The sequence below is a fragment of the Cannabis sativa genome, chromosome 4, assembly GCF_029168945.1.
Source record: "Cannabis sativa cultivar Pink pepper isolate KNU-18-1 chromosome 4, ASM2916894v1, whole genome shotgun sequence".
Classification (NCBI taxonomy): Eukaryota; Viridiplantae; Streptophyta; class Magnoliopsida; order Rosales; family Cannabaceae; genus Cannabis; species Cannabis sativa.
This window is the reverse complement of record NC_083604.1, coordinates 44,893,646-44,965,734: the sequence shown is the minus strand read 5'-3', so window position 1 is coordinate 44,965,734 and position 72,089 is coordinate 44,893,646. Positions and strand designations below refer to the sequence as shown.

Sequence of the window (72,089 nt, the reverse complement as noted above, 5' to 3'; positions counted from 1 at the left end):
TAAATTATTTTTAAATATTTATTTACGTGGGCTAATAATATTGTGTCATGTGTATACTGTATTTATGTAGACAATACCCTTTGTACACATGGACAGTCAACCTGGTAATTAACTGCCAAAAATAGATGAAAATAACTAAATGCTAACAGAACGTGCGTTTTGAGATTTAATCATCAAAATTTAGGTATTGAGGGTTAATTGCTAACGAAGTGAAAGTCCTAGGAATTATGTAGATACAGGGTACCATGAAGTATGCAAAATAAGTAACCACGGCATGGATTTCATCTTTGTTATTTCTCTTCAAAAATTGGCTGCAAAGAGGTGAAGTGACCATTTATCTATATAAATCTATAATTACAATGGAAGTGGAGCAAAAAGTGATAAGAACAGAGAAAAGGTTACATTAATGAAAATAAAACATTTAGAGTTGATCTTCTTTAACCCTAAAGAAGCATAGAGTTAATTTTCTTCTGATCTCTCTAATATGAAAATGTTGCCTTTGTCATCCCTCCCTATCCTCAAGATATCATCAACATAACTAGAGTGATTGAATGAAGGTAACAAATTATGTAATATTCTTGAACTTCAGAAGAAAAAAAAATGGCAATCACAAAATGTAATCAAAATCAAATAGACTCGTTGAATAAGGATACGTGATTTCCAGCCAACCCTCTGGATTGAAGATGCCAAGCAGAAGATCATAATTTTTCCGGAACATATTCATTAACTATAGTGTTCAAAAAAGAGAAAGCTAAGGTTAAAAAGAGTGGGAAAAACAACACCTCAGAGCATATCATATTTATATGCAATGTCAACTAAGCTTTCAGAATACCTGATCTGGAATAATTGTTGAGTGATCATAATTGATCTCTACTCTCTGTAGAATTTGAACAGCAGAAAGTTAGGTGTATGATGTTTTTTTTTTCCGAAATTAGGATGCTCGCCTAACCCTACTATATTTGGGGACTAAAAAACTATGAAATGTCAATTTGCATACATACATTCAATTTTTGTCTTGGAAAAATAGTTTTTCCAACAAATGAGTTGGAGTTAGAGTTGAGATTCTTGAGCTAAGAACAATAGAATATTATATGTAAAAAAAGGAGAAAAAAGGATAGAAGAGTTTTAACTGATCTGGATGCAATCTTGAAGGAAGCCTCAATAGTCAGCTGCCCATCTAGCATTTTGAAACCTCTCACATTGAACTTGATTACATTAACTGCTTTGCTCTCCAGTTGAAAAGAACAATTTATGAAAGATAAAGGAAATCATCTCACTATTCATGATGCAGAAAATAATATTTTACACTGTAATGGTGAACTAAGTAGATGTTCAAACAAAACACAAAAAATAACAGTAACAATAAGAATTCTATTTCTATTTCACTGAAGGTCAATTTTGACAAAAATTTAGAAAATGAACAAAGATTCTGTTTGTGAGGGAAAATTCTTAGGAATATTCATAGAATCCTACCTTAGCAACATCAATGGTCTGGAAGAAATCTCCCAAGGAGATGAAGTCTCTTAATCCTAGTTTTGTTCTCTTTGCTCCTAATACTGTTATTGTACTATACACAAGCTTCCAGTTTCCAGCTACCTTTCATAGAAAATTGAAAAAAAGAAAGATAAAATCACAAACTAAGGTCAGCACAACATACAATATATTAATAGAGATGAACCTTTTCTAAATTTCTAGTGGGATTTGGAGTTGGATTCTGAGACTCCAGCTGCCTAACCAGATTTTCAATCTCAGATTTTTTCGCAGAGGGGACTCCAAAAATACCTCTATTGATTCCTTGAAAAATTAAGAACAAAAGTCCTATTTCAGTTAATGGGATCTCATATTAGTATTCGTAGGGGGCTGAAATACATAAAAACGTACCTGTAAGAGCTTGGAAAAGCTCAGCTTTTAACTGGGTAAGTGATTCTTCCCCAATTAGGCCAGAGCTTTGTTCTGCATCTCTGGCTATGAAAATGGGGATGGTCCCAGGTGGGCACTCACCAAATATAGAGGTCTTAGTTCTTTGATGCAGGGTTGTGAATAATCTGTGAGTTCTTATCTTGTTGGTGGTTCTCTGTATTTGAGGATTTACAGGAAAAGCTGGGAATAGTGGTTGTACAAGCATTGAGGCCATGGAAATAACACTATTAGTAATAAAAAGAATAAATAATAAGCCTTAATGACCAAGGGCCATGGTTGAAAAGATTGGAAGAAAGCTGAATCAGTTTCCTTTCCAAGCTTTTTCCATTTGATGTTTTTTTCTTTAATTTTGTTTTTTTATATATTTTTTTATTATGTTCTGTCTGTGTGGTAAATATTACTTCTTTTGTCCTTTTTATTTTAAAGAAATTTGACATTAACTTGTGTAAAAAAAAAAGTTAATAACATCATAAAATAAATTTCAGAAAACAAAAGAAAAGAGAAGGTAGAAGCTGGAAACTTATCAAGTTTTCCATTTTGTTGATTTTGGATTTGAGGATAGGCTTTTGTTTTAGTATAGATGTTAGTCTTGTGGACGAGACTTTACAAAATGTTTGGTAGGAGAGAAGTGGATATAAAATCAAGAAAAGCTAATTAGGATTTTTATACCTTAAATTTTGATGTGTATTAAATTATGTTTTTTGAATTTTTAATGTAGTTAAAAATGCTATCTGATTTATTGAAATTATTGGCTTTTAAAGATTTTTGTCTAATTTTATTAAAAAAAGTCTAACATAGATGAAAATTCAGTAAACATAATTTAGTATATGTCAAAATTCGAGGGGCATGATTTAATAGATATATAAGTCTGGGGGCATGGTTTAGTACATAAACAATCACTGAAATAGTAAAATTTAATGAAATTAAATAAAAGTACCTAAATCTAACAATCTCAATAGTTCAAGAAAAATATTTAACGGCCAGAAAAATTAAAGAAGCATGTTTTGGTACATGTTAAAATTTAAGGGGTAAAAATCTTAATTAGCCAACAAAGAAATACAAATGGTAGGACCTTTTGATTCTCTTCTTTTTTTTCCGATAGATTTTTCTTAATTGTCGAGACTTAATTCTTTGTATCATAACGAACTAATAAGAATTAATTAAAAAAAGCAATATAAAAGAGTTTAACAAAACCAAATGCAAGCATTGTTAAAAAAAAAAAAAATAGATAAGCTAGCAAAACAATTTACCCAAAATCATATATAAAAAAAAGGTAAATTATGGCAAAACTTTCTGTTTTCATCTATTTTTTAGTATTAAGTGTCATGTTGGATTGTACATGTGGACAAAAATATACACATGACATAATTTAATTGACCCACTTAATAAATAAAAAAAATTAAAATTAAAAAATTTAATGTCGGTTGAAAGTTAAAATTTTAATTTATAAATAAAAGAATTAAATTAAAAACTTAAAAAGAAAATCTCTAATTTGGGGAACCTTAAAAATTAGAAACCCCATCCTCTTCTTCTTCTTCTTCTCTCAGTTGCACTGGCACTCTCTACCTCTGTTCATCACACGCAAGCAAGACTGGTCATGGTGGTTCTCCGACCACCCTAGGCCACCAACCCCGAAATCAAACCCCCAACCTTGATTCCTTTATCTTTCTCTCACCAACCACGATCCTCTTGGAATTTATTTTACCAGGATCTTAGATTTACTCACAAGTAAGTTGTTTAACACCCTAAATATGAACTTTCTAAAACGATAATTAAACACATATAAAGTTAAGAAAACCTTACATTGGTTGAAGCGGAATAATGTCTCCTTCCACTCAGATCTCTAACCCTTGTATCCTTTCTGTCGCAGAGTATTATCAAGATCTAAGCCCGAATGTCCTTCTCTTTGTGTGTGATCCTTCACAGTCTTCCAATCTATGATCAGGGCCGGCCCTGAAACAAAGTGGGCCACAGGAAAAAAAAAATTTGGGCCCTTATGTTAGAAAAAATATGATATTTTTCAAAATTAATAAAAAAAATTGTATAATTTTAAAAGAGGAAAAAAAAATTTGGGCCCTTTAGCCCGCCTATGCCCAGGGCCGGGCCTGTCTATGATTGAGGTAACACTTGCTGTGTGTAGGCACTACTCTATCACTAAGAGTTCGAAATTGTGAAGAGGAAAAGAGAGAGGGATAGGGTGAGGGTCGGCTATAGAGAGAGAAGTGGAAGGCTCAGTTTTTCTGAAAAGGCAATCTTTGATTTTCTGAGAAAAAGGTTATTTTGAACTGAGCCATCACTTTCTATTTATAGGCAACTACTAGGTTTAGGTTAGTAATTATTTGGCATTAAAATAATGAAAATATTAATTGGAAAAAACTGCTTAAGTTGCCGGCCACAGGTGTTATTGGGCCTCACTTGGATTTTGCAGTTTTCACAATTTTTATTTTTATTTTCTCAAAAACGCCAATTTTCGAATTCTAATTTTTTAAATGCCAAAACTAATTATTTAATAACTAAAATAGATTATTAAATAATATTGTCATTTAATTTAATTATTAATTAGACATATAGAATCTCTTAATTAATAAATAAACTTAGAATCTCTTTTCTTTACAATTTCACCCCTGCTTAGTGAAAATTCACAAATTAGACATAGTCTAACTTTAGAATTATAATTGATTAATCACAAATCAATTATTGAGTCTTACAAGCAGTATAGTCTCAACTAGAATGGGGATCATGGATCTATATGCTGAGCTTTCAATAAGTGAACCGAATTTACTAAGTAAATCCCTACTTATTAATTTCTCGTTGAATCCACTCTTAGAACTTAGAATTGCACTCTCAGACTTATATAGAGCATACTATATGTTCTACGATATAGATATGCTATCTCATTTAACCATTGTTATAATCTTATTGTGATCAAAGATCCTCTATATAGATGATTTACATCGAGATGGGATAATTTTACCGTTTTCACCCCTCAACGTATTTGGCCCCTTAAAACACTTAGCTACCTGTATATTATGTTTACTGATCTAAGAATTAGTCACTTAAACAAAAGCTCATCTATTTACTTCTATTTAGCTAAGCTCGAAGGGAATCATCACTTGACTTCTATACACCAGTAGAAGCTATAGATTCCATATTTATGTTCACCACTCCCACTCAATCATAATATCATGTTCCCAAAATATACGTATCACCCTGACTCAAAAGTAGGCTTAACTAATAAATCAAAGAACATGAATAGCACTCCTGAGTTGAGCCTAAGCATATCAGGATTTAGATTCTTTTAATCTTAAGATCAACTACTGATATTGACTTGGAAAGATACAACGGTAAGTTTATAATGTCTTAACTAAGTTCAATATCGGTCCAGTCCAATGTATACTCCATACATTCGAAACTATATACTTTACCAATGTCCTGGAAAGAACATAACACTTACTCCAAGTGTAAGTACACATCATTGCTGATTATCACATCAGTGTAAATCCAAAACACTGATGAAACAGGGACTTAGTCTTTTGAATCATATAATCACAATCACATTCCACTGTGTTGACAATACTGCAATTGTGAATAAACATATGATCTGGACTTAACAGATTTTGTGTATAAACATAATAAACATATTAAACCATAAGCATGTAAAATTCATGGAAACATAAATCACTTCAAATTTCTTATATTGATAACTAATCAGATTGTAAAGGGTTTTATTTAGGGCACAAAACCCAACAAACTCCCACTTGCACTAACATAAAACAAACTGTGCAAATTAATCAATTTGTTGTCTTGATCTTCAGATCAAGTGTAATATATTTGAATCTACCCAAACTTCTAGAAAATAGTTCATAAAAACAATATGAAACATCCTTTACTATATGCATTACTCATCAAGGGATACTGAAATCCTTACTTTTTAAAGTACATCTAAATAAACAGAAGACATATCTCTCATATTTTAAAATATGGAATTGAGATGATACAGCGTAGAATTTTTCTTCAGTAAAATAACTTTCTGGTAATTTCGAATTTACAAAGTTATAAATCTTCTCTCGTAGAGCTTGAATTATTATAGAATAACTCCTCCACCCCCAGAGTAACCACCATCTCAATATCTTGAATGAGTTGGGGTAGACACAAGGATAACTGATATAAAGTTCCTTAATATCTTACATATAGATCACTTTCATAAATCTTTCTTGAATATCTTCTAACGTTCCTTATTTGATTACATATCAGATAGCTCCCACTCAATAGCCGATGTCTGGTTAAATAATACTTTTAACCTCTTATTGTTTGGAGAGTTATCTAGTTGTGACTTATTGTATTAGTCTGAAACTATAAGTTTCTTTTAAAGACTAAATCATCAACTTAGCAGACTAGTATTTGAAGTGAAAAATACTTGCTAGAGATTAAGTAATCAAAATTAAGATACCATAAAATGTTATGAGGATTAAGAAATCTTGGCTCAAGTCATTCGAATAGACTGTGCTAGAATTCTTTTATCTTATTCTCATAATTCTGATAAGTTATTTCTATCCACATGAATGGTTAGATTTGCTTTTCAGTAGTGTTCTTAAGTTCCTATCACAAGTGTCAACCAAATGAAGATGGGTAAGGAATTTTAAAATTCTCCCACTCAATTAAGGTAGTGTGATACATTATCAAGAAATTTTATAGGTATCATTATTTACTACAACAGTAAAACTAAATTGGAACATACAATCAAGATCAAGGATTTAAACTGATAATAGCTAATTCATTATATTACTTCCATGTTTAAAGAAAATATGTGTTACATAGGGTATTGTGGATAAATTCCACCCCTAAGTTTATAGAGATTATGATCCACCCCTAAAGGTTATAAAGATCATGATTCTCTAAGTGTTATAGAGATTATGTGGAGTTGAATACAATCCAGAGTTAATTAGATATAAAAGATCGTTGAACTGCATAGTTTTCTTAACTTTTCTCCACCCCTATCAGATCAAAAGATCCTTTTATTAAACAAATTCTCAATAATTGTATTAGAATTAACAATTATTAATAAACATAGAAATAATTTCTAGTGTTTATTTAATATAACTCTATGAAGAGTTGTAAATATTATAGAATTTGTATCAATAATAAAAACACTTACACATACAAACATATAAATATAATGTGGTAATTGTGGTTTAAGATAAAGTAAATGAAGCTTAATCTCATAAATTGCAATTTATTTGTAATAGAAAATAAAATATTATTAATAATAAAAAAAAAGTATTGCAACATTATGAGAAAAACAGGGATAAAATCCCAAACTAAAAATTCGAAATCCAAATTGTTTTTAAACTAAAACAATTAATTCAAAAATAAATAAATGAGCTTCATCTTCATCTTGGACGACCTTCACCCTTTTGTCTAGCTTTCCGATCCAACTCACTAAGATAGTACTGAGTTCAAGTAGCTTGGCCTATAATAAGAAGAATCAAATAAATAAAGTTAGTCCAGAATCAAAAATCCAATTGGATAATAATTCACTAAAACTCTTAAAGTTTATAAAAAGAAATACCTTGTTTCTTTGCAAGAAGTTTAGGACATTGGGGTTTCCAATGACCTTTCTCATTGCAGTTTTTCTTTTAGTGCATCACCAGTATTAGCAGCCTTTTAGTTTTGAACTGTTTTCACAGCTTTGGCTTGCTTCTTGGTGTTTTTCCACTTCTTCTTAAATTTGGGTCTTGAAGTAGAGGCAACATGTGCCTCAGGTTTAACCGTCTCATTACCATTGCCAGAATTTTGAGGTTTACCCCCTTTCTTCTTGGGTCCTCCAATCAAATTTTCATATGTTTGAAGGTTATTGACTAACTCATAAAAGTCTACGTCCATTTTGTTCATGACATAATTTGATGTATATGGCAGAAAAACTAGAGTCTGACTATTCAAGATAAGGCTTACTTGAGTAGTGTGATCCATTTCAGCACCATGATCCTGAGCTTCTTGGAAATAACTTGCCATTAGGAGAACATGATCACGCACATTCTGATGGGGTTCCATTCGTGCATTGATGTATGTCTTAGTTGCGTCAAAGCGAGACTGAATAGATGCCCTACCGAATAGCTCAGTTAACTTCGTCATTACTTCAGCAGCCTTTTCGGTTTTTGAAAACCGAGTTTTAAGGGTGTCAACCATGCTGGAAAGCATGAAGTATCAAGCTTTATTGTTAGCATTCTGCCAACGCTCGTACTTCTCTTTAACAGCTTTGGTTGCATTGTCACCCGGCACTTCAGGAGACGGCTCAGTTAACACAAACAAGGCACTTTCTCCTATGAGAGCAATATTAATGTTCTCATTCCATTTTGGAAAGTTAGATCCATTTAGCTTATTTTCGGTCAAGAGTGATTACATGGGATTCGACATGGTTATACACGATACTACAAAATAATAAATAGAAATCAATTATGGTTTAACACAAAATCCAATTCAGAAATTATAAGCACATAGCATGTAGGAATGATAAGAGAAAATACTAAAAAAAAATACAATCCTAAATAATTTCTAAGGTTTTCAAAAAACTGATATCAGTGTCCCGTTTAGGCGAGAGTCAAAGCTACCATCCACTGAATAGAGTTGTCAGCTCATCTAAAATGTTAAACATTCTAGCAACCTTTTATTCGATCAAGATTGGAATCCAGCGTTGTCCCGTTTAGGCGAGAGTCAAGGCTATTCTATCTTATGAGCTTCTACCATTGTTTCATATTTTGTAAGTCAAATACAGTCGCCACCATTAGGGTGATCCATACCATATAAAACACTTACAAAGCTACTTATCTTTCGAGATTAAACGGTGCTAACTTGCTAATGAACGTTCCTCCATTAGGGAGGATTACTCACTAAAACAAAAGCTATGTAAAACCAACAATGGAGATCGAATATCTTAATAATAATAATAAAGCTCATTATTTAAAATGTATTTTCTTTATTATTTATAATAAAATATATTCATTAAATACAAATTTAGAATAAAATTCTCAATTAGAATTTAATTTAATATTTATAAAATTATACTTAGATGGTGATTGAAATAAATTGAATTATTTCCATCTTAGTAATAATTTTCAAATAAATATTAAGAAAATTATTTAATTGAAGTTGTATTAATTTAAATTAATTTGCAACTCAAATTTAAATTTTCATGAGAATATATTTATTGTATTTTGAAAAAGAAAGTATAAAACTTTATATTTTCGAAATACTTAAATAATAATTACTTAGAAAAAATACTTCAAGCAAGAATATCACCTATCTAGATTTTCCTTTGACTAATTAATTCAATTTCTAATAATATACTTTAATTCATTTATTTTAAATTAATCATTAAATGAAAAAATCATTGATTTAAGTTGGTCCAAAAATTAATCAAAATAATTAATTTATAACTTAATCTATTTTTCAAGATAAATTCAAATCATCTTGCATAATTAAATGCAATTTCGAAATTGATTAATAAAATAAATAAAATATATTTTGAAAATTATTTAAATTTAAGTTGAAAAAATAAATTTCAACCAAAAAATAATTTTCTATTTAATTAAGTGTCATGAAAAAGAAATATTTAAGTATCATGATGAAAATCAACTTAGATATTTAATTTTTCAATTTAATTAAATGTATTAAATTCAAGAAATAAATAATTAAGTGTAGAGAAGGCTTAATTATTAATCTCTAGTTTCATACTAGGAAAAATATACTTAATTTAAATTGTACCAAAATTAATTATTTAAATAATTAATTTCACAATGTATAATATTTTCCTATTTAATATTAGAAATAGTAAGTAGTCTAAAAATAACTATCTAGAAAATATCTTATTTCAACTAAGTATCTTTTCCATAAAAATTTGAAAAAATATCTAATTTAAGTTGTTATAGAAAAAAATCTAGAACTTAAATATTTTCAAATTTAAATTTAATTAAATATCAAAAATTAAGTTGTAACCACTTAATTTGAAAAATATTCCATTTTAAGTTTAAAACTAACTTAAAAAATATCTTAAGAATCTTCAATAACTAATACCTAGAATTCCTCAACTTAATTTTAAATTTTAAAAAAAAAAATATTCAAATTTAAGTTAGATAAGAAAAATCAGTTAAAATAACTAATTTATAACTTAAATAGGAATATTTAATTAAATAAGCTTCAGAAAGAATCTAGTTAGTTAAAATTCTTTATTTAATTAAATACAAGAAAAATACAAATAGTTTGTCCAGAAATAATATCTAAAACTAAGAGTGTTTTTCTTAAAATTAACTTTAAAATATTAAAATGAAAATAAATTTCATATATTTTAAAAGTTAATTATGTTGCTAATCAATTTTATTAGGTTAAACTAATTTAATTAACCTAGCACAGTTATTCAAATCAGGCAAATGGGCCTTCACAATTGGGGTAGTTCATGTGAGGGGGAGCTGGGTTCAGTATGTCGTACCCACTTCTATTGGCCCCCAACTCTCACACAAGGCCCAAAAGAGAGGAATTTAACCTTAAAATAAATAAGTGTTATTAATTGAATAGGTCCAAAAACTAAATGGACCTAAATAAAATCTATCATGGTATGACATTTTATTTAGCAACAACCTATATGCATCTATATAATAAAATAAACATATAGGCTCACACAGGCACACATTTGGATGGATCCTATCATGTTGCTAGGTCATACACAGATGAAAGAAGATTGTAAAATTTACCTGTTACAAATTATTTACTTGACCTATTGACAATTGAACCATGGGTTAAAATCAGATCATTGGATTTGTCAACAAGTTAACCATGGCAATTTAGATCAAGCAATAATAGGTTTTATAAAACTTACACATAAGCTAAAACACATACTCCTGCAACAAGATTAACTGGATAGTTAGATGTAGGATTTATATAATTTTAAATAATTAAATTTTGAAAAAATAATTAAATAATAAATAATATATATTTTCGAATTTAAAAAAAAAATAAAATAAAATAATATTTAAAATTAAACCTAAATTTTTGAAAAATTAGGTTTCAACTAACCTAAATATCATTTCAAAAATTTGCTAACTACTTTTTAAAAAATTTATTGTTATTTTATAAATTAAATATTCAATAAAAATTAAAATAAATAAATAAATATCTTTTTCAGATTTTATGATTTAATTTAAATAAATAAAATAACAAAATTTAAAAGTTAGCAAAATATCTTATTTCTATTCAAAATATCATGATTATAGTTATCTTATTTTAAATTTAAATAAGGTCAAATTATTTAAAAAAAATTAATTTTAAAAAAAATTAATATCTGACCTTAAATTTAAAAATCAGATAAAATATAATCAAATTTAAAATAAGATAAAAAATCAAGCAAAAAGATAGATTTTTACTTGTTTTCAAATTCAAATTACACAAATATCTAAGATTAATTTTAAAAAATTCAAATTAATTTATTTTTGATATTAGATTTGAAAATTGAAAAGTAAAAATCAAAATACAAAACTACACAAAAAAATCGGAAGTTAATTCCATGAAATAGCATGAAAAATCGAAGAAAAACGAAAAAATTGCGACCTGTACGGACAGTATGCATTGCATACTGCCCGCGCGCGCAGGGGGTGATGCTTGACCAAGAAACCTCGGTGCAGGAGGCTGCATGCAGCCTCTCCGTGCGTGCAAGGCTCGGTTTCAGGGATGCCCCTCATCTGCGCGCGTGGGTAGTTGCACCACCCTGATATTTTTTCGAAACTTCAAAAAATCATAACTAATTCAAATTAAATCGAAATTGAGTTCTGTAAAAAAGTAAATTGCTTAATTTTTTCCATACTATCCAATAAAAATAATTCCAGACACAGAATTTCAATTAGTCTACACGAAAATTCACAAACATCAATCAATCATCATATAACACACAAAACAACATGAAACCATCCAAATCACATACAAATCGTTTTAAAGTCCAAATTTATTGCAAGTAAATCAATTACAATGGCTCTGAGGCCAGTTGTTGGAATTTACTTTACCAGTATCTTAGATCTACTCACAAGTATGTTGTTTAACATCCTAAATATGAACTTTCTAAAACGATAATTAAACACATATAAAGTTGAGAAAACGTTACATTGGTTGCAGCGGAATAATGTCTCCTTCCACTCAGATCTCTAACCCTTGTATCCTTTCTGTCGCAGAGTATTATCAAGATCTGAGCCCGAATGTCCTTCTCTTTGTGTGTGATCCTTCACAGTATTCCAATCTATGATTGAGGTACCACTTGCTGTGTGTGGGCACTACTCTATCACTAAGGGTTTGAAATTGTGAAGAGGAAAAGAGAGAGGGATAGGGTCGGCTATAGAGAGAGAAGTGGAAGGCTCAGTTTTTCTGAAAAGGCAATCTTTAATTTTCTGAGAAAAAGGTTATTTTGAACTGAGCCATCACTTTTTATTTATAGGCAACTACTAGGTTTAGGTTAGTAATTATTTGGCATTAAAATAATGAAAATATTAATTGGAAAAAGCTGCTTAAGTGGCCGGCCACAGGTGTTAGTAGGCCTCACTTGGATTTTGCAGTTTTCACAATTTTTATTTCTATTTTCTCAAAAACGCCAATTTTTCAATTCTAACCTTTTAAATGCCAAAACTAATTATTTAATAACTAAAATAGATTATTAAGTAATATTGTCATTTAATTTAATTATTAATTAGACATATAGAGTCTCTTAATTAATAAATAAACTTAGAATCTCTTTTCTTTACAATTTCACCCCTGCTTAGTGAAAATTCACAAATTAGACATAGTCTAACTTTAGAATTATAATTGATTAATCACAAATCAATTATTGAGTCTTACAAGCAGTACAGTCTCAACTAGAATGGGGACTATGGATCTATATGCTGAGCTTTCAATAAGTGAATCGAATTTACTAAGTAAATCCCTACTTATTAATTCCTCGTTGAATCCACTCTTAGAACTTAGAATTGCACTCTCAGACTTATATAGAGCATATTATATGTTCCACGATATAGATATGCTATCTCATTTAACCATTGTTATAATCTTATTGTGATCAAAGATTCTCTATATAGATGATTTACATCGAGATGTGATAATTTTACCGTTTTCACCCCTCAACGTATTTGGCCCCTTAAAACACTTAGCTACCTGTAAATGATGTTTAGTGATCTAAGAATTAGTCACTTAAACAAGAGCTCATCCATTTACTTCTATTTAGCTAAGCTCGAAGGGAATCATCACTTGACTTCTATACACCAGTAGAAGCTATAGATTTCATATTTATGTTCAGCACTCCCACTCAATCATACTATCATGTTCCCAAAATATACGTATCACCTTGACCCAAAAGTAGGCTTAACTAATAAATCAAGGAACATGAATAGCACTCCTGAGTTGAGCCTAAGCATATCAGAATTTAAATTCTTTTAATCTTAAGATCAACTACTGATATTGACTTGGAAAGATACAACGGTAAGTTTATAATATCTTAACTAAATTCAATATCGGTCCAGTCCAATGTATACTCCATACATTCAAAACTAGTATACTTTACCAATGTCCTGGAAAGAACATAACACTTACTCCAAGTGTAAGTACACATCATCGTTGATTATCACATCAGTGTAAATCCAAAACACTAATGAAATAGGGACTTAGTCTTTTGAATCATATAATCACAATCACATTCCACTGTGTTGACAATACTGCAATTGTGAATAAACATATGATCTGGACTTAACAGATTTTGGGTATAAACATAATAAACATATTAAACCATAAGCATGTAAAATTCATGCAAACATAAATCACTTCAAATTTCTTATATTGATAACTAATCAGATTGTAAAGGGTTTTATTTAGGGCACAAAACCCAACAGATCCCCCCTCTCTCTGTGCCACAAGAGCTCCGTCAAAACCCAAACAACAAGATAGACAATGACCCTCTCTTTGTCATGTTCCTTGTCTTTTTATCGCCTTCACACAAATGGTCGTCACAAATCTAAAATATCATCTTTAAGGAGGATTTGGGTTTCGCGCGAGGGTTGGCAACGGATTGTTTCACACCACAACGAGATTTGGGATCTCGCTTCTTGTCCCTTTGATTGGTGAGCTTCTCCATTGTCTCATATTTCTCTCTCTCTCTTTCTCTCTCTCTCTCTCTCTCTCTCTCTCTCTCTCTCTCTCTCTCTCTCTCTCTCTCTCTCTCTCTCTCTCTCTCTCTCTCTCTCTCTCTCTCTCTCTCTCTCTCTTTCTTTCACTTAATTTTTGACAGATTTAATTGTTTGATTAGAGATTTTTTTTTTCTTGTGGATCTAATTTAGGTTTTTTGTTGCTGGGATTTGAATCTGACATCTTGCTAGGTTTAGGTTTGTTTGATTGTGTTTGGATATGAGTTGCGGGATTGTATTTGAGTTGGGGTGGAGTTGGTGGTAATTGTGGTTGTTTGGAAATAAAAAAAGAGGTTAAGGTGGCGGTGGATGGGTGGTGGTGCCGTGGTGGGCATCTGTGGTGGATAATGGTGGTGGTGATGATGATATTTTTGAAGAGGAATGAATATGAAAAAAAGCCTCCAATAGAAAAACAAAGATTAGAGAAAAGATAAGAAAATTAATTTAATTTTTTACTTAATATTTTTTATTGTTTAATAATTATTTATGTAGGCCAATCAAATTATGTCGTGTATTCTATGTATATTTTTATTTACAATGTTTTTAATTTCAAATTATTTTTTTTAATTTTTTAAATAATTTTTTACGTGGACCAATACAATTGTGCTATGTGTATACCATGTCCACATGGAAAATCCAACATAGCACTTAACACCTAAAATGGATGAAAACTATAAATTGCTAACATTTTCCTAGTTTTGGGGGTTTTGCCGCTAAAATTTAAATTTTGAGGATTAAGTGTAAGTAAAATAAAAGTATTGGGAGTTATGCCGCAATTAACTCTAAAAAAAATATACTAACTATTTTCTATCATGCTTGTCATCATTTAGTAGTAACTCTTGTAAATATTTGTTTCAAGAAATGTACCTATTTAAAGCATCTTTAAGAAAGATGATATTAATGTTTGTCAAACCAAAAAAAAAAAAAAGTGGTTTTTCTGGTGTCTCTCAATTAAGACATTTTTCATAATATTTTTGTCACCTGTTATTAAAGGGAATTAAATTACATTTTACGCAAATTTGATCATACTTTAATAATTTTTTTTATTGAGGTGATACAAAATTAGAAACATGATTTATTATTTTATTTTTTTGTCAAAAGAAAATAATTTTATTTATTAATCAACCAATCTATACAACCAACAAACCAAAGTATTAACACATATTAAACAATGAAGCCAAAATTTTCTGTGTTTTACATTTTGTAATCTATACAAAAGAATCATTTTCATCTCTTTTCCTATGTATGTAACAGAATAGAAAAAATCATTATGAATACACATTTTTATCTCCACTAGTAATAGAAAGTAGCCGCTAAAAGAGCATAGATTATATCAGCGAAAAGGCCTATCTTCTTGTTCCCCATCCACACTAGCCAATTCAAAAACTCTATTGGCCAAGCATCAAAACCCATCCAACTAAAAAGATGTCGAACTACCCTTTTTGATAAAGGACACTCAAATAAGAGGTATTTGTGACTTACATCATGCCCGCCACACACCGTACAAACTTGGGAGTCAATCTTCAAATTGCACTTGATAAGATTGTCTCTAGTAAGAAGATAGGAATGAGTTGCTTGCCACAAGATAAATCTATGTTCGGGCAACCTAAGACGACACCAAATTGCCTTCATGAAGGCCACGTTTTCATGCTGAATTATACTATCGTACAGCTTCCTAGCCTGAAATTTCTCCTTGTAACAAGCAGCTACAATATCTCCCCTATTGAAACTTTTCAGAATATTGTAGAGCTTGCGTCAGTACCAACTCGAGTCAGCCTTGAGTTGGTACTTCCAAAAATCCTATTCTTAGTGGTACAAGTTATGGACCCACTTTACCCAAATGAGATCTTAATTTTTTAAAATAGCCCAGATGAAATTTGCCAAAATGGCTATATTCCACTTAGAGTTATCTTTGAACCCAATTCCACCATACAGCTTCAGAAGGCAAACTTTCTCTTAAGAAGCAAGATGCATCTTGCTGTGAGTCTCATTGTGACCCCATAAAGACCATCTACAAATCTTGTCAACTTCCTTTGTAACATTGTGAAGCAAGATAAAGATACCCATCTAATAATTTCTCAACACAGGTAAAACTGAATGTATAAGTTGAGCCCGACCAACAAAAGATAAATTCTTACTAGCCCAAGTATGAATTGAGCTATGATTTTTTGAGATAATTACCCCATAATCTTCAGGTTTTCACATTGTAGATCTCACTGAAATACCAAGATACTTTATAGGGAATTCACCTTCTCCATCATCAATCTCCTAAAGCAAATTATCTTTGTCAACAACTATAACACCACCAAAGTAAATGTTTGAGTTTCTCAAATTGGCTTTGAGGTCTATTGAACTTGTTGCTAGTCAACGACGCAGAGTCTATAAAACTAATCGGGTAACTTTAAATTATAGGTGGTCCTGTTCTTACTTTCTCAAGAAGATGATACTAGTGTTTGAATAATAATAAAGATTATGAATAACTGTATACGAAATAGGAAATTTATAGAGGTTCAGACCCTTTCAGCGATGACAATCTACTTCCCTTTTTGTTGTATTTCTTATAAAAGAATTTAACATCACAAGGTCCGCCCAAGTGAGTTTCTTAATATCTCTCAAAAAGGTTACAAATATTTACAGAGTATTTTCTCTCTTGAAAGTGCATAGCAAAAGACTCCTCAATAGTAAATTGGCCTCCCTATTTATAGGGGAGAGGGAGTACATTTAATCTTGAAATAATAGGAGAAAAATCATTGTGGATTTGAATATGAATCCCATGATTTTCTCATTCTCCTAAGTTAAATCCCATGAAAATAGGGATCTTAAACTGGTCCTATTATAGTGGAAACAATAAGGAAAGTATCTTGAAATTTCTTCAGCAATTTTTCTGGTCTGTAACTCTCATTATGCATGTGGTTTGTATTGCTCAGCGCAAGATGAGATCTTAAGCTCGTTTACGTGTCTTGGAATCATCTAGCTTGATCGGTACACAGTAGTATTACACACTGTCTAGGATCAAACTTCCCTACCACGTGTCAACTTCCCAGGTGCCACATCATCCATGCAAATTTTGGGATAACATTTTCCCTCCAAGTCTGCATGGAAATTTCTAGTCATACGAGGACTTCCTAGGCTTACAAGTTGCACGGCTAGGTGACACGCATTTGTACCCACGTGTCTGCGCAGATGGGACGTTACTCCTGCATGACTAGTGAAAATCTTGCTCAGTCCTTTCAAATCTCAACATTAATTGCTTTCTCTTGGATCTTCAAGTTTAATTGATTAAAACGAACCCAGATGCTGACTATTAGGGTCAATTGATCCGTGTTGAATCCTTATGTGTGTATTTTTCTCATATCGTTCTCTTACGCCTTTTTTGAGGTCTTTAGGGTTTCCAGAACCTTACAACTTCTTTCTCCAAAAGTACATTAAGGAGATCGATTCTTTTAGTTAAATCTCTTTCTTTTCTCTAGTTTGAGTACTGGGATGTTTTTTCTTGAAAAGCAATTCCCAAGCTGTTTGGTGACTCACGTCTTTGTCCTCCTTCTTTTGTAGATGAATCCAGCTGAATTCTGGGGAGGTGATAACCAAGAAAATGATGATCTGCTCAAATTACTATTTGAAGATAATCTAACACTCTGTGCGACAGACTCATCCTCATCTTTAGGTGAAATATCTCTTTCCTCAGATTCTTCTGAGTGGGAAGCACTAAGTGACTCCCTGGAGCCTCAACCACAACACCATCACTATCCCGACCAGATCAGTGGAAAAGGATATGAACGTCACATTTAGGAGTTGCAAAGAGGTTGGAGGCAATTTCTTCCAGTCTGGTGGACTTATAGAGTCAAATCAGACGTTCCAAATATGTGGCCTATTAGCCTACCAATATAAAGTCTAATGCCTTAATAATTAAGGTGCGTTACATGTTTTCTAATTATTGTGCTAACCTTTACTAATCAAAGAGTTTTAAGATTAAAAGTGTATTTAATAAAAAATTTGTGATAATTAAAACTTTTCTAAAATTAAATACATTTATCAAATGTTTACAATCTGGATCCCAAAATCTAGTAACAAAAATTTTGCATCATAAAGACAAAAAGTGTCATCTGACAAAAAATACAATTGTTTTCCTGTGATTTTCTCAAAGATCGTAACCCTTTAGGTTTAGACAAACATATATGAACAATCTTCATTCCTGCTCCCAATTCACTGTTGTTCAACTTTAGTCTTTCATTTACCTACACATAGCAACATATATGTGAGTTAACGGGCTCAGTAAAAAAAAAAGCATGCATATAATAACTTATAAATTTTATTTTTAACTAAGCACCCTTACACTCAGTTACCATCAATAAAATAACCGCATCTAGCGCGTGAACTGAGATCTAAACATTCGTACCTATAGCATAATTAACCATAATACCAACCTGATTTCAGTACTCTAGTCGTACTAATGCCCGTAGCATTAATCCATACTAATCAATATTGCATAACATACTAGATATCAGTATCTTGGTGCAACTCTACGTACACACATACTGATATCTCTAATATGATAGCTATATGGAAACATCATACATGTATAACTAAACATGCGTCGATCAACTTGAGTGGAAATTTGTTCGGTGATCAGAGGCCCTAAGTCACATTAGCAGTAAACTGGTAAGTGACTAGCTAAAATAATTTCTAATACTAAAATACATAATCTAGGTTTTCCCTATTAATCAATAGGGTGGAAATACCCTAACATATGAAAATCGGGGTATCCCCAGGCCTAAGCAATCAGTCCACCGGTTTACAAAGCTAACCTGCTACAAAACCTACAACTAGAAAAATTTTGAGTTCTCTTCTTCTACAACCTATTCAAAAACTAATCTAAATTGCCCAAACTTCATAGAATAGATATTTTTACCTAAAAACTAACTCTGGTGACGTGGACATCAATATTTGACAAGTGATAAGAAAGAAAACATCCCAAAGTTGAGTAGTCCTAAGTCATGATAGTCGACCTGGGAGGGGTCCCTAGCCTTGTGCCTAGGTTGACTTCGAGAACTCCCAAATGGGTGTTTGGATTCCGCTAAATTGTTTCCATTTAACTGTCTATCAATATTTTGTACCATGAAGACATGAAAAATCCAAATCCAAGGCCTGCAAGCTAAAAATATATGAAACAAAAACCCAAAAGTCAACCCAAGTGCCTAGCGCCCAGGCTGACAACCCAACTAAGGTTTTGGTTTCTGGGCCCGTATTAGTGCAAATGAAGTAAAATTTTTATTGGAATATGAATTAGACCTTTCACAAACATATTTGATATAACAAAATTAGAATCAGAGCACTTTCAGTTTTGACCACTCGAAGCACCAGGTGCTCCAGGTACCCAACGCCCAGGTTGACATGTTGTCAACATGCGGAAATTCAAACCGCAATACTGAAGAAATACCCTGAGCATTTTCGTCGTCTTCATCCAAAACGAGGAAACACGTGCTTTTTTGTGGGAGAAATGGATTGATCTAGAGGCCAAAATGGGGACCCATTGCTCAGGTTACTTTGTCAACCTAGGCCACATTCATCAGCCTTTCAAATGAAATCTTTTGGTCATATTCTCCATTTTCATCAACAATAAAGATTTGAGTGCTTTCCGAAAGCAAATAGAGTTGTTTGGGGTCAAAATTGGGACCCAATGTCCAGGTTGACCTGGTACTGAGCCCAGCGTCTAGGTTGACACTTTGTCAACTTGGGCCATTTCCAAGAAGTTTTTCTAAGAAGTCTTCCAGATTTATTCTCCATTTTTTTAAAGATTAAGATACAAGTGTTTTGGGGGATCAAATGGAGTCATCAGGTGGCCAAAAACTTGATTCAACACCCAGGTTGACAATTTATCAACCTGGGCTATTTCTAGTCATTCTTCTGAAAAAGTGTTCTGGAAATTCTTTTTGTTATCAGAAAAGACAAAGATACAAGTGATCTCAGGGAGAAAATGAGATTTCTAGGGAGCGTGAATAGGCCCCTAGTGCCTAGGTTGACATGGTACTGGGCCTTGCGCTCAGTTTAACATGCAACCTAGTTCACATGTTTTGCTCCTTAAATAAAAATTCTACTATGGGAATTCTTCTCAAAATTGTCAAAAGCGGGGTAGGAGACCTGGTTTTCAATCTCAAATGCCATAGAAGTATCAAAACGAGCCCCGGGAAGCACCCAACACCCAAGTTGACACCTGATCTTGTGCGTTGGATTCTACTTATCAAAATTTGATTTCATTTTGAGCATTCAACTATTTTTTTTTTTTTGTAGTACATGAGAGCTTAAACTTGTGACAGGTCAAATTCACACTTTAATATTTCACCCTTTCAACAAGATGGAATATCGACAAATCAGGGAGTTTTGAGTCTTCCCTATTTCCCAAAAAAGTGACATCTCTGAGAATTGGTGAACAGCTTCACTAGAACATTGAATCTAACTAAGTGGTGTCAACACATCACTTGGTCATAAAAGGAATACAAGTCTAATACATTTTGGAACTCACCCGACGTCTAGGTTAATGTCAGAATGTCAACCTGGGCGTTACGTGTCAACCTAGGCGTTGGGTGTCAACCTGGTCGTAGGGTGTTGAACAACTTTCAGTAAAACAATCATAACTTACTTAATATTGATCTAATTGACATAATTAAACTTGCGTGTCAAAGCTACTTCAAAGATCCATCAAGTCATTGTTGGATATATTTTACCAAGATCTAGATTTACTAACAAGTATGTTTCATTAACATCCTAATATGAATTCTAAAACAATAAAATAAACACATATAAAGTTTAGGAAACCTTACATTGGGTGCAGCAGAATATAATGACTCCTTCCGTTCAGATATCTAGCCCTTGATTCCTTTCTGTAGCAGAGCATTATCAATATCTGAACCTGGATCTCTTTCTCTCCTTCTTTGATGCTGAATCTCCTTCTTGATGGTTGATTTTCCACAGTCTTACACACTATGATTGAGATACCACTTGATGTGTGTGGGAACTCACTCATTCACTCAAGGAATTCAAAATTTAGAGAAGAAAAGAGAAGGGAAGAGTTTCGGCCTTTAGAGAAAAGATAGAGGCTCGGTTTTTCATCTGACAAAGTTCTAGTGTGAATGAGAGCCATCACTATCTATATATAGGTAACCACCTAGGTTTAGGTTAGAATTATTTGGCATTAAAATAATGAAAAAATAAATGATAAAATCCTATAAGTGTGGCCGGCCATGGGCCTTGGATAATGGGCCTCACTTATGCAATTTTGCTGTTTTATCATTCTTGCATCTGATTTTCTCAAAAACGCCAATTTTCAAATTCAACCATTTAAATGCCAATTCTAATTATTTAATAACTAAAATTAATTATTAAATAATATTTTCATTTAATATATTTATTAATTAGACATATGAAGTCTCTTAATTAATAAATAAACCTAGAATCTCTTTTCTTTACAATTTCGCCCTTGCTTAGTGAAAATTCACAAACTAGACATAGTCTAACTTTTGAATTATAATTGATTAATCAAAATCAATTAACTGAGTCTTACAAGCAGTATGGTCTCAACTAGTATGGAGACCATGGGTCTATATATCCGAACTTCCAATAAGTAGATCAAGAATTTATATCTGAAATTCACTGACTTATTAATTCTTCGTTGAATCCACGCACAGAACTTAGAATTGCACTCTCAGCTATACAGAACGCTCTATATATTCCACCATATAGATACGTCATTAATTATCCATTGTTATAATTCTAATTTGATCAATGATCCTCTATATAGATAATCTACATTGTAAAGGGATTAAATTACCGTAACACCCTACAATGTATTTTATCCTTAAAACACTTAACCCCGTATAAATGATATTTCAGCTAAGTGAAATGAGTACTCCACTTTTTATTTTTGTTTGGTTAAGCTCGAAGGAAATCATCTTTTACTTTCTATTCGCCAGATTGAAGCGATAGATTCCATATTTATGTTAGCGCTCCCACTCAATTGCACTACCGTGTTCCCAAAATGTACGTATCACCCTGACCCAAAAGTAGGCTTAACTAACAAATCAAAGAACACGAATAACACTCTTGAGATTAAACCTAATCATATCAGGATTAAGATCATTTGATCTAGGATCAACAGGTGATATTGAATTGAATAGATATTACGGTAAATTCTAATATATCTAATCAAAGTTCAATATCGGTCCCTTCCAATGTATACTCCATACATCCGATGCTGGTAAATTTTGCCAATGTCCTGGAAAGGACATAACACTTATCCAAGGTGTAAGAATACCTATCGCTGATTATACCATGTCAGTTTAAATCCAATGTTATGACAAATCAGGGAATAAACTTTCGAACATATAATTAAGATTATATTCCACTGTGTTGACAACACTATAATAATTAACAAATTGATATGTTCTGGACTTAAATAGAATTCATACATTATGTACATATAATCATGAAATAAATCATGTAAACCATGGAACATTAAATGTTATTTCTGATATATATTAATAAGTAAATCTGATTATATTGAAATGAGTTTTATTTAGGGCATAAAAACCAACAGTCATGTCTCACACACATATCACAATTCTTAAGATTTTGGGTCCAAAATTTACCCTCAACAAATTTTTGATTTTTCTAGCATATAACTCAAAAACAATCCGACGAACGAGATTCAAAGTTCGAAAAATTGACAATTTCCACCAAGATTCAATCTTTACCATTGGATCATCATGAATCATCATCAATGGCCAAGATAAGCATAAAATAATTATTTTCATATTTATTGTATTTTTAATCATTAATTTAATAAGACTTCCTTCCCTATAAAAGGAGAGCTCCTCTAGGTAATTTTTCACATTCTTCTAAGTCCCCATAAGGTCAGAACATCTTTCTCTAATTTGTCTCTCTAGAATTTTGAGCCCCACAATTAGCCAAATCTTTGTAATTCTTGTGAGAAATAAAAATTCAAAGTAGATGTAGCTCCATTACCGTCGCGTCACAGAGAGTGAACTACTATAAATTGTTGTCTCTCTTTTACTTATATTTAACTCTCATTACACTCTTGCCAATCTAGCAAGAAGTTGTAGTCAGATTTGTGTTAAGATTTTTGCATAATTATTATGGTACTTTCATTGAGAGCCACAACTCGAGACACTTATCAAGAAGGTTGCAACAAGATCAACCAGTGTTGAAAGAAGCACCACAACTGGCCAACCCACTAGGGGCACACCAGTCACTAGAACTGGTGATAGGATGACACCTGCATCTCAGATGCTAGGTGGAGGCCTCAGAACAAGCTACAAAGCTCATCCCCCAGGGCCACCAAATTGTGGTACTAAAACTTTGACTGAATCGCACTTGGAGAGCCACGTATGGAGCTAGAAGACACCAAAGAGGTCGATCCTCAGGTTGAACAACTTAGCCAAATAGTGGCTAGCCAGCAACAACTACTGGAATATTCTCTTGACAAGTAACATAAACGATTTCAAACCTGGTTCATGGAACATTGGAGAAACGTTAAGAATTAACGTGCTAAACAAGAACAGCGAAGCGCAAATCTTGCTCAATGAATCTGAGAAGCCTATGAATCTAGAAACAGAACAACTCCTCCAAGAGCTGCTTTTGCTAGAGCTGGAAACAATCCTCATGTGCCAACTGGCCTTGTGGGAACAAGCGCACAAGGGGAAACCCTTCATGCACATGGTACTTGTAATATCTCAAAAAATATAATGATATTTAATCGGACGTATTTTATTAAATATGTGATTATGTGGACATTTAGTAGGATTATAATCTCACTTAACCTAGTTACGAGTTAATTAGTGAAATATGAGTAAATGAATAAATAGAGCGTAATTTATTAATTACGGAGATTTTATCGAATTATGGGGGTGTTGTAGATACTATTTTCAAAATAAAATATTTTCGGGTTCGGCGGCCATGGAAACTCAACAGGGTGGTCAAAAATGTCATGGTAATCAAGTTGTGATATGTGGATTTATACCAAATTAGTTTAGAACTTTAAGTTAACGGTTTGATGAGACTGAGTAGAAAAATACTAAATTACCCTAAGGTTTTATTCTAAGTTTAAGTTTTTAAGGAGGGGCAAAATGGTCATTTTTGTGTAATGTTAGAATTTTTCCCTTAAGTGTTTCTTTAGGCTGAACTTTAACTTAAATTAATTATGTTTTTTTTATTTTATTTTATTTTATTAAGTTTATCAAGATAGGGATAAATAAGAATAATGAACCAAAAATCCAAGAAAGCCTCTTCTTCTTTTTCCCTTCTCTCAACAACCCTAGAGAATAAGCATAACCAGAAATTTTTCACTCCATTTCAAGCAGAATTTGGTTGAAGTAGTGAGGTTTAGAAGTTGTGCAAGCTTGGAGGTAAGATTTATTTCCCTTCTCTTTGAATTTCTTATGATATAGGTTGAGTTTTGGGTTAGGGTTCAATGATTTTGGGGCTGAGATGTTAAGGTGAGTTTTGAATGTGTTTTTAGGCTTGATTTAAAATTTGTTTAAGCTTGAATTGGTTAGAAATAGTGGCTGTTTGATTTGAATTGGTTTAGGTGAAGATTATTGTTTGATTTCATTTAAGTGTGTAATTTTGATTAAATGGATGAATTATTGTAAATTGGTGCATGGGATACATTGTATTTATGGTTTTGAACAGTTCTGGGAAGTTTGAAAAGGTTTGGAGGAGATTTGGTTGGTTTTTGGCGTGAAAAACCAAAGTTCCCGATTCTGCCAGCAGAGAAACCGGTTAACCGGTTTTACAGGTGCTATGAAACCGGTCAACCAGTTTTGCCAGTAGGGGAAAACTCTGGTTTTTAGCCTCGAAACTTGTTTTGTTTAGGGTGTTTTTCAGAGCCTAGATTAGGATATTTTAGTGATGTTTAATTATTTTGAACCACTGGGGAGTTAGATATGTCCGGTTACAAAGTTAGGGTTATTCTAGAGTTTTGAATAAGTTATTTATCGAGCTTTGTTGTCGTGACATAGGACCCGGGATCATTGAGCGTTGTTCCACTCATTGAGCGTTGTTCAATAAGTTATAGTCATGACTTTTCACCATTGTCTAATAAGACAATCTTTTCACCATTGCCTAATAAGACAACCTTTTCATCATTTCCTAATAAGAATATATTTTCATCATATAACGGTAATCACCGTATGTTAGTCTCGATAACAATCAATTTACAAACAATAATAATCGTATTTTCACATGACATGCTATGTAGTAAAATAGTACTTTTCTTACCTTTAATTCCAGATTCATGCATGCTGGTCAACCCAATGGAGAAACGCCGGCCAATTTTGGCCCTAAGTTACAACAACAGTAAATTGATCAACAACTTGACTTAACCCATTCTAGGTCTTTAAATTCCTAACCAGAAGTTTCCCTATCGATAAATAGCGTGGAAATATCCTAAACATCAAGAAAAATTGGGGTCCCGAACATCACTCAAAACGGCAGACCATTTTTATGTTTTCTTGCCCAAAAAAAATGGTCGACCAGTTTTGGAAAATCGATCTACCGGTGTTCTACAGAAAACGAACCTTGAGCCTAGCTTGCTCTCAACACCCATCAAACCTGTCCAAATAGTCCCAAACTTTATAGAACAGTTACATACTACCAATAGAGCATAACCCAATCACAGAAAGTAAAAACAAATTACCAAACAAGATTCGCCATTAAAGCTCCAAGCATGAGTTCCAAGAACTCAAGCTCGATTATGCTCCTCTAAAAGCTACTAAATATGATTGTAAACCCTCAAACAACTTCTAACCAATCCTAGAAACACTTCCGAATCCTTTTCAACACTCAGAGCAGTCAACAAACATAATTTCCAAACTAAACTTATCCATACCATAACTAAAAAGAAGAGGAGGACATAGAACCTTACCTTTAACTTCATAATTAGCTTGAATCACCTCCTAACTACAACTAGGATGAGAATAGATGAGTTTGGACAGAAAAGAAACAATTAGAAACTTAGTCTTGCTTTGGGTTTTTTTCTTAGCCAAAGGTAGAGGAAGAAGGATGAGAGTGATTGTTTTTGTTTTGGTTTCTTTGACTTTCTCTATGGTTGTTTTTTAAAATTTTATAACTTATCCCACTATCTACAGCCTTCTAATTACTAACCAAAGAAACAAAAGAATAATACTTTAGGAAATTACTATAATTAGGCAAAATGACCATTTTACCCCTCACCTTACTACTTAAACAAATCCAACCCTAGGGATATTTTGGTCATAACTAAATACCCCGAAATACTCCAGTATTCCAAAATCAACCTACCTTGCTGATTTCACTAATTCTGCAATTAAATACTGTTGTGACATTTTTAGCCCCAAATTGGGCCTTCATGGTTGTTAGACCTAAAAAAATATTTTCATTTAAAAAATACTATGTATGTTATCCACATATTCTAACAAAATCTCTGTAATTAATTACACTTATTTAATCATTTATGACAAAATTCCCTAATTCTCACAGAATTAAATTAGTAAGATCATAATCTTACCCAATATATTCTTATTAATCCATATTTTATAAAATATGCCCTAATTAATCATAATTAGATTTTTGGGATATTACATCGACGATCCCTGAAAGAGCATCTCGGCCAAGTTATGTAATCAACACTTAGTGAAATTTTTCTATGTGTTGGGAAGGAAACTATTGGGTGAAGAATCAAAACGACAAGGCATGCATGTTGTTGAGTACATGTCAGGGTATGACCACGCCACCTACAAGATGTGGAACAAGAGGACAGTTGTGAGGAATCTCTCGTATGAGTAGTGGAGGCACCTCGTCTGCAAGCTCTGACATCTTCAAAAATGGTATGTTGCAACCACTACCCTTGCACGATGGGACCGCTTGATACCCAACAGTCACTACTTGGCACAAGACCACCTCCTGCACACTGTCATCTACAAAAGTGCAACGTCCTATCTGTCTCCCTAGGACCACAAGTGTACCAACTTGTAAATGAGAGCCAATAGAGCTCACCCATAAATACCCTATTTTCAAAATTGAAAAAGGATTGGAAAATCTTTGTAATCAAGGCATTTGGAGAAGCGAGAAAAACTTTTACTTCTTCTTCTTCATTAAGTTTCTGCAACTCGGTTGAAGTTCTTAAATATTTGCTTTCATTTCGTCATAAACCTATGATTTTCCGGCCACAACTTCGTTGACGAAAATTCATCAATAAATATTATTATAGTAATATTAAAAAGGATAAATACTATTTTAAATCTTGTGTTTTGCGAAAGTTATCGATCGGACCCTCTATTTTATTTAATAACAAACTAGCCCCTATATTTTCCAAAACGGTACAAAATAGTACCCTGGGCTAATTTTTTTTATCAAAATAAAAATTAATAATAACCTAATCTAGAGGTTTTACGATAAGAGTGGTTATATTTTCTACATCCATTGATGCTAGAAATTGCCTTTAAGTTAATCATACTAAAAATAATCAAAAATTGAGCCCAGATTATATTTTGTACCATTTTTAAAAATACTAGATCAAATTTATCATTTAATAAAATTAAGGGTCCAATTTATAATATTTGTAAGAATAATTAGCATTTTTACCCGTTGAACTTTCGACACTACCTAATTTTTTCCCCTAAAATATATGGCTTATTAAAAATTTCTTACATAATTATGCCCTTTTTGTTAGGTTTTGTTTCTTTTACAGTTAAAAATTAATATTTTTACTCACTCAACTTTTACCAATACAAAATTTTACCTCATTTTCTTAAAAAAAAAAATTAAAAATTATTATATTCTATTAATTTTGAAAAAAAAAATAATAAAAATTATTAAAAAAATATGACAAAATATTAAACTAATTAAAAAATATTAAATTTTCTTAAAAGAAACCTAAATTATTTCTAAAAAAATAATTTCAAAGTTTATTTTATTTATAAATACTTATCTCAAAAAATTAAACCAAAATTATTGAGAATTCAATATATAATTTAAACAAACTAAGATTTTTTTGTAGAAAAAATATATTTATTTATATTTATAAAATTATATCTTAACAAATAAAGAAAACTAATTAAAAATTCAATAAAAATATAAAATTATTTTTTAAAAAAAGTTAAAAATTAAACTAAGATAGAAAATATTATGTTTACTTAAACAAATCTTTATTTTTTGAGAAAAATAAAATAGACTAAAGTTTGTTCCCGTAAAATTGAATTTTTACAAAAATTGAATTTTTATATATTTTAAAATATCTAAATGAATTCTTTTATAAAAAATAAATAATTTTTTAATTCGCCTAATTAGTTTAAAAATTTTAATTTCTTTTTTAATTTTCTTAATCATTCAAAAGATTATTTTTTAAGATCTAAATTAATTTTTTAAGATTTACTAAAAAAAAATATTGAATCTTTGTCATTTTTATTTTGGGGGGTACGATTTGATAGTTATCAAAGTTCAGGTAACAAAGTTGCTAATTTACAAATACATGTCAGTATTTAAATAAAATAATGAGACAGAACCTAACAAAATAACTTTCTGTAAATGTAAAAGTTTAAGAAATTCTTAACAAATCGTGTATTTTAAGAAACAAAATCAATATTGTGAAAAGTTCAGAGGATAAAATTACTAATTATTCTACTTGTAAAATATAGAGTCCAAAATAACATTAACCCTATTAAAATAAATATAATGAAAAATATAAATTATGTAAAACCGAAACTTTTTGAAAATATGATAGGCTAAATTATGCTAAAGATTATAGGGAGAAATTGAAGAATACTCTCTTTTTTTATACATTAACTAAATTTACCTCCAAATAAAATTTAATTCAAATATACTTCTTTTAATGAGTATTGTACTCAAATTATCTTCACACACTCACATAATTAACATATAAATTTTAACATAATAGATTTGTATTCTTTGTAGATAGATGGGTAGGTATGTAAAAAAATTTAGACAAAATTTTAATTAGAGAATAATGAAAATTATGTGAAAAAATTTAAACAAAATTTTAATTAGAGAATAATGAAAATTATCGTGAAGTAATAGAAGTAAAATTGGTTATAAAAAATGAAAAAAATAGGTAAAGATAATATAATTTAAAAAAGAGGGTAAAAATTAAAGACATAAGTTAGAGGAGGTTTAAATAGAAACATCAATTTGTTAAAAAAAATAGAAACATCAATTAAAAGCGAGTGAGAGGAGGGCTCAGTGACACTGCCCTCGCACAAAACAATATAACATAACAATTTCGTGCTTATGATCTACCATGTTTTAGTGTGTATCTGATTTGTTGTGATGAGAAAGCATATTTAAGCTGCAGTTTTTGAATTTTCAGACTCTTGCTGTTGTTTCCATTGCTCTGGCGTGAGAGCTTTCTTAATTGAAAGGGCATGAATGTCCTTCATCTCTTCTGCCAAAGCACCATTGACAAGTCTATGTCTTTCCAGTAACCTCTTCCCTTCAAATTGTTCTGAGACAATTTCAACAGCAAAGCTTGCACCGCATCTGATTAACATATTCATTCAATAAAAGTTACCACGGAAGAAAAAGGATAATTCTTTAACAATATTAGAAGAGAAATGGATAACTTTACTAGAAATCTAAACATAAGCATATATCTTTGTGAATAAGAGCATACCCTCCCGATGTATCGATTACTTCCTGAAAACAACAAAAATACAGAGAAGAGAATAAATTTCAAATGAAAAAAGGTTACAATTGAATAAAGGCACAGGGATTTACATAGGAGAAGTAATCACCCATATGAAAAGAAAGCATCAAGAATAAAAATTATTCTTTAAGATGATAGATCTCTACCGAAAAAAGGAAGGAACAAAAACCATACTCAAAAGAAAAAGGGAAACTTTTCTATCATGGACTCATTCTTAGCAACAAGTATTGATGCTACATTCTTATTTCTATCATCAACTTATTGCTAGTAACAAGAGAGCCATCACCAATAAGCCAACATGTTATTCAAATTTTAATCAAGAAGTTATAATGACATTCGCTTCCTATTTGTAATTTATAAATGTCTTTTAGTTGAAGAACAGTGTTGTGATACCCATTTATAATACCAAATTTAGGCAGCCAAGTGATAAGTTGATTTGTCATATCTTAATTGGGTCTCAATTGAATGTTATAGCTATTGCTGCATAACTTAGTAATCAAAAAATAAGTTACTAGCCCCAAGAGGGGTAGCTCAAATGGTCAGGCAAGGCATGTAATTTGCTCGCACAAGATCTGACATTTGAGTCCCACCTGGTACCTATATAGAAATAGCAATTTCTATAGTTTTCTAGTCCCCAAATATTATAAGGGGTTAGACACACTTGGTACCTACATAGTAATTTTTATAGTTTTCTTGTCCCAAAATATTATAAGGTTAGACTGAGATCCTAGTTTCAAAGAAAAAAAATAAGTCAATAGGTTTGGACTAATGGTGAGGGGAATTGGGAATTGAGATGAGATCAAGGTTTGAACCTTATCTCTTGGTATTGAGACTCTTAGTCTCAATTAAGCACCAAGTGTGCCAATGATCACTTGGTAATTCAAAAAAATAACAAATCACCTATTACCTCAAACCAAAGTTGAGAAGCTTTATGCAATGATAGTATGTTTAGATAGATTTCTAAATAACACTACCTTGGGAGTGTGAGTGCTTAGCGAACAACTATTCGATAGCTACAAAACAATATAAGAGACAAGACTCAATCTGAAAGTGATACAATTCTGGCAACTAATCAATGGACGAGCCATGGACAAATCAATATGTAATCTTGCTTAATTCATTTCAAAACTCATACCTTACTGTCTCTCTATCCTATAAGGTGATGCTAATGCCAGTAAGCTCTCTTGCCTATTCTCGTTTTAGTTAGTGAAGATGTGTCATATCTATTTACACAATTGGCAATCAATATATTCAGTCATTCACATTTTTCATCATTCCTGTGAAGTCATTCTTCTTATAAAATCAATTATTAAATATTTTAACAAACACATAAATAATTTGTCAATTAAAATTTGAAGGAGACAAAAAACTGAATAGATCTATTACCTAACCTCTTTACATATTAATTTTAATAATAACTAGTTTTTACATGATTACATCTCTATTTGCTTGTTTCAAGAAGGCGGAAAGTAAAACACATGTCTTAGTCTTCTTACTTAAAGAAAAGGGGGCAAGTGAAGTGAGTTTAACACTCCTTTCAATATTTTCCAAATCTTCTACTTCTAAGAGTACAACCTTCACATTATTGCTACTAAATAGTTGATCAAAAAAAAAAAAGAAAAAATATTGATCGATAAAATATGTAAGACTTGAATATTCTTTTGGCAACTTCGTTTATGCCTTGCAATTTTACTTAGAACAAATTCAGCCATAATCTTTACGGGCATCAGAAAATTAATGCTTTTCTTCATAAATTTTACCATATGCAATTGGGTAAGTGGTAGGGTGGTAGGAGAAAAGTAAAATGAGTCAACCACGCATAAAAGTACAACGGTACTCATAAATAAATACACAATTAAAGTCCCAAACGAGGACATAAAAACCCTAACTAAGATATTACATACCTAAACATTCAAATTTTTCAATAATTGAGCAGAATCCAATCCAAATTTCTAGAAATGTCGAATTCAAAACTTAGGACGAGAACAAAACAGTATCGAGATGAGACTAAAGATGAAAAACGGTAGTTCTGATAAGCAGAAAATAAATTTAAAGTTAAGAAGCTTACAAGATGTATAGGGCTCAATTTGGAGGTCAAAGTAGAGTGAACTTGTTCCTTTGTAACACCCATTTCTCAGCAAATGAATTCCTGTTCCTGAGCTGAGATGAGAGAGTCTTTCAAAATTCGATGTATTTTTATTTTATTTTGCTTATATTTTTGTTGTATTCTTTTTATAGAATAAAAATAAAAATAATTAAAAAAAAAAAAAAAGATTCGACTTCTGTGGACCAAGCCCATTATCATCGACAATAACACAAAACTAGGGAATTTTATTTCACAAATAAACGCAAATATATATATACTAGGTGAATATACGTGCCGAACCACGTATTGCTAGTTTTATTTAAGATTTTGGTCTTTTTAAGATTGTGACTGTATTTTATTTTTAAAGATTACAAATTTTTTGTTTGAAAAAATTAAATATTTATATTTGAAATATTATTTAATAATATATTAAAAATAATATTAGTGTAATTATAAAATTGTAAATAAACTTATTATTGGAGTAGTAGATTATTCTATTTAGTTCTTTTTTTAACATAGCATTGTAATGTAAGTTTATATCTATAAATATTCTGTAAAGTGTTAATATTATATGAACATCTCCATTTATAAAGCTAAAAAGTGGGTCAATGACATAAGTGGTATATCTGCAATCACACAAAGATAGAAGTGGTATTAAGTGGTATTTCTGCTTCTTATGCTTATCCAGAGAAAACATTAGATAACGTGAGGTTAACTTTAATATATAAAGATTTTTCTTTTTTAAAAATAAAAAAAAAAATTATTAATATTCTCCCAAGATAGGTTTGTTAGAGATATATGTGGCTAAGATGATTTTTTTAATTTAAAAAGAAATTATTAATATTTAAAAGATTATTTAATTTTTTATTGGGTTTATTTAGATCAAAGTTAAATTTAACAGAATATTCTTTTACTTTTAAGTATATTCTGTTAAACCAAGAAATGCCGTTAGATAGGCACTTTTAATATATAAAGATATATATATATATTTCTATATAAAATGTAGCTAGCTAACAGAATTTTTGGTTTAACGATCTTTTTTAACGTTTTTGTTTCTTTTTAATAATAACTAACAGAGAGTTAACGGAGTGTGATAGCGATTCTTATTTTCTCTCTCAAACCCAAACCCTATATTGTGATTGGCTTATATTCAAATTCTACGAGAAAATAGTTTATCGTCATTCTTCAACCTCAAACACAAACCCATATTGCCATTGAACTGTATTTGAATTATCAACTCGAGTTTGAGCGAGCTCAGGTTGTATAATCCTCTTAGGTTTGTAATCTACGAGCAATTTCACATCTTAATTTTTTTGAAACTGTATCTTCTTGTCTCTCAAGTCGTAAGTGTGTTGTTATTGTTTTGGATTTTGGTTTAGATTTTCAATTGGAAATGAGAGAATAATGGCGGTGAAGAATAGGAGGAGGAAATGATCGAGTGCGGTGTGCTATGTTGCGCCATTCTCTATTCAGAATCTTCAATGGATCTCCACAATTTCTTCTGTGTAATTTTCTCTCCATCTCTTTTTGTATATGTGTATGTATAATGCCACGTTTCAGCTCGATATCTTTGTTGTATTTGAATTATCGACTTGAGTTTGAGCAAGCTCAGGTTGTATAATCCTCTTAGGTTTGTAATCTACGAGCAATTTCATATCTATTTTTTTTTTTTTTGAAACTGTATCTTCTTGTCTCTCAATTCGTAACTGTGTTGTTATTGTTTTGGATTTTAGTTCAGATTTTCCATTAGAAACAAGAGAATAATGGCGGTGAAGAATAGGAGGAGGAGGGGATTTGGTGCGGTGTGTTATGCTCCGACACTCTCTGTTGGGAATCTTTAATGGATCTCCACAATTTTTTTTGTGTAATTTTCTGTAGTTAGTGGGATTTGAACCTTTACCCTCTAACCTGTTTACCAACTACCTTAACCATTACACCAAGGTTACTATTATGTATATAAATATCATCTTTTAATACAAATATATGTTTTAACTAATTAAAATACATATACATTTTTTTCTCGATTTTTTTTTTCAGGGGTCGCTACAATGTGGGTCCGCCCGTATATGTATATACAATGCCATGTTTCAGCTCGATTTTTTTTTGTGGTTTTAGATTTTTTGTTTTTGTTTTCGATGATTAAGTGGTGATTGTTTTGTTTTCCATTCAATTGTCTCAAACTTACTAAAAATAATATTTCTATATTTGGGTGGGAATCATTATATATTTAAGAATGTCATTCATTTGAAAGGTTTTTTATTTGTTAATTAGTGATTGGATATCTAGGTTAATGACATTTTGATGATTTATTGCCCGTAAATTATCGTCATCTTTGTAAATTTATACATTTGCTTGATTTCATTTATTGATCGTTGAGTTGAGTATTCATTGGTCTGATGTTATTGTTTCAGGTTGAGTACTGAATAAGAAAACGTGGGCAAAAGCGTACAGAAACAGTAGAAGAATTGTCGGATGATAAGCGAGCCTGCAACTCTTTGGAGTTCAGATCGAGTTCATCAAATTCATCTGTTCAAACTCATATGAATTCTACTAATTCTAGTGCTAAAACCGGTGACCATGATATGGATACTACATCTTCTGCTTCGGCCTCTAGCCGGTCTGAGGGAGAGCCCGAAAAGGATTCAACATATGGGTCTTGTGACTCTGATGATGCAGAGCAAAGACACTCTAAGCTTAGAGACTATCAGAGGCGAAGAACTTCTGGTGATCGTGAAAAATTCAAGAGGATCTTATTAGTTTTGAATGAAGAAACAGAGGAGTCTGGGCAGTTAGTCGTGTTTACAAAGCTATGTGAAGTGTTGTCATTTTGTACAGAGAATTCACTTTCTAGCATGACAGCTGACTCCATTATCTCCTTATCTTGTAAGGCTCTCAAAAATATGAGACTAACCCAGAAATTATGCTATTGGCTATAAAAGCTATAACTTATCTTTGTGATGTTTATCCCCGATCATCAGGTTTTCTGCTCCGACATGATGCAGTTCCTGCTCTTTGTCAAAGACTGATGGCAATTAAATACTTGGATGTGGCGGAGCAGGTAAACTTGATGTTTTTTCTTTGTGTTTATACTAGGAAAATATGTTTTTTGCAGGTGTCTTAATACATTGCTTATCTACATGAAGTGTCTGCAAGCATTGGAGAAAATATCGTGGGAGCAGCCACTCGCTTGTTTGCAGGTTGGTGATGGTTGTACTGAATTTTATCGATTTCTTCTCAACAAGCATTCATGTAAGATTGCATCTAATATGTATGTGAGCTTTGAAATTTTTTGTGTCACGTTTACTGCATTGCAATGCCTTTTTAATTATGTATTCCTATGCAGTGCTCAAATTGATTTACTTTTTTTTTCGAGACCTAGCATTTATTTAAGTTATTTATTTGTTCCACTGTGATGAACTTATGCAATAAACTTCATTTTGAATGTGCCTCCCATTCTATGAAGGTTGTTCTGATATTATGCAATCTTTTTCATTATGAAGATAAGGAGGTACTTGAAGTGTTCAAGGTTTTTCAGGACTTTGTCACATATTTTCTTGTTTTGAGACATATTATTGAGTCATTGACCATCATGCTCATGCTTCTGGTTTATTTTTAGTTTGTTGACAATGTGGCTCTCTACTTGATTAGAATTACAAACAGAGTTAGGAAGTCTCCTGAGATGCTGGATGAACTTTGCAAGCATGGGTTAATTGAGTAGACCACTCATTTCATAAACTCAAGTAGCCGAACTATTGTGTCACTATCAATTTATAATGTACGGTACTTATTGTTACTAGTTTATAATGTACGGTACTTATTGTTTGTAACCATTTGAATTCACATTTCAAAAGTAAAGAGACATGAGGAAGGTTTCTCGATTTGGAATGTATATGTATATCATATATTATATATTTATTGTATTATAATATTACATTTCATATTTGTTATTATATTTAATATTTACAAATATTTAATATAAAAAACTAAGATTTTAAATTGTAAAATATAAAAATATATTAAATTTTTTAAAAGCACTTTATTTTTTTTTCATGTAGTTTGAACATTAATTTTTGGTTATTGTGGGTAATCAGACTTTTTAAGCTATCTTTACTCTTTTTAGATGAATTTTTAGTAATTTCACAGAATGAGTAGTGAGCTCGGGGACAGAGACCCTATATTAATATAGGTGAGACATTTCTATCAAAGTCTCTGCCACATTAATTGTCTGAATATTTTGATAATTAAGTTTAAAAATTAAATTGAGTAACTCAAATATTTAGTAATTAAATTTGACTATAATCAAAATATTCTAATTAATTATTAAATATTTAATTATATTTTATAAATCAAATCAAATAAAATATTTAATTTGTTACCATATAAAAATTATTCTAACAGTGTGGATACTTAAATACAACAAATTATGTGTTAATACATTATTCTTAAGATTCCTAATGTAAGAAAGGGAAGATATATTAACATTATCTTCTTCTCTACAAAAATAAACAAATAACAACTTTAAGAATCCAATATGAATATGTGATAATAGAGCGATGAATTTAATAATCAAATATAATTGATCTTATTCTAATGCTTATTGAAAAATCATATTTTTGTAAATACCAATAATTTTTTTTAATAACATTAAAGAAAAAAATAACAGTACAGAATTTAAAAATTTGACACAAGAGAATTGTAGGTGGTATTAATGTTCTTTCAAATACTACTAGTCTATAGGGCCACGCCCAGAGAATACAATTAATTAGTAAATTGACTTAAATAAATTTAGACTCCCTCTAGTGATTTACCGTAATCCTTTATAATCTACCTTGCTAATCTGATCTCTGAAACACACCAATTAGTGAACTCCCTTCAACTATTGATGTGTGCTTACTTCCTCTTGAAGTAAGGCTTAAACAAATCTTCTCTCGAAGTTATATGCTTACTTTCTCCCGAAATGAGACTTGGAAAAGTCTTCTCTCGAAGGCCCACACTTGTTCAAAGATTCTCTTCAATCTATTCTATGAATAGTATGAGATCATAATAAGAAAACCAAAACCTAGTTGAACACTCTAGGTTTTTACAAATGAAATACTCTTCTCACAAAGAAAGATATGAAAATATGATACTAGAAGAGATAAAATCGTTTGGCTGCTCTCTAAGTCCTATTTATAAAACATAGTAACTCTAGAGACGACCACAGAAATAATTTCCCAACTTTACAAAACTTTCTTAAAAAAAATTTGATTTGCAGCATCAGAATCGGGCTCCACAGCAACAAATCAGGACTAGAAAAAAACTTTCCAAATTGAACAAAGATCACGAATTTAGACTTCAAACCTGTCAAATAAAGTTTATTTAATCTGTTCTAATAAAGGCAAAACTGAAATCTTCAATTAGGAAAAGTAAAAGTCAAGTTTCTCAAAGTTAGACAAGTTTCCATAAGACAATTCCTTCTCTTACAAGAAGTTTCCTAAACTAAAAGAGACCAGCTGAGAAGATATCTTTCCTTAGAAGAAAAAAGTAATTAGAGGCACAAAATCAATGTAATAAAAATAATTTAAATGCTCAATAAAAATACACATTAATTAAAAAATATTTGACAACTAAATTGCAATAAAGGACTTAACAATCTTCCCCTTTGGCACTTTAGATATTTAAAATATTTTTAATAAACCAGAACCTATAAAACAAAGTTAGCAAAACAACCATATAAACTCCCCCTGAGAAGCACAATATTAAACCAAAATAAAAGGATAACTTTGACCAATGTCGAACACAAACACAAACTTCAACTCCCCCTAGATATTTGAGTATACAATCAAAATTAAAACCCCAAATACTCCTCCTTTTCGTTTATCTATAAGGGCCAAAGACAAAAAGAAACCAAAATTTCTCAAAAAAAATTAAGATCTGAAACATCAATTATGATCAACAAATAAACAAAATACAAAGAATAAGAAATTAAATCTTAAGAAGAAACTCATCAAAAATTTATCAAATAAAGCACATGTTGATACTTACCACAAAAAAAGACAAATGACCAATTTTTCTTTTCCCAAGAGTGAAGTCACACGACTCCTTTTTTTTTTAATATCATTTTTTTCAAAATAAAAAAAAAACAAGAAACTAAAATATTTTATACAAAAATCAAGTTATTCTAATGCATGCATCTTTTCAGGTTTCATAAAAAGGAAACAATAACCATGTTATGCTTTCAAAGATGATAAGAATTTAGTGTCTTAAATACAAACCATACTTACCAGATGTTGAGAAAAAATAGACAACTTACATAAAATGTGAACTAAGATTTTTTTTTTTTTGGTAGAGGAGACTTACAAACTTGTACACACTTGTTAGATATTAGTGTGTACAGTAAAAATATGATCATTGTCCTTGGTAAGATTTTATTTTTTTACCTTTTTTAATTTGATCCCGCAACTGGATGCTATCACACCATACTGAAGGTAGCCCTTTTCTATAGTAGTGCATCCTCTTTATAACTCTTAATTATAAAGTTCTAGCTCACTCAAAAGATGACTTCCACACCTCAGTATGGGTAGCTCTATTCCATCAAGGGGCCTGACAAGAAACTGAAATAAAATCGCTCAACTTTGTTCGTTAATACTTTAATTTATCATGATCACACATGTGCAAGTAACTTGAATATTTTAACCCAACCTCAAAAGTTTGAAGAGTACAAGACACTAACCTAATTATCATCCAAAAGTATAAACATGTTTTGTCAACCAAGAATGAAAAAAAGATAGATGCAAAATAAGAACTACTCAAAATTTTTGTACAAAATAGAGAATTTTTTTTAAAAAAGTAATAGACAATGCAAACCCCCAAAGATTTTTTAAGGGAGTCAAAATGACTTGAATCCAGGGCCTTAGTGAAAATATCTGCCAATTTCTTTTCAGTGTCAACATACTCCAATTGCAAAGTTTGATTATCAACAAGTTCCTTAATAAAATGATGTCTCGTATCAATGTATTTTGTACAAGAATGTTGAACATGATTTTTGAAAATATGTATAGTACTAGTATTATCACATGCTGTATGACAAGTAAAATTAGTAGGACATTTAGATTTATTTTTCTTAACCCAAATCTTCTTGAATTTTGATCTTTTTTTCCTAACAGGTTGTTTTCCATAATGATTGCAATCTTTATTTTTCAAGAGATTTATCACGGTAAATTACTTAGGTCAAATGTGACATTTAACGCCACAGAAGTGACACGTGGGAATGAATTTTTTCCTTCTTTTATGAAAATTTTCATTCTTACTTGATTGCTCCCTTTCTTTAGGAACATAAGGTTTAGCTGTAGAAATAGATTCCTGCAGTGTTAGATCAGAAGAACCAGAAGGCATATTTTTAGATTTAACAAATTTAGTGTTCAATTTAGATTGATATTCAACACATCCCAACCCAACATGATTTGTTTGCGACATAAATCTTGAACCTCTTCAAAAATTGAAGAACTTGGATTTAGCATTGTAGCATTCTTCTCAATATGCTCAAGTTTATTGGACAATCGTTTAATTTCTTTATTTTTCTCAACAATCTCAATTTCAAATTTTTTAACATTTAGTTCAAGCTTTACATTTCGTTAAGAAAGAGATTTAATACCTTTTGTCAATAAATGATACTTCGAACATAATTTCAACCACTCACCATACATACTTTTATATGCTTCTTTCAAGGAATCCTCATCCAAATCTGATTCATCACAATCAGTCCCTAAAACATCGTCAACATCATTATTTACCAAAACAGTGTTGTCAAGACAAATAAAGTTCTTATTTTTCTACAAATGACATGGAACACTAGAAAACACAGATGTTAGTGCAATATTATTTAATTACTCTTCATCACTACTTTCAGAGTAAGTAATTCATAACCTTTTTGGTTCTTTTTAAAGTATTTACACATCCTGATTGTATGTGTCCAAAACCACGACATTTTCTACATTGTACACCTTTTTCTTTTTATTCTTGGATGTAAAAGGTTTCTAATATATACTATCTCTCGAGGACTTAGACATGCCTTTCTTGTTGCCAACCTTTGAAGAATGAGATATAGAGCCACTTTTTGCAAAGAACGACATATTGCACAGAAAATACAAGAAAACGTTAAAGAATCACACCAAGAGTTATGTGTCCCGCTCTGATATCAATTGAAAAACTGTATTTTTACAAATGCCAATAATTTTCTTTAATAACAATAAAGAAAAAAAAATAACAGTGCAGAATTTAAAAACTTGACACAAGAGAATTGTACGTGGTATCAGCTACTATTCCACGGAGCCACGCCTAGAGAATGAATTCAATTAGTAAAGTATCAAAGATTACAAAAGTAATTGACTTAAACAAATGTAGACCCCCTATAGTGATTTACCACTATCCTTTGTAATCCACCTTGTTAATCTGATCTCTGAAACACACCAAGTAGTGAACTCCCTTTAGCAATTGATGTGTGCTTATTTTCTCTTGAAGTAAGGCTTAAATAAATCTTCTCCCGAAGATATATGCTCACTTCCTCCCGAAATGAGACTTAAAAAAGTCTTCTCCCGAAGACCCACACTTGTTTGAAGCTTCTCTTCAACCTGTTCTATGAATAGTATGAGATTATAATAAGAAAACCAAAACCTAGTTGAATACTCTAGGTTTTTACAAATGAAACACTCTTCTCACAAAAAAAGATATAAAATATGAGACTAGAAGAGATAAAATCGTTTGACTACTCTCTAGGTCCTATTTATAGAACATAACAACCCTACAGACAACTACAAAAATAATTTTCCAGTTGTACAAAACTTTCTTAAAAGATTTCTAATTTGCAGCATCAGAATCAGGAGCTGCAACAACAGATCAGGACGAGAAAGAAAATTTTTCAAATTAAACCAAGATCATGAATTTGGACTTCAAACCTGCCAAATAAAGTTTATTTGATGTGTTCTAATAAAGACAAAACTGAAATCATCAATTAGGAAAATAAAAAGTCAAGTTTCTCAAAATTAAACAACTTTTTATAAGAGAATTTCTTTTCTTACAAGAAGTTTCCTAAATCAAAAGAGACTAGCTCACAATGAATCTTTTTTTAGAAGAAAAAAGTAATTAGAGACACAAGTTAATGTAATAAAAATAATCTAAATACTCAATAAAATATACATTAATTAGAAAATATTTTCACAATTAAATTACAAAAAAAAAAAAAAAAGAAGAAAACTTAACACTTATAATATTATTAGAATAATCCTTGTTGTAAATATGATTATGAATGTTTGAGTTTAGACCTTTCTAAAAAGATATGGATTTCCTTCAAACCGTTAATTTGTACAGGGATACATGTTCAGTGGATATTTTTTACAGGATCATAATAATGATTATTGAAAATGAGCACCTTTGTCATTAGGAGTACATTCCTTGGATTTATCACCTACAAAGATATTAAATTAATGTAACATGTTCAATAGCCATTTCCTTAGCTTAGAAGAGAGTCCAATATATTTGACTATGACAATAACGTAGTTTAATTTATTTAAGCCTATGCGAAAGGTAAAATTAATAGTACTCTAGAAAAACCTTTTCCACAAGAAAAAGTTGAAAAAAAAAATAGTACTCAAAATCCAAATAAATAAATTAGGTAGGCAAGGCCGGTGGGAAAGCTCACCATTACAAATACAAACTAGAAAAATCCTATAAGGTGGGCTAGGTGTAAAGAAGTGAGTGGATGTTACCTTTTTTGCTAACTCAAACTAGTAGCCAACAAAAACAACTTGCATTGCCACCAATTATCGTTCATTTCCTCTTTATCAAAAAAAAAATTATCTCTCATTTCCCACCACTTGTCGACCCTTCAAATAAGAAAAAAAAAAATCAATCCAATACAAGTCACAACTTTCACTTTCCCGTTTTACCCTTAGCCTCAACAAAATTCTTCAGGTGTTTAATCTTTTTTGTTTTTGTTTTGATGGTATTCAGATAATTAATCTTACTTATACAACCTTGACCAATTTCCAGAAAAAAAAAATAAAAAAAAATTAATTTCCCATCAATTTTACAGAAGCCTACTAATCTTGACCAAAGGTCAAACATCATTTGGCTCCAAAAATAATACACTCTAAAATAAAAAGTCAAAGCAAGTAAATTAGCCAATACCCAATCAAAACTTGCCATGTTTGTGAAACCTAGCTGTATAGGTCCGAGTTTTTTTTTTTGATAAAAGTATAGGTCCCAGCTGATCACCACACCACACCTTCTTTTTATTTCATTTATTTATTTATTTTTGATCCAATCTTTTAATTTTATTTTTATTAGCATAAAAAAGAAACCCTAATTCACCGCCTCTTTTTGTCACAAAAGTCATTTACACACAAAAATACCCACCCAATTTGTTCTCAACCGCTTTGGAAACAATATCAAGATTTACCCTTTACCCATTTCTTCTCTCCACTTAGCAAACAGAACCCACAATTTCCTTTTTTCACCTTCTTTACCAGCCAATTACTCTTGCCCGTGACTGTAAATTTACTTGGGTTTTCACTTATGCTGGAAAATTCAACTTTGCCGGAAAATCTAACTGCCACCAACCCGGAAAATGGGGAGGTTGGTGGCTCAAGTGAGCTGGCCCCAGTTGGGCTAGGAGAGGAAGAGAGAGTGGGAGCTGAAGATGGTGACCGGAACTGGTTAGGTAACCGGTGGCCTCGCCAAGAGACTTTGGCTTTGTTAGACATAAGGTCTGATATGGATGCCAAGTTTAGAGACTCAAGCATCAAAGCTCCACTTTGGGAAGAGGTTTCCAGGTAATTCTTTATTCTCTGTGCTTTTTAGAGCTCTCTCTCTCTCTCTCTCTCTCTCTCTCTCTCTTTATTGTTTTCTCGGGAAAGTTGTATAGATAGTGATGTGATTTTCTTTTCTACTTTTGTTAAGATATTGTTTTCTTTACTTGTGTACTTTATATTACCAGAACAAGAAATTTTTGGACTTGAGCTTTTCTTGCATTCAAACAAAATTTCCGACGAGTAAATTGGTTGAACTTAATTTTATGTAAAAGGGTTTCATAAAAGTGAAACCAAATTGCTATTTTGATTGATAATTTTGAATTTAGATTGTTGAAGTAGAAGATGGGATTTTTGGTTTTTCTTATGTAGGAAAATGAGTGAGCATGGATTCAATCGAAGTGCCAAGAAATGTAAGGAGAAGTTTGAGAACATCTATAAGTACCATAAAAGAACTAGAGATGGTAGGTCTGGGAAATCCAATGGAAAGGCTTATCGGTTTTTTGAGCAATTAGAGGCTTTAGATCACCACTCATTTGATCATCCTTTTCCTCCTTCCGGGGACCAAGTTAACACTTCATTAGGAGAATCTAAAACAACTGCGGGGACAACAAGAACGAGTCCTAGTAATGTTGTTATCAATGCTATCCCATGTTCTGTTCATAAGCCAGCTTCAAATTTAGGTGATAGTTCGCCTTCTAACATTTCTTCTTCGAGCGAAGAATCTAAAGGTATGCGTAAGGAGAAGAAGAGATTGACTCAGTTTTTTGAGAGGCTAATGAAGGAAGTGACAGATAGTCAAGAGAAGCTACAAAGGAAGTTCATTGAAACATTAGAGAAGTGCGAGCAGGATCGGTTAGCAAGGGAAGAGGTGTGGAAGAAGCAAGAATTGGAGAGAATTAAAAGAGAAAGCGATTTGCTGGTTCAAGAAAGGTCCATTGCAGCTGCAAAGGATGCTGCTGTGCTTGCATTCTTGAAGAAGTTTTCAGAACAAACTGAACCATTTCAATTTCCTGAGTACCCAATTGTGAGTGTGGAGAAAGATGTGGATAAGCAGGAAAAGAATCATAGTGGAAATGATGAACAGACATGTTTGGACAATCAAGAAAAGTTCAACAATAATAAGAAGTTTGTACAGGTTAGTTCGTCTCGGTGGCCTAAAGATGAAGTTGATGCTTTGATTAGGCTGAGAACTAATCTCGATACACAGTATCAAGATAATGGACCTAAAGGACCACTATGGGAGGATATTTCGGCAGCCATGAGAAAGCTTGGTTACAACCGGAGTTCAAAGAGGTGTAAAGAGAAATGGGAAAACATAAACAAATACTTCAAGAGGGTGAAAGACAGCAATAAGAGAAGGGTTGAAGATTCAAAGACTTGTCCTTATTTCCACCAACTCGATGCTTTATACAATAAGAAGACTAAAAAAGTCGATGACCCGGAGAATACTGGGTACGATATGAGACCTGAGGAGCTCCTTATGCACATGATGGGTGGGCAGGAACAGCAACAACAGCCTGCTGAACCTGCTACTGAGAATTGTGAAAGTGAGAATCTCAGTCAAAATCATGAAGGAGACAATGAAATAGTAGACAAAGATGGTTATAAAGATACAGCTAATCCTTCTTCCATGGAAATTATGGGTTAGAGTTGAAGTTGGTAGGCAAAAATTATTTTAACGAGTCAAGATTCACCATCAGTTGTAGGACTACCCTTGTGGTTGTAAAGTAAGATTTTCTGGTACTGGGAACGTTTTTGCAGAAGATAGTGATAGACGACGACTCCTTCTATCACCATGTGTACATGGATGGTCAAATTATTTGTTCATTAGAGAGAGAAAGAATAAGGAGGCTTGGTGTTTTGTGTAGTTAAAATAGCTTTCGATACTCCAAGTCTTGATGTGTTCAAAAGTTGAAAGTGGTCGTTTTGCTTTTGTTTGTAATCAATAAAAACTGTTGTAGTTATGTTATGCTGCAATCAAAGTTGTATTAATTCTTTTTGTTATAAAAGTAGTAATTATGTTATACTATTCTATTTATTTATTTATGCAATTGCTTATTGACGTTATGTCGCTACCCCTTACCAATAATTAATTATTCGTTATTCATCATTCTCTTTCTCTCTTTCTTTTATTATTTTCAATAAGATATTATATTCTTAGCATTATCTGCTACACTAATTCAAATTAAATTTTAAACAACCTTTTTCTGAAAATAAAACAAAAATTCAAATACTATTTACAGACATGTATAACTTTTGTTTTTGGAAAGCGACATATATATATACGTTTTATATTAAAGTAAATTATGTCCGTCTTTAAATTGCTTTGCAGTATATATATATATATATATATATATATAGAAGTTGTCTGTTGTCACGCATCTGATTTTTGAGTGACTAGTGCTGTACACTTTTAATAGCCATTAGATTGTATATTAATTTTGATCTAAAGGCTGATATTACACACTTCATATATCATTTCTATATAATATTATATTTGATAAATAAAGGGGTATTTGACTTGAAAATGAGAAGTAAAACCGGTTGTAACCAGTTGCCAAAATCTTGATTTTCGCGCCCATTTAGTAAAGTGAAGAAACATTTTCAGCTTAGTTTCAGCTAAAAAAACTCCTTCATTGTTTCATTGTTTGATTGTTTGAAGGTTCCAAACAGGCCATAAATCAATTTTCAGTTCTCTTTTATTGTTTGAAGATCATCACCAAGGTATTTTTATTGCTTTTATTATCATTTTTCTTGTTCTTATTAGTTGTTTTTAGGGTTCTTAAACTCCTTTGCTACATCACAGAGGGTATCGCCACCGGAGAAGCTCGCGAAGAAGATGTTGCCTTGTCCTATGTAGAATTCTGGGAATCGTTTCTTACTTGTACAAGTAAGTCAATGTTCTTCTTCTCTCTCTCTCCCTCTCCATTAATATATAGAGGATCAGAACATGGTGTTCTTCCCATTTCTCTCTGTGTGTCTTCCTTTTAATCCTCAACCAAGATCAGAACCAAACTTTCAAAATGCTTTCAGATCAGACTTTAATAAACACACAAACAAACATATATATAATTATTGAGGGAAAATAAATATATAAATATATATTAGTTTTATTTATTTCAATCTGGGAAATAGGAAATGTGTATGTATACTTATTGATGTGGTGAAGTAAAGAGCAGGACAAATCGTCCTTCCCAAATTAAAAAAAAAAAAGAAGAAGAAGAAAAAGAAAAGTTGCACTATCCCACCTTGTTGTTTTGTATACATTTGATGAACTTATAGCTGAAGCTGCAAAATATACCTTATTGGAATTCACATCTTTGAAACAGCTATTTCACTAATTTACTTCATAAGTTACAATCTTAGTTTTGGAAAACATGGTTGAGAATTCTCATTTTGGAGTATCCATTTTGCTCTCGGCCAACTCATTCTCTTTTACTCAAATCACCATCTCGATTTGGGTGGATGATTCATAAAAGAACAATATAAAATAAACCAAACTCAATAAAACTTATAGGAAGGCTATAGCAAACATATCCATATTCACAAAAGAACTGAGAAAGTTAGGATGAAAATCCCACTGTCTCCTAAATCTCTACAATACCTCATAATTATTCAAAAAAATTAGCACAATTATTAGTGCCCATATAGAAGAGTGATAGAAGTTATTATGTATCTAGCGATGTACTAATACTTGTTACTTGATTTAAACATCTGTTCTCTCGCACAGTAAATGTATATCTATAGTGTTTCTTGGTACTGATGTTTTTTATGCAAATACGATAGAGGAAGTGAAGATCATTTATCTCTTTCCTAATTGGTATTTTTAAATTTTGATGGTGTTTAATGGATGAAGCCACATTGTAAATTTTTATGGGAAATGTAAATATTGGTAGAAGAATTGAAGTGCAAACATTTGAGGGATTAGAACTTGATGGAGTGAGTGGACTAGAACTTGGAGTGCAACCACTGAGGAACATAAGGTCTGGTTGGCTGGGCTTTTAGAAGCCACTTTTCAGCCTTTGAAGTTCTAGAAGTACTTTTGAAGTTGGTTGGGTTTCCAATGAATTGTTTTGGGTCTAAAAAGTCAAAAGTGAAAGCCCATCCAACCAACTCATTTGGGGATTTTGATGTTTTCATTTTAGTGCATTGTTTTTCTCTTCTGCTATTCCCTCTTTCTACTCATTCTATCAACTATTTTCCATATATATGAGCCTTTAAAGTTGTCATTGGCAATAAATGCTGGTTCTTTGGTACAGAAGAAGGAAACCACATTGAGAGAATTGAATCATCATTGAAAGGAAAATCTTGTCCAAATAATGGAGGAGAGAGTTATAAATGCTGGGGTTTCCGCCATGAAAGAAGATTACGAGGTTTGATTCTATTTCTAACTGCTTTAATCTTAATAACTCTTTTTTTTTCTGTATTTTTTAATAATTAGTCTAAATCCAATTGGCATAAGCGTTTAATTGTAGTTCTTGAAAAAATTTAATAACTTTCTGTAATCGTTCCTTTCAAAATCATTAACCCTTTTTTGGGTTTTTATAAAACTTCGTATTGAGAAAATTTGTGTCTTCTTTGTGATTTATTCATATGAATTTATTTATGTTAAATTTTGAGAAAGGGTTTGTGGATTAGCTACAGATTCAGTAATACTTTTCTTTATTCTGTTTGATCCTTTGGATGGAAGAGTTGGAGAAAGTTGAAAGTAACCACACATAGTTCATCTATTCTATGATGAGGGTTAGTTGGTTTGTTTGTATTGAGTTTTCAAAGAAAGTTCATACTTAAATGATTACTACTTTTGATTTTTTTGATTTCTGATAATGGAAAATCATAATCAAATACCTTTTTGTGTAACTTGAAAATCCAATGTCACACCTTTTTGTGTTTACAAACTACTAACTGGTTTTTTGTTTAAGGCTAATTAGGATCCCTGAATTTTGACATTGACCAAATCATGTCTTTGTTAGGCATCGCGTTAGTTAAATTTTCCATTCATGAATCTAATAAGTTTAATAGTTTGGGAAGAATTTTTAACGGTTTGAAAAGTTCGGAGGGCATGATTTAGTACATAGCATTCTTCGAGGAAAACAAAATACTAATTAGCATATAAGTAGCTATATTAGTAGTTTCTTCTTGAAGCACAAGTTGCTATGGGGTTTGGTTTTAACATTCAATTTCAATGAACTGTGTAAACCATAAAAGTGCTAAGTATTTATTTAATTCAACCTTTGTTTTGCTAGACTTTTACTTCATTGCTGCTAGTATATACCAGTTAAGGCCAATTCATTAGCTAAGTTAGCACTGTACATATCATCTTGAGACTGGTTCTGGATGTAACTCCAGATATCAGTCTCAGCCATTCTGTTAAGACTTAAATCAGGGTCTATTGTCTTGCTATCTACATATTCGCCACCGGAGAAGCTCGCGAAGAAGATTTCACCTCTGTGACAAACCTCCTCGCCGACCCAAGAAGCGACCAAGGAACGTTAAACCATAAGGTCGGAATTCTTTATTTATTTATTTCATATTGTTCTGTTTTCATCACTACTACTTAGCCATATTTTTGTGACCCCTTATGGTTGAAAACAACAACCAAACTCACAGTTGGAATGGGGAGATAAGAATTAAGAACCAAAATAAAAAAGAATACATTTTTATTCATAGATAATGAATTTTTAGTTACAATTTTTATCAACAACAAGAAGAATAATGAATGAATGAATGAAAGAAAAAAAAAAGTAAAGGGGTAGATAAAATTATTAAGAAATAAATAAAGGAATGGATTTTTGTTATTGTAAAATGATGATATATGATCATGTAAGGTAATTTTCTAAGCACTATAGGTGGATAGTGTGCAAGGCTTCAGAAACCAAAATACATCCAAAGTCTTTGCTTCTTTTGGATCAACAATAGAAGAAGCTCTTTTGTTTTTCTCTAAGGACTCTTCCTTTGCTACTAATAATTGCTTATTCTGCTCTTGAAGGATTCCTCTCTCCTATGAGTTTATGAAACAGATAATAAAGAATAGTCTTGGATAAAGGAGTGTTCTCTGTCTCATCATTTCTTCTGCACAAAAAATAGTTATGAAACTTTAGTCTAAAGCCTTTTATTTTCAGTAGTACACATTTGAACTAATCTATACTACATTACAGTCTAGAGTTCCACAATCACAATCTTACCAATATATACAAACATCCTTATCATAATTTTTGAAATTAGGCTCTATGCTTAACCCAACAATATAGGTTCCTATAAATGGCTTGAACCTCAGACTTTGTGGGAGAAAACCAGATCCAGACCATTTGAGCTACTCCTCTCATTCGTTTAGTCTAGTTACAGTCTTAAACCGAAATTCCATTATGCACAAAGGAGCTAATGAACACTAATTTCGTGTGGCTTATGAATCAGCTGTGCATACACTTAGCTTTACATCATGAAGTAAAACAAACATAACTAAATGATGCAAAGAAGCTTGAAGGTATCAAATCATGCACAATATGAAGTAAACTAACTAGGTGTAAGTATTTTTTTTAGCTCAAAAGATAGAAAGGTGGACTTACTTTTTTCTTCTTGGCTTCTCTTTGAGAATGCCCCTCTCCATCTCTTGAGGCTTCTCTTTGAGAATGCATCTCTCCATCTGTTGAGGATTCTCTTTAACTCCATCAAGTTTTAATGTTAGAAAAATAAATGAATATGGATATAACTATAAGTGGAAAGTGAAATCTCTGTTGATAATAGATTGATGGTTTTATTGAGCACTTTAACAAAAATTTTACATAAATATATATAAAGATTCTGTTTTGAGTGTATACTTAGGAAAATTTTTTATTTGGTGTGAACAAAAGTTAATATCTTTGTTGTTATGCTCAATTGCCCAATTTGAGATACTCAGCCAAACTTTAGAGTTCTTGAATGAGACTTTATTTTCTTAACATTTGCATTTTTTTTTTTGAAAATAACTTTTGCATCTTATTACATGGTTTTAATTCAACCAAAAATAAAGAAAAGGGTTCCTCCCAAATAGAAATAAATAATCCAACATATTTTCTTAAACAGAATAATAAATCAATACAGATCTACAACAATAAGAATGATGGGCTTGAAATCTTTGTTGATATTTAGTTTTATTGATTTAAATGTTTGTTGTAGATGTCATCGGGAAAGCGCAATGTCGATGAAGATGACAAGTCAGTTGCTAAGCGCACAAAGGCCTCCGACAAAGGGAAAAAAGTAGTTACCAATGAGGTAAATTTAACATGTATACGTAAATGTGTGATGTCGCATAATTATTATTATTGTATTGTATTGCTAGATATACTTGATCTATGTGTAAAAGGTATAAATAATTTGATCTTTTACATTATTGCAGGAACAAAGTATAAACAACTCACTTGAACGTGCACTGCAACGTCTACTAGAAAAAAAAGCATCAATAATTGCAGGGAAGATCACTGCAAAAGAAAAGATTAATGAGCCAATAGTAGAGAGTGACAATGACGAAGATCGTTGTAGGGTCCAATGTAGATGCAGTCCAGAACGATTAAGAGAAATTGTGATCGGTTTGAACGAAGCACAAAAGAAAGTTATTTCAGATATAGGCTTCGGGTCCCTCCTTAATCCTGAAATTCCGTCAGTGCGTAGTTCTCTCATATGGTACTTGTACAACCATATGGATCTTGAAAAATTTGAACTAGTCCAACATGGGGTAATTTATCCTTTCACTATTCAATCGTTTAAGGAAATTATGAAAATCGAAGATGGTGGTGAGGACATCAACTTTGAAGATTATGTTGACACTGACAACAAAGTTCGAAATGAAGTGTGCAACCTCGAAAAATCCATTAAGTGCACAGACTTGGTGGAGCTTATAACCAACTCTGAAGAAGCTGATGTTTTGTTCGTTGCACGTTTTATGTTGGTAGCATTGGGATCCTTCTTGGTTCCGACATCTGGAACGTACGTAAGAAAGGAGTACATAAATGCACTCTTAGATGTTGGGCGAATAAAGAAGTTGAACTGGGCTTCGTTCATCTTTAAGTTCTTACACGAGAATCTGAAAGCACATCAAAAACGACTCAATAATTCGAAAGATAAGGGCAAGGTTCATTATCTCCCGGGTTGTACTATTTACCTTCAAGTAAGGATTAAACCATCTTTTAATTAATTATGCATCCCTTTCACTGTAGTTTTAATTGCAAATAATTTTTTTTTTTGCAGATATATTATTGGAGCCATATAAAAAGGAAGTTGTACACTTCTCCTCGCCTCGGCCTTCCCATGGCTTACTGGAATGAGGACCGAGTGAAAGGAATATCCTCGTTCATCTCCAAGAGTGGGGGATTTGTGAATGGGAAGGTACATTTTTTGGTTTACAACTCTTCAAAGTTACTTGTTATTAGGAATAGGCCAATACAATTTTGTTAATTGTTACTTTTTTTTTTGTAAAGTGATCTTGAAATTTTTCTCATTTTGGGGCAGATTATTCTACACCCGCCTATGTTCAGGAAGACATATGGCCATACAGAAGACACTTCCATTCCATTATCCAACCAGGGAGGAACCTCATCCTCTACATGCTGCAACTGCATCTTAAGAGATGAAATGAAGGAGAGGGATAAAAAGTTAGACACTACTTGTCAAGAACTACTAAGATTATTTGACTCTTTCAAAGCCGACATCTCTAAGGACATCGGAAAGGGCTTCTTCACTATGAAGCAATGTATCATTGACGAGGTTAAGGAATCTTTTATTCCAGAGCTTCGTGAAGCTATATTACCTGAGGTGAGAAAATCTGTGACAGCCGAGTTGCATCAAACAGTGATGAAAGAGTTGAGGCAGTCCGTGTTAATGGAGTTGAGGCAATCTCTACTGAAAGAACTGATGGAAGTTATTGATAAGGACGGGGAGAGAAATGATGAGGAGGCCGACAAAGAAATGATGGAAGTTAGTGATAAGGACGGGGAGAGAGATGATGAGGAGGCCGACAAAGAAACTAGCTCGATGAGCACTTCAAATGAGGATCAGTTTGAAAATGAAAACACGAGAAATTTGGAGTTTGACAACCCGCCTACCAACAATCAATATGAGGTTGGCCCTGTGGATTTGACAATGGTAGAAGACATCGGTCATGAAGGTGAATGCACCTCGGCCATCAAAGTTCTCCTTGCTTCAAACGCGTATCAAAAGACCGAAAAAAGATTCCACTCAAGCAAGGAATTGTATGTGGACACTTTCCACTTGAAGGAGCCAGCAAGCGAGATTGAATTTAAGCTGGCAATGTTCGTTTTCGGAAAAAATTTTGATAAAGGGTAAGTCTTTAATTAGTAGATTGGTAGTTCAGTAAGACTGTGTATTAGTATTACCATATATTGTACCTAATTCCATTGTCTCATTGGCAGGTACCCTTTTGTGAAATTTCAAAAACTTGAACTTTTTCGGCAACAACTACTGTGCTTGAAGCCTGGAATGGAAATAACTGATTCAGTAAATGTCTTCATTAATATTTATCTGTTCTAAGCATTATTAGAAGAAAAAAAAAATACTACGAAGAGATTATGCTTAGTGGCATGTTGATTTGTGCAGGTTATTAGTTGCTACGCACACTTATTGACGCTGAAAGAACGTGAAGCAGCCCCAGATGGAGTACCGAAATATTGGTTTATGCCTTGTCGGGTCTCTGTAAGTCTCATTAGTATTAATATGAGCACGTGTATTTATATTTTCTATTCAAACTGTGTGATTTGTTTTATAAATCCCAATGCACTGAAAGTTGCCAAAACCTCGAGTCTTTCAACTCCTTATTTAAAGGCCTAAAATCTCTTTCATCTATGCAAATTTAGGAATACATATTTATTTATTTTTTTCAAAAAAAAAAAAACAAGGTAGGAAAGACTTTATTGTAGTGTCACAAATTCAGAAAAGACCATGCATACAAATACAATATATAATGTTATTTTATCAGTACTTTTTCATACTTAGCATAGCAATACATATGCACAGAAAACAAAACAATATGTAAGATTCTATTCAAGGCACATGTCTGACAGTTATTTTCTCCTTTACATTGAAATTTCAACAATAAGAATCTTATTTTCTTACTTTGGTAGTTTCTCTGAATCTCAATATTTTCATTGCTCATTAGCTTTCTGCAAATCGATAACTAAGAGCACCATGGCTGTGGAGTTGGTGGTTGGACCTGTTGTTTCTGTTTCCATTGAGTTTTTACCCTAGTTCCAAGTTTTAATAGAACTCTAGTATGAAACTAAGCTAAGGGGGTTTTGTGTTGTTGATCATTTATGTTTATACAATTCTACATTAGTTTTTATTTATACCCTTTACTTATTTATGTCTAAAACACTTAAGGAATGCTTTTTATTTATTATTTCTTTACCAAAATATGTTATCTTTTGATATAGAATAAAACAAAAGAAATCTGCTTCTTCTCGGAGTTTTCACTACTCTGCATTCTAAGCTCTTGAATATTCCATTACTTGATATCTGCATAACAATAATAATGGTTATGATTTTTGTTTAAATAGCATGAAAATCTTGGGTTGTCATGCTCTGTTAGCACTTGGGCAAGACAACAAAATTGGAGGGATCTATTTTACGGCAAGTTGGCAAAAACTGAACATGTAATGACCCTTCAGATTTTTTTAATCATTTAGTTAATTATAATGATGTTATGGTAATAATAAATTTCTGTCCCTTTCATATGCAGATGTGTGTCCCGGTCATATGCAAAACTAAAACTCCCCACTGGTTCATGTGTGACATAGACATGTTGGCGAGTAAGGCATTCATTTGGGACAGCCTGAAAACACCACGCGGGAAGGATCTGAAAGATTTCCGTGTACGAGCTGCTTCTGAAATGGTACTTACTTTCGATTGTTTCATTTCACATTCTAGGTTCCAAGTTTTTTTTAGATGAAAACTAGAATCCAAGTTGAATAACGAAATTATTAAGTAATTTAAAGATCTTCATCTCTTATACCTTGCAGTTAAGAACACTTGATGATCTTCTCCAAGTGGATATGGCTCTGGAATTAGGAGAGAAATTTAACTTTGCATCACTTCCCCTAGATTACGCAAGACGAGTGCCGCAGCAAGATAATGGGGTAGATTGTGGAGTATATGTAATGAAATTCATGGAACATTTCTTCAATAGAGGCAATGTTGCTGAAATTGATGTTGAGGTATTTTTTCAAGTACAACTGATTGAAATTAGACTTAAATTGAAAATTTCATATAGTGGATAAGCAATAATTAACTAATATTTGTTTTGTCTTCCAACTTTCAGCATGTAACCAGTCAAGACAGGTTTAATATCATGATGAATCTAATTCAGCATCCAAAAAATGAGTGTAGGGCTACTGTTTTGGCAGATGTTGCTGAGATGTATTCAGTTAACAATGTCTTAGATGTTCCCCCATCTACTCCTGTACATACTGACAAGGAATTGGTTATCAAGTCTCCTGAGAAATCCCCTGTTGATCCAAGGTTTAAAAGTAAGAAGTCGCGAGCGAAAAACATGGTGCCTTCGTCGTCAACTAAGTCCAGGAAGAGAATGTCCAGCGGCAGTAATCTGACTATGAGAGACTTGGTTGGAGACAATGAGTAGCATTTGAGTACTTTTTAATTGGAAGAATACTTGAGTATTTTGTCTGTAGATGTTTATTATGGAACTATTTGCATTAGATGTTTATGCCTTGATATGCCTTTTTGAATATGCATTGTTAAGCAATTATATAATTTGTATATGTAACTACCTTGTGGGTCTTGTATATGCAAGACATTAACCAAATGTAACCAAATATTGTGTTACAATATATGATATGCATGTTTAGTTATGATCTTAGATATTATCTTTATGAGTTAGAAATAATTTTTCTTATTGAAATAAATATTTATTGTGTGATTCTTACCTCAACTTAAGATGTTTATTATGGAACTATTTGCATTAGATGTTTATGCCTTGATATGCCTTTTAGAATATGCATTGTTAAGCAATTATATAATTTGTATATGTAACTACCTTGTGGGTCTTGTATATGCAAGACATTAACCAAATGTAACCAAATATTGTGTTACAATATATGATATGCATGTTTAGTTATGATCTTAGATATTATCTTTATGAGTTAGAAATAATTTCTCTTATTGAAATAAATATTTATTGTGTGATTCTTACCTCAACTTAAGATGTTTATTATGGAACTATTTGCATTAGATGTTTATGCCTTGATATGCCTTTTAGAATATGCATTGTTAAGCAATTATATAATTTGTATATGTAACTACCTTGTGAGTCTTGTATATGCAAGACTTTAACCAATTGTAACCAAATATTGTGTTACAATATATGATATGCATGTTTAGTTATGATCTTAAATATTATCTGTATAAGTTAGAAATAATTTTTCTTATTTAAATAAATATTTAGGGTTTAGTTCTTACCTCAACTTAAGATTTTTTACACAATACAACTTGCTATTTTGCAACAATACAAAAATTGTTTGCTTGTAATAATTTATTTTTATTCACATTTTCAAAAACTATATTATAAATATGCATAGTAAAAAAATTTATATTAATTAAAAAGAAAAAGTTTAACTCATTGTATTTTCAACTCTTCATGATAAATATTACTAAAAAAGATAAAATAAACTTTTACAAGAAAACTAAAACCAACTTTGTTTAATATTTTGAAATAACAGCCATTAAGAAAAAAAGCCAAGTAGATATAAAGAAATCACAACTAAATAACTATCAAATTTAAGTTCTTTTTTTCTTCCCCTTCGAACATACTTCATCAAGTCGCATCTCCAAACGCTTTGTGTATTGGCTCACAGCTTCACGTTTGAGGGTGATAAACTTAACATCCAGTGCAGCAAGTTCCATGTCCCAAGCCTTCTCTTTTAGCAACCATTCTTCATTAATTTTGCAACATTTGGCTTCGGTATCCATAGCTCTTCTTTCCAGCTCAATGATTTTTTTCCTCAAAGTATCCATCTCTTCTTTAACTTCTCGGAGCTCACTTGATTTTCTCAACAGTTCTAAATCATTGTCAAAATACTTAACCTCAAGACCATTGAGATACTTTAGGGCATCTTCAGGAAGTCGGGAATGAACTTTGGGTGTATATACCTCTCTAAGAATAATATCATCAATACTATTATTTTGTTTAAGCATGGGATTGAAAGTATCATTAGAGGATGAAGCTTCACTCACCATTTTTTTTTTGTGTGTTGAAGGAGTTCTATTCAAGCTAGTGGATGAAGAGAAATGTGGCTTTCTTAAAGTAATATACACCTATTTATATTAATCTCTTTCAAACTTTTTTACCATTAGATAAGACTATTATACATTAGTCATTGTCTTGGTATCAAAACCCAAAGTAAAGCAATTAACTCTTACATGCACGTCACTTTGCTTTTGTTGTGTTTAAAGTAAAACAAAATGATATATAGTACATAAAGTTGTAGGTTATATTTGCTAAAATTAGGATATAGTACCATTGATAAGACTACACACTAATTATTGTGTTGCTCAATGATAAACTTAACCAGGGTACACCAAATAGTAATAACTCATAGGCCCCCTAGCTCATAACTCATATATTATGTCAGATTTGTAGTTTATTTCAGTTTTTTTTTAAGTAATATTATATCAGATAATGTAATATTTGCTAAGATATAGACTATATTTGTCTAATAATATCTATATTACTTATTCATAATATATATTCACTCACTGACGTGAGTATATTAATTATGTATAAAAAGTATGTGATGCATGACCCAATGTTTACTATGCATGACAAATTTTTAGTTTATTTTTTATTTATATTTTAATGTCATTCAAAGGCTATTCAATTCTTGCATGCATCACTTTTGTTCTTATTGTGTTTAAAGTAAAGCAAAAAATTATATAGTACATAAAGTTGTAGGTTATATTAACTAAAATGAGAATATATAGTACTCTTGATAAGACCACACACTAGTGATCCATTAGGTGAAACATACTAAACTAATATAATAATAATTATAATAAATATAATAATAATAAGGATAATAATAATAATAATTTATGACATTTTTTTTTGTAACCAAAAACATAACACATTAATATTATAATAAGAATACTCAATCCTTAATTATACATTACAACATATTAACTCAAACTACTGATTACATAAGTTTAATAAGAAAAACACTCATATCATGGATTAGTTATACATTTTCAATACAACAATAATTTTATTAGTTCAACACAAATTAGGAATAACACAAATTTCTTAAGTAACTTGATCTCTTTACTTTGGTCCTCAATTTTTCTTTCCAACCTCTGCAATACTACATTAGCTCCAACCAGAACATCTGGATCCACCCACTCGAAAAAATGACATACCTTACAAGAATCTCGATCCTAAAATAAAAAATTTAGAAAAACAAAAACATGATGATAACCCATAGCTAAAACTTGTCAAGAAAATCTATTTTATATATATATATATATTTTTTTTAAAAAAAATAAGTGTAAGGAAAACTTACATAGTTTCCACACCCCCAAAATCTTCTACCAGGGTTCTCTTCACTCCTTGAAGTTCGGCACACCGAATCTGTGCCACAATGGCACTTTGGACGAGTATTGATAGAAGTCACAAGAGAGGAAGACATAGTTAACTTAAAGAGTTTTTATATGCAAGTGCAATATAATAGTAAGTGGTATTCTAAGCATTCTCTATTTAGGGGTATTTATATAAGACATATCACTATACCAAATGTGTTTTAAAAATATATTATTATATAAGTGTCCTTTTGACATTATGTGGTATATTATTTTATACAGTTAACTAGATGCTTTTTAATTTTTTTATTATTATTTGTAAGGTTTTTTTCAAAGGCAAATAAATATTAAGAAATAGTTGTTAATGTATATTAAAATAGATGACAACTCAAAATACATTAGACATAGAAATACGAAAATAATACATTCAAAACATGAATATGGTAGTAACTACTTAAATCAAACATTGTTCACACTACATAATTTAACATCAGTAACACCTCATCATAGTAAATTAGAGTTGACTAGGGACCTGCTGTTTTTTCAGATCCACTGTCACCACCAATCATCATTTCAAGGTTTCTTTTGTATTGAGTACATGCTTCGTGCTTCATATGTGCCAAGGCCCTTTTTAGTCTACCAACGTCATTCGCATCCCTGGAAGATATTTGTCGATGGATTCTTAAGTCATGCTGTAGATCTGAGATTTTTGTTTTGTAATAAGAAACTTGTGATACCAAAAGCTTTTTCTGTTCATCGGCTAGCAATATTTTTTGCTCGGCATCCCATAGCCTCTTCTCAATGTGATTAAGATAGCGTAAAGGAGATGGAGGTAGTGACAAATGGTGCACGAATCCAGAATCGCTATTTTCATGAGAAGATTTATTAAGTGAACCTGTAGAGGGTATTGCTTCATGATTTTCCATTCGCAATAAGTATGCAAGTTATAGTGAACTAGTAGAGGGTATTGAAAAAATAAGGATTGAGTTAAAGTTAGGAGGTGAGATAAGTTTGGCAAATGGTAATCTTTGTTTATTGAGTAGTGAGATATATATATATCTATATATGGAGATGGATGATTATTATATACCTAACTCTTTTGTCTTTTTTTGTTTTGTCTTTATTTATTTAGCAGATTATTTTGCTTATTTGATTATTAATAAGGATGTAGTACCATTGATAAGACTACACACTTGTCATTGTGTTGCTCAATGACATATGTTAGACTAAATATTAATATCTACGGGTGTACATCGATCAGTTTGGTCGGGATATAGTATATTTTTACCAACCCAATATATTTGTCGGGTTGCAAATATCTAATTGAAACCCGCCCAACGGAAAAAAAATAAAAAAGTGTAACCCGCCCAATGATTTTTTTCAGTTTGGTCGGGTTAACTCGTTTGAACCAATATTAATTTTTTAATTTTTTATTGTTGTTAGTTTTGGGTTTTCAAATAAATAATTTTAAAAAATAAATGTATAGCATATGTCTTTCAAAGTTACTCGTTGCTTGCAAATCATCACTAGTAGTGAATCAATCATCATTGAAAGTCTGTTTCCATAATGACTGGGGGCATTTTAGGAAGGCATGTACAATCCGTTATGCATTCCTCAATCATCCCGGCGTGACTACTAGTGGATTCACTATAGTTGACTAGAACCGATCTTGTTCAAAGTCACTCGTTGCTTGCAAATCATCACTAGTAGTGAATCAATCATCATTGAAAGTCTGTTTCCATAATGACTGGGGGCGTTTTAGGAAGGCATGTACAATCCGTTATGCATTCCTCAATCATCCCGGCGTGACTACTAGTGGATTCACTATAGTTGACTAGAACCGATCTTGGTCAAAGTTACTCGTTGCTTGCAAATCATCACTATCAGGTATCAATCATCATTGAAAGTCCGTTTCCATAATGACTGTTGGCGTTTTAGGAAGGCATGTACAATCCGTTATGCATTCCTCGATCATCCCAGCGTGACTACTAGTGGATTCACTATAGTTGACTAGAACCGATCTTGGTCAAAGTTACTCGTTGCTTGCAAATCAACACTATCAGGTATCAATCATCATTGAAAGTCTGTTTCCATAATGACTGCTGGCATTTTAGGAAGGCATGTACAATCCGTTATGCATTCCTCAATCATCCCGGCGTGACTACTAGTGGATTCACTATAGTTGACTAGAACCGATCTTGGTCAAAGTTACTCGTTGCTTGCAAATCATCACTAGTAGTGAATCAATCATCATTGAAAGTCTGTTTCCATAATGACGGGGGCGTTTTAGGAAGGCATGTACAATCCGTTATGCATTCCTCGATCATCCGGCGTGACTACTAGTGGATTCACTATAGTTGACTAGAACCGATCTTGGTCAAAGTTACTCGTTGCTTGCAAATCATCACTAGTAGTGAATCAATCGTCATTGAAAGTCTGTTTCCATAATGACTGGGGGCGTTTTAGGAAGGCATGTACAATCCGTTATGCATTCCTCAATCATCCCGGCGTGACTACTAGTGGATTCACTATAGTTGACTAGAACCGATCTTGGTCAAAGTTACTCGTTGCTTGCAAATCATCACTAGTAGTGAATCAATCATCATTGAAAGTCTGTTTCCATAATGACTGGGGGCGTTTTAGGAAGGCATGTACAATCCGTTATGCATTCCTCAATCATCCCGTCGTGACTACTAGTGGATTCACTATAGTTGACTAGAACCGATCTTGGTCAAAGTTACTCGTTGCTTGCAAATCATCACTATCAGGTATCAATCATCATTGAAAGTCCGTTTCCATAATGACTGTTGGCGTTTTAGGAAGGCATGTACAATCCGTTATGCATTCCTCGATCATCCCAAATAAGTGACTACTAGTGGATTCACTATAGTTGACTAGAACCGATCTTGGTCAAAGTTACTCGTTGCTTGCAAATCATCACTATCAGGTATCAATCATCATTGAAAGTCTGTTTCCATAATGACTGCTGGCATTTTAGGAAGGCATGTACAATCCGTTATGCATTCCACAATCATCCCGGCGTGACTACTAGTGGATTCACTATAGTTGACTAGAACCGATCTTGGTCAAAGTTACTCGTTGCTTGCAAATCATCACTAGTAGTGAATCAATCATCATTGAAAGTCTGTTTCCATAATGACTGGGGGCGTTTTAGGAAGGCATGTACAATCCGTTATGCATTCCTCGATCATCCCGGCGTGACTACTAGTGGATTCACTATAGTTGACTAGAACCGATCTTGGTCAAAGTTACTCGTTGCTTGCAAATCATCACTAGTAGTGAATCAATCGTCATTGAAAGTCTGTTTCCATAATGACTGGGGGCGTTTTAGGAAGGCATGTACAATCCGTTATGCATTCCTCAATCATCTCGGCGTGACTACTAGTGGATTCACTATAGTTGACTAGAATCGATCTTGGTCAAAGTTACTCGTTGCTTGCAAATCATCACTAGTAGTGAATCAATCATCATTGAAAGTCTGTTTCCATAATGACTGGGGGCGTTTTAGGAAGGCATGTACAATCCGTTATGCATTCCTCAATCATCCTGGCGTGACTACTAGTGGATTCACTGTAGTTGACTAGAACCGATCTTGGTCAAAGTTAATCGTTGCTTGCAAATCATCACTAGTAGTGAATCAATCGTCATTGAAAGTCTGTTTCCATAATGACTGGGGGCGTTTTAGGAAGGCATGTGCAATCCGTTATGCATTCCTCAATCATCCCGGCGTGACTACTAGTGGATTCACTATAGTTGACTAGAACCGATCTTGGTCAAAGTTACTCGTTGCTTGCAAATCATCACTATCAGGTATCAATCATCATTGAAAGTCCGTTTCCATAATGACTGTTGGCGTTTTAGGAAGGCATGTACAATCCGTTATGCATTCCTCGATCATCCCAGCGTGACTACTAGTGGATTCACTATAGTTGACTAGAACCGATCTTGGTCAAAGTTACTCGTTGCTTGCAAATCATCACTATCAGGTATCAATCATCATTGAAAGTCTGTTTCCATAATGACTGCTGGCGTTTTAGGAAGGCATGTACAATCCGTTATGCATTCCTCAATCATCCCGGCGTGACTACTAGTGGATTCACTATAGTTGACTAGAACCGATCTTGGTCAAAGTTACTCGTTGCTTGCAAATCATCACTAGTAGTGAATCAATCATCATTGAAAGTCTGTTTCCATAATGACTGGGGGCGTTTTAGGAAGGCATGTACAATCCGTTATGCATTCATCGATCATCCCGGCGTGACTACTAGTGGATTCACTATAGTTGACTAGAACCGATCTTGGTCAAAGTTACTCGTTGCTTGCAAATCATCACTAGTAGTGAATCAATCGTCATTGAAAGTCTGTTTCCATAATGACTGGGGGCATTTTAGGAAGGCATGTACAATCCGTTATGCATTCCTCAATCATCCCGGCGTGACTACTAGTGGATTCACTATAGTTGACTAGAACCGATCTTGGTCAAAGTTACTCGTTGCTTGCAAATCATCACTAGTAGTGAATCAATCATCATTGAAAGTCTGTTTCCATAATGACTGGGGGCGTTTTAGGAAGGCATGTACAATCCGTTATGCATTCCTCAATCATCCCGGCGTGACTACTAGTGGATTCACTATAGTTGACTAGAACCGATCTTGGTCAAAGTTACTCGTTGCTTGCAAATCATCACTAGTAGTGAATCAATCGTCATTGAAAGTCTGTTTCCATAATGACTGGGGGCGTTTTAGGAAGGCATGTACAATCCGTTATGCATTCCTCAATCATCCCGGCGTGACTACTAGTGGATTCACTATAGTTGACTAGAACCGATCTTGGTCACAGTTACTCGTTGCTTGCAAATCATCACTAGTAGTGAATCAATCGTCATTGAATCCATTTCCATAATGACTAGGGGCGTTTTAGGAAGGCACATGCAATCCGTTATTAAACCCGGATCATCCCAGCAAGACTATTAGTGGATTCACTATATTTAACTGGAAACGATCTTGGTTGCAAATCATCACTATTAGGTATCAATCATCATTGAAAGTCCGTTTTCATAATGACTGCTGGCGTTTTAGGAAGGCATGTACGATCTGTTATGCATTCCCTGATCATCCCAGCGTGACTACTAGTGGATTCACTATAGTTGACTAGAACCGATCTTGGTCAAAGTTACTCGTTGCTTGCAAATCATCACTATCAGGTATCAATCATCATTGAAAGTCCGTTTCCATAATGACTGGGGGCATTTTAGGAAGGCATGTACAATCCGTTATGCATTCCTCGATCATCCCAGCGTGACTACTAGTGGATTCACTATAGTTGACTAGAACCGATCTTGGTCAAAGTTACTCGTTGCTTGCAAATCATCACTATCAGGTATCAATCATCATTGAAAGTCCGTTTTCATAACGACTGCTGGCGTTTTAGGAAGGCATGTACGATCTGTTATGCATTCCCCGATCATCCCAGCGTGACTACTAGTGGATTCACTATAGTTGACTAGAACCGATCTTGGTCAAAGTTACTCGTTGCTTGCAAATCATCACTATCAGGTATCAATCGTCATTGAAAGTCCGTTTCCATAATGACTGGGGGCATTTTAGGAAGGCACGTGCGATCCGTTGTTAAATCCCGATCATCCCAACAAGACTATTACTGGATTCACTATAGTTAACTAGAAACGACAAAAAAGGACTTTAGGAATCATTTACCTGACTCGCAATTTTCTATAAATTAAACTTTTATACATAAAATTTATACTTGTTTATTTATATCCTTACATATTTTTATTTCTATTCCTATAAATTTTATAATTTTCATATTATACCACGTAATAATTTTACTTATTTCTCTATATTTTTTTTTTCAGCATATTTTCAAATAATTTTATTTTATCACTATAAAAATATATATGTTTCACTAATATTCTTTCAATTAAAAAAAAATATCCCCCACTAAAAATTGTGGCTTGCTCATTTCTAAAACAGTAATCACCTTTGTCATTTTCATAAATTTAAGACAAATAAAATTATTAAATTATTAATATTACTAATCAAAGCACTAAATTTACTTATTGGTTACAAATTAGTCATTGAATATATATATATGTATACTTTGAAATTTCTTGCTGTGATAGTATATAATTTCTAGAAAAATTATTGTAAAAGTAATTTTTTTTTTATCAAGTCTTATTGTGTTTGAGGCGTTGAGGGTTTTGTCATGTATTGCTTTGCATTTATTTATTTTCTTTTTCTTTTTTTTAGAAATCTCTTTGCATGCATTTACATTATTCATATTAATGATTATTATTTCTTATAAATGGTTTGAAGTACACCCATGGTATTTGGTGTAGCTTGGTAAACTTTCCAATTTTATGATAGTCACCATTATTTTTTTTTTTATTTTGTAATATATTTTCATTTCCTTCAAACCAAGAAATCAATTTTTGCATGCATATTATTGTTTATTTGTGTATAAAGTAAAAAAAGAGATATATAATACATAAAGTTGTAGGATATATTTGCTAAAATGAGAATATGGTACCATTGGATAAGACTAAACACTTATCATTGTTTGCTCAATGACAAGTCTTTTTCCAATGCTCAAAGTTTGACCAATACATTGATATATTTATAATAACATTGTCTCCAACTAAGAGCCAACGTCCTCTTTTTTTTTATTTATATTTTAATTTTCTTATTGTGTTTAAAGTAATATTATATCAGATAATTTAATATTTTCTAAGATGTATACTATATTTATTTAATAATATCTATATTACTTATTCATAGTATATATTCACTCCCTCACGTCAGTATATTACTTATGTATTAAAAGTATGTGATGCATGTTCAAAAAAAAAAAAACAAGTATGTGATGCATGACTCAATGTTTGCTATGTATGACAAATTTATTAGAGGAGATAGAGGGATGCCCATGTTAAGAATTTAATTCTTTGTCCAAGACCCAAGGGTTTACCAAAACAATAAATTATATAAAGTGATTTTGTTTCTGCAAAGAATATGACCGGTTTTATTTTATTTTTTATTTATATTTTAATGTCATTTAAAGGCTATTCAATTCATGCATGTCACTTTATTCTTATTGTGTTCAAAGTAAAGCAAAAAGTTATATAGTACATAAAGTTATAGGTTATATTAGCTAAAATGAGAATATATAGTACTCTTGATAAGACCACACATTGTTTCAAAAAAAAAAAAAATAAGACCACGTACACACTAATGATCCATTAGGTGAAGCGTACTAACCTAATAATAATAATAATAATAATAATAATAATAATAATAATAATAATAATAATAATAATAATAATTTATGACATTTTTTTTAACCAACAACATAACACATTAATATTATAATAGGGATCCATGATATTAATTATACATTACAACATATTAACTCAAACTACTGATTACATAAGTTTAATAAAAAAATACTAATATCATGGATTAGTTATACATTTTAAATAGTACAATAATTTTATTAGTTCAACACAAATTAGGAATAACACAAATTTCTTAAGTAACTTGAGTCCATTTTTATATATATTATTTATTTTATTTTAATTTTTTTATTGTGTTTAAAGTAAAGCAAAGTACCTACTAATATGTAGTACTATTGATGAAGACTACACATTTATTGTTGTGATAAGACTACACATTTGTTCTCTTCAATGACAAACTTAAAATTAATAATATATTAATTTTGTTTCTTCATTTGTTTTGTCTTTTATTACTTTGCATGGTTTAAAGTACACGCATGGTTTTATTATTGTTTTTGTAAGCTTTCTTATTTTGTGTTAGTGATAAATACAAGGTTTTGTCCAGAGGTAACCTATACAATAACTATATAATATGACCTATTTTTTCTTTGCTAGATCACCATTATTATATTATAATTTATTTGTATTTTAATCACTTCATGCATGTAATTTTATTTTTATTCCTTTTAAAATTAGGCAAAGGAAGAATAGTACATAAAGTTGTAGGTTGAATTTGCTAAATAAAGATATAAAACTATTGGGTATTAAGGGTTTTTCTTGAAATCACAATGGGTCTTCCATTGTCTATACAATTGTTTTGCTCGACAATTGAGAGTGACATTGTGTGTGTGTATATAAATATAGATATTTATCATTTGTAATTGCCTCACCACTAAATCAAATTTATAAGCCCATAACTACAGTATTTGTTTTATCACCAAAAAATGACTAAGACCAAATCCATTTCCAAAAACCTATTCCCTACCACTAACTCTTGTTACGGCTCAGCTAAGAATTACAGCCCGGACGCCCACGTATGTCCAATGAACTTAGGGACTCCTTCATCAATTTGCAAGAAATCTCCTCCATCTTCCTCTCGGTCAAGGAGATACCGGTCTCAGGCGACAGAACCTTGCTCCAATTGTGTCATGTTGCATAGCACTCTTAACTCAGTGAATGCTTCAAAAAACAAATGTGCTGACCTGTTAGATGAGGCTCGAAAGAGGATTATCGAGCTTGCTTCGACCATGTACCAACAAAACAAGCTCCAGGGTCAAGGAAGTGACCAAGTGAAGACGGTGGAAGCATTTTTGGAAGCTGCCAATGACTACCTCAGAGGTGAAGCGAGAGTCCCTGAGGTGATTCATCTCGATTGAGGTCTTGGGAACTCGCCTTTTGTGCACCATTCACTGGCCCCATCCTCTCCAAACCTATGAATGGTCTTACATTTTTCCAAATTATGTTATGATATTTTGTTGTGTTTTCTTATTATGGTATGCTTTATATTATTTTTCTAAGAGTATGTTGTGTTGTAGTTTGTGTTCACGTGTTTATTAGTAACTTTAGTTAGTATTGAGTCATGTCCTCCACAGTACTCTTAAAAGCATGCATGCATGCATGGTGTTAAAGGGTATTCTCTATCCCTAGTATCATGTAATCTCTTTTTTTTTATTAATATTATTAATGATGATCTTATATATATATCTAAGTGCAATTTAAAACTTTAGAGATTAATCTATCAATTAGGTTGAAGAAATGTACTGTGCTCTTTCTTTTTTTAATCACTATGCTTTTGAACTACTGTATTATTATCTTTTCTTCAATATACTTTTTTTATTTTTTTTTAAAAAAAAAGTAATTTGGAGACTATATAGACTATAGCCTATCCAGTAATATCTATATTACTTATTCATGGTGTATATTCACTCTCTAACGTGAGTATATTACTTTTGCATGAAAAATATGTGAGATTACACTATATACATTCATGGATATGGAAAATGACATTATTTCTGATTCGAAAGGGAAAAGGGAAAATGACATTATTATTATTATTATTATTATTATTATTATTACTATTATTATTATTTTGGAAGGGAATTAATACAATGACGTACGGGACTAAATCATCTTTATCTGGAGATTTCTTATGTGGTAATAAAATCTGGGCGATCATAAAAAATATATGCTCTCCAAATGAAAAAAGAGAAGAAAATTAAACATTAATTATTCCTGTGATTAATTGTGTTGTTTCCCAAAAAAAAAAAAAAACCTATAATACTAAAAAAAAATTGACAACACTACAAGATTAAAAATTTACATTATTTATCTAATTACCATAACAATATTTATTTATCTAAAATCTTTATGACTAATAAGATATGATACTATGTTTGAGTTCACTAAAGACTATTACAAAACTATGTTTGATTTATGGTAAACATAGATGTTGCTTTAAAAGAAAACAGTAAATCTTGATATTGGGCCTAGATACATAGTTAGATTATGGCCCAAAATAGGCCAACCAATTGACTAGCCTATATACATTTATATTTAACTACAGCCTATATATTAAATTAAATTCTTGTGTTAGTTTCATAAATAACTACACCAACCACACCACCTACAAGTGTACAAATATGAGGACCTCACAATGGCAAAATTAAACAACTAAAAGTAAGTACTTATAAAAAGTTATTGATCTCACTCTCATTCAACTTCTTTCTATAGTGTCATTTGGTAGAGTTTTGGTGGATGAATCAATCTCACTCTCACTCACTTGGATAGTCTTGTAAGTCTCCTATTACAATTATAAAGGTATGTCTTATTAACACAATATCTTATTTTGACAGCATGTGCTTATCTTTTACTTACCATATAAATAGAGTCTAATATTGAGTCATGGATTCAAAGCATGTTCATTCTATGGTTATTACATATGATACAATAACATAGATAAGTATATATTATCCAAGAGACAATCTTCATAACAAAAGAAGTGTTAAACTAAAAGAAGTGATTGTGTTGTTTCTAAAAAAAAAAAAACTATAATACTAAAAAAAAATGATAACATCACAAGATTAAAAGATTGCATTATTTATCTAATTTATGAAAATAGATAGAATATTTACTGATGAATATTTAATTACCGTCACAATAGTTGAACGTGTTAACTAATATAAAATTTATTGTTCATAAAATCTTTATGACCAATAAGATGTGATACTATGTTTGAGTTCACTAGAGACTATTACAAAACCATGTTTCATTTATGTAAACATAGATGTTGCTGTAAAAGAGAACAATAAATCTTGGTATTGGGCCTTGATATTGGGCCTTGAAAACAATAAATCTTTTACTTACCACATAAATGGAGTCCAACTATATTGAGTCATGGATTCAAAGCATGTTCATTCTATGGTTATTACATAATATATATTTTTATAAATGTAGGATTTTTTTTTAGGTAAGAGCATTACTTTTGTTTTTTTTTTTTGTACATATGAGAGTATTTTTTTAATATTTCAATTGGTTAATTAATGAAAGTGCATGAAATTACAATAGAACGTATATGAAAATAGTACGTTTTTTTAGGTAAATTTGTTCTTCACTGTTTGCAATACCATTGACTATGATAGTACAACAATAAAGATTACTGTTAGTAGTCAAAACAGAAAAGCTTAAATTTTGTGTCAAATATTTAAGGAAAGTCATCAACTTCATTAACTTTAATATGTAAGTTAATGTGTTTTCATCATACACTTGAATGACTAATATTCATTTTATTGAATTATTAGGAAAAGTATGACGGACGTAGATATTGCCTCCAACTCTCACTGGCAAGAAATTTTGGACACACTTCAACTATCCAAATCAGTTGCAGAAATAGATACTCATGATATTGAAGGGAAAGAGATGGTAAGTCTAAAAATGTGGGAGGCATTCTATTATACTTATGCAAGATGGAAAGGTTTCAGTCCTAGAATTGACGATACAAAATCAAGGAAAAGTGATGGAGAAATATACATTCGACAATGGGTTTGTAACAAAGAAGGTTTTCGGAAGGAGAAATTTTTGAACATGCCAGACAGGAAGAAGCGACCAAAAGAAATAACACGTTGTGGGTGTCAAGCTGCGTTACGAATCCTTCGGTTACAAAAAACAAATCTTTGGCGGTGTCAAGAATTTGTACCATTTCATAATCATGATTTGGTAATACCATCACAAATGCAATTCACTCGGGCAAACCGCGAGGTTCCTGAAGCAGTAGCTGCACAAGTAATTAGCATGAATAGATGTGGTATCAAAACTTCTTCCGTTGTAGCACATATTGCCCTACAATCTGGAGGGTATGACAATCTTCCTTTCCAACTAAGAGATGTGTACAACAAAGTGGCTAGTTTAAGAAAGCAAGAGAACATATCAAGTGATGCAGAAGGTACATTGGGTTTCTTAGACGGCTTATCATCAATGGATCCTGAATTTTACGTCGAGTACAAGATTGATGACGAAAATCGATTAGCATTCCTTTTTTGGGCAGATGGTATGAGTAGAAGAGACTACATGTTATTCGGGGAAGCTATTGCTTTTGATACAACATACCGCACCAATAAGTATAATAAGCCATTGACTGTAGTTGTTGGCGTCAATCACCATTTTGAAACTTGTGTGTTCGGTTGCGCAGTTTTACTTGATGAGACGGAAGACGCTTATATTTGGTTCTTGAGGGTGTTCCTTGATTGCATGGGCAACAAAAAACCAAAAGTAGTCCTCACTGATAATGATGAAAGGATGGGATTTGCAATCAGACATTTGTTACGAGACTCTACCCATCGACTTTGTGCATGGCATCTAGGGAACAATGCCACAAAGAATATTAAGATTCCAGATTTCAACAAAGGCTTCTTTGACTTAATATACAACTACTACAAAGTGGAAGAGTTTGAAGAAAAATGGGCCGCTTTGTTGGCACAGTTCGGCCTTGAAGAAAATTCTTGGTGTCGTACTAAATACAACACACGTGGTCAATGGGCAGAGACGTTCTTAAGAGGGGTTTTCTATGGAGGCATGCGAACAACCCAAAGATGTGAGTCTATGAACAATGTACTCAAGAGATTCTTACTTGCTAATTACAGTTTACGAGAGTTTGTTTCACAAATTACCCATGCTATTGGCACAATGCGCCATAATGAAGCCGCTAAAGATTTCAAAAGCATGCATACCGTCCCTCATATTCCCGCGGTAAGACAAAGATTTCTTGCAAACATATTACAAACAAAGCCGCCGCAATTTTCACCAGAAACATATATTATAAAGTAAAAGAACAGATTGAGGAAGAGCAACCCTATTCAATTTCTCATCGGGAAGATCAAGGGGATTCATACCTCTTCTCTTTAGCTAGATTCCAATACGGTACGATAAGACACCGAGTCTTATATAACAAAGAGAAGAATGAGTTAAATTGTTCGTGTTTGTTGTTTGAGTCTGATGGTATTCCATGCAAGCATATATGGTGTGTAATGAAAAGTCTTGACATTCGAGTTATACCAGAATCCTTAATATTAACTCGTTGGCGAAAGGATGTCAAGACTTCTTCCTCTACACAAGTTGGTGAACACTCATCCGAGCATCAAAAGATGACCCAATTGTCAAGGTAAATTAAAATTAAATTAGCAAATAAAATTCTTTTATTCTTATTCTATTAGTGTTTTAATTATGATTCATATGATTGTTCAGGTTTGGAGCGCTCAATGCTTATTCAAACTCAATGAATTTCTTTGCATCACACTCAGAAGCAACATTCCAAATGGCAAAGATGGAGTTGGAAAAACTTAATACCATCTTTAGGGCGTCTTACGAGGAGGGACAGAATAGCCAAAACTCACAACCAACCACAACATATCGTGATAATCCAAACATAATCCAAGATCCTGTAAGAGTGAGGACGAAGGGCATGGCCTCAACGAATTCTAAAAAAGGAACAAATGATGGAGTACAAGGAGGTAGGCAATGCACACTTTGTGGAGGTCGAGATCATAATAAACGAACTTGTATGAGAAGGACAGGGGTCTAAAACTCATACAAGACCATGATCATCTTCCACCCATGCATGTTGAATACATTCCACAAGAAAAGACTAGTCCCCATTCTTAAGCCTTCAATGAAACATCTAATTCTTATTTTATATTGTTATTGTCATTTAATTATGTGAGACCATTAGTTGTTATTTCACCAACTTATATGTAAGACTACTTCAATTCAACATATATGGCATGGTATTGTGGCTTTATTATAGTGAATAGTTTGACATAGCTAGATTACTTATGCATAAAACCTAATGTTAAATTACACGTGTTTATCATACCCATTTAATTATGAATGAAGTATAAAATTGAATAAATCATACCATTAACGTTATAGTTTAGTTTATGACATATATTTTCCATATATATTTTAGCAATAGTTTTATTAGTTTTAGTTATATTTAAAATAAATAATTTTAGAGAAACTAAAGAAAATATTATAACTAAGTATAATTTAAAAAATAAAAAATTTATTAAGTTTAATTATTTTAAATTTTTAATTAATATGCCAATTAATATTATTCTTTTTTCAAAAAAAAGAAATCACCCAGTTTAATTACCATATTACTTGTACTCCTAAAGAAAATTCTGATAAACTAATATTTTTCATACATGGTCTATATTTACCCAGTAACATCTATATTATTTAGGTGTGGTTGATATTCACTCAAAAACGTAATAGATTACTTATGCATGAAAACTTAATGTGAAATTACAATTATATCCCTACCTAGCACATATAAAATATTTGTGTCAACTCAACAGGTTAGTATAACCGGCTATATTAGGTTAATATTGTCCTTTATCTATTATTTATTGGCTTAAAATAATAGTTGTCAGAAAAAGAAAAAAATTAAAAGAACACATGTCACTTTTTTAGATTGTACTATGTTTGTTGATATAATATATATATATTATTTTTGTGAGTCACTAGTCACGCATTTGATACAATGCGTGATCACATCCAAAGCCTATATATATATATATTCTATATAAAGTGTGCCTATATAACTGAAATTTTTGGTTTATGAGAAATTTATGGGTGACTTTTTATTTTTATTTAATAAAATAATAAAATATTATTTATATATAATAAAATAATAATAAAACAAATCCTATTAATATTTGAATTGATATTTAGCATATTTCAACTCTATATATAATCACAACTATAACTCTAGAAATTAAATATATATATAAAATAATCGTCAATTTTATTTATATTATTTATAATAATTCATTGTGGTTCAAGATCACAATGAACAGAAAAAGTGGCAAAAACATAAATGTAGTTCAAAATCATAGTAAACTAAAAAAGAATGAGAAGAGATTATTAAGCATTAAATATTCTCAGTAAACACACTTAAAGAATCGCATTGAGAGAGGAAAAAAAAAGAATACCAATTGTGATATATATA

At 31.8% G+C, this 72,089-nt stretch overlaps 6 protein-coding genes and 1 long non-coding RNA gene across 12 annotated transcripts; 4 read left to right on the top strand and 3 right to left on the bottom strand.

The window, feature by feature from the left end:
* Positions 1-307: 307 nt before the first annotated feature.
* LOC115715316 (fibrillin-5, chloroplastic) lies at positions 308-2,522 on the bottom strand. Of its 3 annotated transcripts, none has more exons than XM_030644171.2 (7): positions 1,882-2,522; positions 1,679-1,794; positions 1,474-1,596; positions 1,131-1,229; positions 833-877; positions 654-727; positions 308-538 (listed from the first exon to the last, which is right to left on the bottom strand). In XM_030644171.2, the coding sequence occupies exons 1-7, from the start codon at positions 2,132-2,134 to the stop codon at positions 460-462; spliced, it is 789 nt and encodes a 262-aa protein (XP_030500031.2). In that variant the 5' UTR covers positions 2,135-2,522; the 3' UTR covers positions 308-459. The 3 variants fall into 3 exon arrangements, with proteins under 3 accessions (XP_030500031.2, XP_030500032.2, XP_030500033.2); XM_030644172.2 differs by having other exon boundaries at positions 1,736-1,794; positions 1,882-2,431; XM_030644173.2 differs by lacking the exon at positions 1,131-1,229 and having other exon boundaries at positions 1,882-2,430.
* Positions 2,523-29,241: 26,719 nt separating this feature from the next.
* Positions 29,242-32,133, bottom strand: LOC115714904 (protein BOLA2). The gene is made up of 3 exons (XM_030643663.2): positions 31,904-32,133; positions 29,803-29,825; positions 29,242-29,669 (listed from the first exon to the last, which is right to left on the bottom strand). The coding sequence occupies exons 1-3, from the start codon at positions 31,964-31,966 to the stop codon at positions 29,474-29,476; spliced, it is 282 nt and encodes a 93-aa protein (XP_030499523.1). The 5' UTR covers positions 31,967-32,133; the 3' UTR covers positions 29,242-29,473.
* Positions 32,134-32,947: 814 nt separating this feature from the next.
* On the top strand, positions 32,948-35,893 carry LOC115714903 (E3 ubiquitin-protein ligase UPL4-like). Of its 4 annotated transcripts, XM_061114136.1 has the most exons (7): positions 32,948-33,197; positions 33,301-33,551; positions 33,655-33,785; positions 34,333-34,804; positions 34,900-34,979; positions 35,065-35,118; positions 35,570-35,893. In XM_061114136.1, exons 4-7 carry the CDS (start codon positions 34,462-34,464, stop codon positions 35,585-35,587), a joined length of 495 nt encoding a protein of 164 aa, XP_060970119.1. In that variant the 5' UTR covers positions 32,948-33,197; positions 33,301-33,551; positions 33,655-33,785; positions 34,333-34,461; the 3' UTR covers positions 35,588-35,893. The 4 variants fall into 4 exon arrangements, with proteins under 4 accessions (XP_060970119.1, XP_060970117.1, XP_060970116.1 ...); XM_061114134.1 differs by having other exon boundaries at positions 33,301-33,426; positions 35,065-35,893; XM_061114133.1 differs by having other exon boundaries at positions 35,065-35,893.
* Positions 35,894-42,138: 6,245 nt separating this feature from the next.
* On the top strand, positions 42,139-44,732 carry LOC115714145 (trihelix transcription factor DF1). The gene is made up of 2 exons (XM_030642711.2): positions 42,139-42,729; positions 43,078-44,732. The coding sequence occupies exons 1-2, from the start codon at positions 42,473-42,475 to the stop codon at positions 44,354-44,356; spliced, it is 1,536 nt and encodes a 511-aa protein (XP_030498571.1). The 5' UTR covers positions 42,139-42,472; the 3' UTR covers positions 44,357-44,732.
* A 498-nt stretch (positions 44,733-45,230) lies between these two features.
* On the top strand, positions 45,231-55,041 carry LOC133037230 (uncharacterized). The gene is made up of 14 exons (XM_061114132.1): positions 45,231-45,432; positions 45,515-45,598; positions 46,968-47,081; positions 48,136-48,212; positions 49,864-49,959; positions 50,084-50,851; positions 50,932-51,069; positions 51,193-52,022; positions 52,113-52,197; positions 52,297-52,392; positions 53,253-53,348; positions 53,435-53,587; positions 53,715-53,909; positions 54,014-55,041. Exons 5-14 carry the CDS (start codon positions 49,864-49,866, stop codon positions 54,332-54,334), a joined length of 2,778 nt encoding a protein of 925 aa, XP_060970115.1. The 5' UTR covers positions 45,231-45,432; positions 45,515-45,598; positions 46,968-47,081; positions 48,136-48,212; the 3' UTR covers positions 54,335-55,041.
* Positions 55,042-56,886: 1,845 nt separating this feature from the next.
* Positions 56,887-58,286, bottom strand: LOC133037231 (uncharacterized). Its single transcript, XR_009687353.1, has 2 exons — positions 57,267-58,286; positions 56,887-57,141 (listed from the first exon to the last, which is right to left on the bottom strand). It is a non-coding gene; the product is annotated as an uncharacterized LOC133037231 (long non-coding RNA).
* A 10,106-nt stretch (positions 58,287-68,392) lies between these two features.
* LOC115713611 (protein FAR1-RELATED SEQUENCE 5-like) lies at positions 68,393-70,661 on the top strand. The gene is made up of 3 exons (XM_061113732.1): positions 68,393-69,829; positions 70,093-70,241; positions 70,325-70,661. Exons 1-3 carry the CDS (start codon positions 68,393-68,395, stop codon positions 70,659-70,661), a joined length of 1,923 nt encoding a protein of 640 aa, XP_060969715.1.
* Positions 70,662-72,089: the final 1,428 nt, after the last annotated feature.

Coding starts and splice junctions, on each gene's coding strand:
- LOC115714903 (XM_061114134.1), top strand. CDS start 34,462: ATGAATTCTACTAATTCTAGTGCTAAAACCGGTGACCATGATATGGAT. Junction 34,805..34,899: donor CTCCATTATCTCCTTATCTT/GTAAGGCTCTCA, acceptor CCCGATCATCAG/GTTTTCTGCTCCGACATGAT. Junction 34,980..35,064: donor ACTTGGATGTGGCGGAGCAG/GTAAACTTGATG, acceptor ATCTACATGAAG/TGTCTGCAAGCATTGGAGAA.
- LOC115714904 (XM_030643663.2), bottom strand. CDS start 31,966: ATGGGTGTTACAAAGGAACAAGTTCACTCTACTTTGACCTCCAAATTG. Junction 29,826..31,903: donor AATTGAGCCCTATACATCTT/GTAAGCTTCTTA, acceptor TGTTGTTTTCAG/GAAGTAATCGATACATCGGG. Junction 29,670..29,802: donor GTAATCGATACATCGGGAGG/GTATGCTCTTAT, acceptor TATGTTAATCAG/ATGCGGTGCAAGCTTTGCTG.
- LOC115714145 (XM_030642711.2), top strand. CDS start 42,473: ATGCTGGAAAATTCAACTTTGCCGGAAAATCTAACTGCCACCAACCCG. Junction 42,730..43,077: donor CTTTGGGAAGAGGTTTCCAG/GTAATTCTTTAT, acceptor TTTCTTATGTAG/GAAAATGAGTGAGCATGGAT.
- LOC115715316 (XM_030644171.2), bottom strand. CDS start 2,134: ATGGCCTCAATGCTTGTACAACCACTATTCCCAGCTTTTCCTGTAAAT. Junction 728..832: donor CAACAATTATTCCAGATCAG/GTATTCTGAAAG, acceptor TGAACACTATAG/TTAATGAATATGTTCCGGAA. Junction 539..653: donor GAGGGTTGGCTGGAAATCAC/GTATCCTTATTC, acceptor CAATCACTCTAG/TTATGTTGATGATATCTTGA.
- LOC115713611 (XM_061113732.1), top strand. CDS start 68,393: ATGACGGACGTAGATATTGCCTCCAACTCTCACTGGCAAGAAATTTTG. Junction 69,830..70,092: donor CCGTCCCTCATATTCCCGCG/GTAAGACAAAGA, acceptor ATTCCATGCAAG/CATATATGGTGTGTAATGAA. Junction 70,242..70,324: donor AAGATGACCCAATTGTCAAG/GTAAATTAAAAT, acceptor ATGATTGTTCAG/GTTTGGAGCGCTCAATGCTT.
- LOC133037230 (XM_061114132.1), top strand. CDS start 49,864: ATGTCATCGGGAAAGCGCAATGTCGATGAAGATGACAAGTCAGTTGCT. Junction 49,960..50,083: donor AAAAAGTAGTTACCAATGAG/GTAAATTTAACA, acceptor ACATTATTGCAG/GAACAAAGTATAAACAACTC. Junction 52,393..53,252: donor TTATGCCTTGTCGGGTCTCT/GTAAGTCTCATT, acceptor TTGTTTAAATAG/CATGAAAATCTTGGGTTGTC.